The sequence below is a fragment of the Taudactylus pleione genome, unplaced genomic scaffold (genome assembly GCF_031769625.1).
Source record: "Taudactylus pleione unplaced genomic scaffold, aTauple2 ptg000155l, whole genome shotgun sequence".
NCBI classification, from domain to species: domain Eukaryota; kingdom Metazoa; phylum Chordata; class Amphibia; order Anura; family Myobatrachidae; genus Taudactylus; species Taudactylus pleione.
Genome location: NW_028284557.1, coordinates 11,073,413 through 11,145,501, shown reverse-complemented (window position 1 = coordinate 11,145,501; position 72,089 = coordinate 11,073,413). Strand labels below are relative to the sequence as shown.

Here is a 72,089-nt window from a genome sequence, read left to right as displayed (position 1 = left end):
TTGTCTGCCAGACCACAATATGATTGCAGTATTTGCTGTATAAAGTCCTAAATGATGAAGATGAAAAATTCAGTTTAGCTCTATGAAAGCCTCATAATGTGTGTTATTCAATAGGGCCCAAATCCTTTAGGGCCAAAATAATGTGATGTGTTCCAAACAGCATTTATAAAGTGGAGAGATTACGGATAGGATAAGGTATCATTACATATCATTAGGGTCTGATTCAGAGATGGACTCAATGTCAATGTATATAGTTGAGCAAATTTTTGCTTCTGTGCATGTGCAAAATGTCTGAGATACCATTACTGCGCCCGTATGAACCAAAGTGCAAAGAAATTTGTAATCGCTGGCTGTTTCATGGTAGAGACTGGAAGGAGACCTAAAGTGACTGCAAAAAGCGGCGGTCTCATGGGTGTGTTATGGGAGTGTCATAGGCGGGTATGGGAACGCCTCTGTATTCCCAATCAAAAAACCACTGTTTCAGAGGTCACATTTAGTTGGATTAGAGGAGAGTTGTTAGAGCAGATGTTAGGCTACCGCAATTGTCAATGGTGTAACCAATGTTGTGTTGTTGTTGGAGTGTTTACAATCTCCACATTTGCACAGACCACAGAGCCTGCAAGTGAGTGTCTTAGTGCTTGTACAATCCATCGCACAGTGGAGCACAAAGGGAAAGCTGAGGTATGCATTTGCATATTCCCGTAACTGCTATGGAGACTGCAGCTGCAATAGCCTTCATCTCTGAATCAGGCCCATAAAGCCAAATATCCTATCTCTGGGATTGCTGTGGAATTCATAGATTCATCCCTGCAGATCTCTGGTTCCCATACAGCGCAGCCCCAGAGCCCTTTAGTTATAGCCTGCCAGGTGCAGGACCGGCACAATTCTGGCAATTTATCCCATAGATTTTAAGTGCTAATAATTTAAAAACAAAAAGCAACCTCTACAGGCTACATCGCTGAATTGCACCAGTTCCTGCAACTCGCAGGCTATTACATAAGCGCCCAGATCTCTGCTGACTATACAATGCTCTGTATTCCTTGAGCAACTATCCCACTGTTATATTGCTCTGGGGCTCCATGTTACATAGAAAGCTACATAGTTCATGTTAACAAATATATACAGCGTAATCGAATTAGCCCCGAACATTGTTCAGGGACTAATTGAACCCCCGGGTCTATCCAATTAGCCCCGAAGTGCCGCCTGATGCCGGCACTGGTGATGGGGTTTTTTTCGGGACCTGATAAGTCCCGAAAAACAAATCCACAAAAAGTGCTGATTTATCTGCAGCCTCAAAGGAGAAAACACATAGGTCTGTGAACTAGTCATGTGTTTTCGGACAATGGCCCTGATTCAGAGCCGGACGCAAGTGGCTGCTCGTTCGCTCCGAGCGATGTTTGCCCAACTGCGCATGCATACGGATCGAAATACGCATGCGTGAACCACTCAGTGCGGCCGAAAATCGTGTGCTCGCAAAATAGCGAATGCCTGCTATTTTGAGTGACAGAATGAGGCGTATGTGGGTGGTAACAGGGGAAGGTGCTTGAAAACGGGGAGTGGAGATCCGATCGCAGGCGTGCTTAAAGGTCAAAACGGGCGTTTTATGGGTGTGCATATTTAAAACAGCAGCGTCATTGACCACGTCACTGGGTTATTTTATAGCCAGATCTGCTCGCAAAATTGTGGTAGCAAAAACCAACCACAAGAATAGCGAGCAACTCTTACCCTGTTCGATGTACTCGATTAATCTAATAAATAGCGGACATGACGTAGGATGCGAGCGGCCAGGGGGCGTATTTTAAAAAAAAATGAACGCAAGTTTTGTTCGCTCATTCAGACCTAGAGGCGTGAACAGACCACAAACAGCGAACGGTTCATTTGAATAGCCACCCCTTGTTTTAGAACGAACAACCGCAATTAGCGAGTGCCTCTGAATGAGGGCCAATATATCTTATTATTTCATTCAAAATAATAGGATAGGGGGAAAAAAAACATTGGTGAAAAACAATCGCGGCTAATTAGTTACCTCTCATAGTTGTTTTCTATCACACTTTTTTTACACATTATTTAACATATGTTTAAATTTTAAGATTAATTATTCTTGATCTTCAATTCCAGGATGAAGAGTTCAATAGCGGAAAATCCTGGGAGTTGGAGGACTTTATAAGCATGAGATTGTTCATGTATTTATTTTATGGGTTTTAGATGGCGTCATTTACAGTATGATTGAATACCCCATACTATTGAAAATTAAAATTGCTACAATGCTTTTACTTACTTGATGTTTACTTTATATATACCTAGCTACCTTACATTAGACCATTATGAGTGGTCTTGGCAAACATCGATAATATACAGTAGTAAGACACTCCCTCTAATCATGATGGTGAAGCTGTCTTACAAAATGTGTTTTCTTTAAAGCATTGCTAGGTTAGGAATTTTGTAATTGATCCCATTGAACATCAGTCACTGTGTCACATTACATGCTTGGGGTGTGACTATATAAATAAGAGCCGTGTGTGACTGGCTCACACTGATGTCAATCTGCAATTTTCACTATGATTGGCCGTGACTTAGTATATATACCAGACTATGAGCAGGATGTACTGAAGGGAAAAAAGCAGTAAAACAACCGAAAATGATTTTCTGGGTTTCTACCGCATTTTCCGTAAGTACAAAGCACTGGAATGCATCCTTCATCCCAGTGGGTAACATCAGTATGTACCCGCTGAGAGGCAGGATGTACCACATTGCAGATGTGATGCTTAGTATATCCCGCCCAATGGTGGAACTCTAGAGTGGTGGGCCCAGGTGCAAGAATATGCTTTGGGCCCCCTTATGCAGTGCCCCCAGTAGTGGTCCCCCTGTGCAGTGCCCCCAGTAGTGTCCCGTATGCAGTGCCCCCAGAAGTGGCCCCCCTATGCAGTGCCCCCAATAGTGACCCCTATACAGTGCCCCCAGAAGTGGTCCCCATTATGCAGGGCCCCCAGTAGCAGTCCTCCTATGCATTGCCCCAGTAGTAGTCTCCCCTATGCAGTGCCACCAGTAGTAGTCCCCCTTATGCATTGTCTCCAGTAGTAGTCTCCCCTATGCATTGCCCCCAGTAGTAGCCCTCCCTATACAGTGCCCCAGTAGCGGCCACTCACTCTATACAGTGCCCCCAGTAGCACCCCCCCATACAGTGCCCCTAGAAGTGGCCACCTCCCCTATACAGTGCCCCCAGTAGCACCCCTCTATGCAGTGCCAATGTCAGTGCTCGTGCCCCTTACACACACACAAAAAAACCAACAACACACAACTAACCTGAATCCCCGCTCCTGCCGTGACTGCTGCTGTCCGCTCCTTCCTGCCCGCTCTGTACTATGGGAGAGACGTCATGATGTCTCTCCCATCGCCCGCTGTAGGGGGAGCCAGAAGGCGGAGCTCATGACTGAGCTCCAACCGGTTCCCTCCATGGACTCAGCAGCCAATGAGTGTCTGTCTGACTTTCATTGGCTGCTATAACAAACACACCGCCACTGCTGGCTCTCACTGCGGTCTGCACTACACTTAAATAACGTGTGGCTTGGGGGATACTGGCTGTGGGTGCAGCGGGTAAGGGCCCCTGCACCACAGCTTCACTGGGACATTCATACATTGTCATACATCTGTGTCTAATAAGTTTCAATGTTTAATCTACATTTTCTTCAGGACATAAAACATAGTCAACATAGCTTACCTTTTATTTACCTCAGTGCACACGTGTACTGTCACGGGGCGGGACCGCACACCCGGCCGTCGGCACACTCTATTGACGTCATCTCAGTCAGGAACACCTGACCAAGAAAACGGCAATACCATCACCATAGCAACATAACATAACACCACCATAGTGACACCCTGGAACAAGAATGTCATATATATCCATGTGAAATAGATCACAACATATAAAATTACATTGCTATTATGGAATAGAAAGTTCAAATTAACAGAACATTAGTACTATGCAAATTACGAGTAACAGTACAAACTGAAACAACTAATAAGGAGAACAAATCTTAGAAAGAGCATATAATACTACATATATATGTCACAAATAAAAATAGATATAGAATAGAAAGGACATAATAATTACAGTAATCTTAAGGGCATAAACTAAACAAGACATTGTAGGCCATGGTACTCATTAAGCCCCCTGGGCACAAGGGTCCCTAACCTATGTATCCACCTGGCCTCACACTGTATAAGTTTCAAAGCATGATTGCCACCCCGAATAGAGACTTGGATGTGGTCAATCATCCGGTAACGTAAAGCTGCCAGAGGATGTGGAATAGTAGCAAAGTGTCTAGTGACCGGCTGTTCACTGGTGCCTTTAATAAGAGCACCACGAATTGAAGAACGGTGAACTGCCATCCTTTCTTTAAAAGGTCTTTCAGTTTTCCCAATATAGGATAATCCACAAGGGCACACAATTTGATATATAACAAAAGGAGTGTTGCAGGTTAAAGTATGTCTAATGGTATATTTTTTACCAGACAGCGGATGGCAAAAAATATTGCCTGGTATCAAATAGCGGCAGGTTACACATGTACATCTCACACAGCCCCTATTCACAGAGCCTCCGGCAACCTTAAGTCTATCAGGTGAAGTAATATCAGTCTTAACTAGAATGTCCCTCAAATTCTTCCCTCGTGTATAACAAGGCATTAGTTTACTATTCGTTAAATACAAATCAGCATCAGATTGTATCAAAGGCCACAGTTTTTTAGAAACCACATTAATTCTATTGCTGGCTTGATTATAATGATTAACCCATGTCAATGCTGGCACGGGCTTCTTATTCTGCCTATTCTGCAATAAATCCTCTCTAGGTATACTCATAACTCCTCAATTTGCTAGCTTCCAAATCACGCAAGGGATAGCCTCTCTCTAGAAATGTAACAATCATCCCATCCATTTGTGTCTCAGCCATCTTCTCATCAGTGGTAATTCACCTAACACGCAACAACTGAGAGTATGGCAAACCTCTGATCAGGCTACGCGGATGACAACTCGCGGCATGTGGTCAGTTATTATGATCCGACTCTTTTGAAAAAAGGCTAGTACTGATCACCCCATTGTGGATGGAAATGGCAACATCTAAAAAGTTAATTGTAGTGTTACTCATATTGTACGTTAATTTTACCGGACTGAGGCCAGAATTATGTTTATCAATCAATGACACAAAATCTTCTTTAGGGCCCCTCCAAAAAGGAGGCCATCGATATAGCGCATATAAAAAACTATATGCTGTGCCACATCAGTATTGGTAAAAAACAACTCCTCCTCCACAAAAAACATAAATATATTAGCGTACGATGGAGCCACACTGGACCCCATTGCACACCCCATAAGCTGCAAATAAAATCGACCATCGTACAAGAAAAAATTCTTTGTGAGAATAAGCTCTAAAAGTACAATAATCAAATCTAACTCCGGACCAGTATACAGTGGATGTCCTGATAAAAATTTCCTCACTGCAGATAGACCAAGTTAATGCGGAATAATCGTATATAAGCTGGCCACGTCTAAACTGCATAGCCAGATTTCTTCATCAAAGGTGGGAAGATCCTTTAGTTTCCTTAGAAAGGTAGAAGTATCCAACAAATATCGTGGATGATTATGTATACAAGGTTGAAACAGAGTATCTAAGTAAACCGATGTTGGTTGAAAAAGTGAGTTTTGTGCTGAGATTATCGGGTGGGCTGGAGGGTCTACCATCGATTTGTGCACCTTGGGTATGGTGTACAGCACCGGGACCATCGGATGAAGTGGGAGTAAAACATCACTTAATTTAGCTGAAATGATACCTTTATTAACCGCTACCTCAAGGACTCCTTTCAAGTCATCTCTAAACAAATGGGTAGGGTCCTGTGATAATTCCCTGTAAGTCTTGGTATCGTTAAGATGTTTAGCCACTTGTATTTTATATTTGGCAAGGTCTTGTATCACCAGGGCACCCCCCTTATCCGCTGGTCTGAAGATCAATTCTTTACTGTTGGACAACTGTTCCAAAGCATCTCGTTCCACTCGTGATATTTTGTTTCTCATACGAGGGAGTTGATAAAATTCCTTAGAGGTTACTTCATTTAATTATCTCATGAAAGTTTTTATGGAGGAGTTTGTAGATTGAGGCTCAAACGTAGACTTAGACACAAATTTAGACAATTGAGGAGGAAGATCTGACACATTGGTCCTTGTATTAGGAGGAGTTTTGGCAAAAAAATATTTTAACTTCAATTGGTGTTGCAGCCTAAATTGTTCAATTTGCCATTCCAAAGGGTCCAATCGAACAGACGGTACAAAGGATAATCCCTTTCTCAGGACTTGTAACTCCGTAACCGTTAATGGATAGGACGACAAGTTTATAACTAAATCCTCCGTTGGACAGGTGGTTTTTAACCACGACCTTTGCCTTTTATTTTGGCCCCCCCGGCAAGTATGATATCTCCAATGTCGCTGTCTTGAGCATTAACGGTTACGGAGTTACAAGTCCTGAGAAAGGGATTATCCTTTGTACCGTCTGTTCGATTGGACCCTTTGGAATGGCAAATTGAACAATTTAGGCTGCAACGCCAATTGAAGTTAAAATAATTTTTTGCCAAAACTCCTCCTAATACAAGGATCAATGTGTCGAATCTGCCTCCTCAATTGTCTAAATTTGTGTCTAAGTCTACGTTTGAGCCTCAATCTACAAACTCCTCCATAAAAACTTTTATGAGATTATTAAATGAAGAAACCTCTTAGGAATTTTATCAACTCCCTCGTATGAGAAACAACATATCACGAGTGGAACGAGATGCTTTGGAACAGTTGTCCAACAATAAAGAATTGATCTTCAGACCAGCGGATAAGGGGGGTGCCCTGGTGATACAAGACCTTGCCAAATATAAAATACAAGTGGCTAAACATCTTAATGATACCAAGACTTACAGGGAATTATCACAGGACCCTACCCATTTGTTTAGAGATGACTTGAAAGGAGTCCTTGAGGTAGCGGTTAATAAAGGTATCATTTCAGCTAAATTAAGTGATGTTTTACTCCCACTTCATCCGATGGTCCCGGTGCTGTACACCATACCCAAGGTGCACAAATCGATGGTAGACCCTCCTGGCTGCCCAATAATCTCAGCGCAAAACTCACTTTTCCAACCAACATCGGTTTACTTAGATACTCTGTTTCAACCTTGTATACGTAATCATCCACGATATTTGTTGGATACTTCTACCTCACTAAGGAAACTAAAGGATCTTCCCACCTTTGATGAAGAAATCTGGCTATGCAGTTTAGACGTGGCCAGCTTATATATGATTATTCCGCATTAACTTGGTCTATCTGCAGTGAGGAAATTTTTATCAGGACATCCACTGTATACTGGTCTGGAGTTAGATTTGATTATTGTACTTTTAGAGCTTATTCTCACAAAGAATTTTTTCTTGTACGATGGTTGATTTTATTTGCAGCTTATGGGGTGTGCGATGGGGTCCAGTGTGGCCCCATCGTACGCTAATATATTTATGTTTTTTGTGGAGGAGGAGTTGTTTTTTACCAATACTGATGTGGAACAGCGTATAGTTTTTTATATGCGCTATATCGATGACCTCCTTTTTGGAGGGGTCCTAAAGGAGATCTTGTGTCATTGATTGATAAACATAATTCTGGCCTCAGTCCGGTAAAATTAACGTACAATATGAGTAACACTGCAATTAACTTTTTAGATGTTGCCATTTCCATCCACAATGGGGTGATCAGTACTAGCCTTTTTTCAAAAGAGTCGGATCATAATAACTTACTACATGCTACGAGTTGTCATCCGCGTAGCCTGATCAGAGGTTTGCCATACTCTCAGTTGTTCTGTGTTAGGCGAATTACCACTGATGAGAAGATGGCTGAGACACAAATGGATGGGATGATTGTTACATTTCTAGAGAGAGGCTATCCCTTGCATGATTTGGAAGCTAGCAAATTGAGAGTTATGAGTATACCTAGAGAGGATTTATTGCAGAATAGGCAGAATAAGAAGCCCGTGCCAGCATTGACATGGGTTAATCATTATAATCAAGCCAGCAATAGAATTAATGTGGTTTCTAAAAAACTGTGGCCTTTGATACAATCTGATGCTGATTTGTATTTAACGAATAGTAAACTAATGCCTTGTTATACACGAGGGAAGAATTTGAGGGACATTCTAGTTAAGACTGATATTACTTCACATGATAGACTTAAGGTTGCCGGAGGCTCTGTGAATAGGGGCTGTGTGAGATGTACATGTGTAACCTGCCGCTATTTGATACCAGGCAATATTTTTTGCCATCCGCTGTCTGGTAAAAAATATACCATTAGACATACTTTAACCTGCAACACTCCTTTTGTTATATATCAAATTCTGTGCCCTTGTGGATTATCCTATATTGGGAAAACTGAAAGACCTTTTAAAGAAAGGATGGCAGTTCACCGTTCTTCAATTCGTGGTGCTCTTATTAAAGGCACCAGTGAACAGCCGGTCGCTAGACACTTTGCTACTATTCCACATCCTCTGGCAGCTTTACTTTACCGGATGATTGACCACATCCCAGTCTCTATTCGGGGTGGAAATCGTGCTTTGAAACTTATACAGTGTGAGGCCAGGTGGATACATAGGTTAGGGACCTTTGTGCCCAGGGGGCTTAATGAGTACCATGGCCTACAATGTCTTGTTTAATTTAAGCCCTTATGATTACTGTAATTATTATGTCCTTTTTATTCTTTATCGTATATCTATTTTTATTTGTGACATATATATGTAGTATTATATGCTCTTTCTAAGATATGTTCTCCTTATTAGTTGTTTCAGTTTGTACTGTTACTCGGAATTTGCATGGTACTAATGTACTGCTAATTTGAACTTTCTATTCCATAATAGCAATGTAATTTTATATGTTGTGATCTATTGCACGTGGATATATATGACATTCTTGTTCCAGGGTGTCACTATGGTGGTGTTATGTTATGTTGCTATGGTGATGGTATTGCCGTTTTCTTGGTCAGGTGTTCCTGACTGAGATGACGTCAATAGAGTGTGCCGACGGCCGGGTGAGAAGTCCCGCCCCGCGACAGTGAATAAAAGGTAAGCTATGTTGACCATGTTTTATGTCCTGAAGAAAATGTAGATTAAACATTGAAACGTTGACGACATTATGCATCTCTATAGAAGTTTGTCTGCAGTGCCGCACCTCTTGTTAGTATATATATATATATATTCGACAGTAGAATGGCACTCCCACTAGGCAAAAATTACAGTCCCGGGTGCCCTCCGCAGCACGCTATCATCTAGCAGAAAACATATACATACAGTATCAGCGGCACTCCAGTTTCAAAGGATACACAGGCACGGGATTAAATATCAACGCTTCGATGCATTGATGATGATGCAATAAATGCATTGAAACATTGATATTTAATCTTGTGCCTGTGTATACTTTAAAACCGGAGTGCTGCTGATACTGTATATATATATATATATATATATATATATAAATAAATATAAATATATATATATATATATATATATAAACCTGCAAGCAAATGGGCACTCTCAATGCAAAAATAGAAATGTTTTATTAGCTCACATGTTCAAAGTCCATAGTCGACGTTTCGGTCCAGCAGGACCTTTGTCAAGACACAAGGCATCCAAACAGCACAACCACCACAGGAAAAGATAACCCCATAGTCACCCAGAACCAGCTTATATACCACTCCCAATCAGTAATCACTAGCACATGTGACTAACCAATTGAACAATACTTGGGTTATCATGCATCCAGCGGAAGCCAGATTGACTCATATATCTACAACTACTAGGAAACTTGTACTTAACCATGATCGAATGGTCCCATTAATATACTTATCAATGGCCAGATCTCAGTACAAAGCCTTAATTACAGCACACAAAAACTGTGGTGCTGTGGTACTTTGGAACGCACATCGGCCGGAAGTTGCGCCCAACTTCTGACACCAGGTGTAACCAGCCACCACAGTGTGAGAGCGCGTCCCAGCATGTCACGTGGGACATGAACTCTGGTCGGGTTTTACATCATAAGCATCTGACAACTTCCGGCTCACCAGCGTGACCAAGTTCCGGACAAAGTGCCATAGTCACGATGGTAGCTTGCATTCCACAGCAGTGGCCTGCATATGTGCAGGGTGTGTGTTACATGGGAGGGCTTATAGGCTGGCCCAGGGGGCCATCAATTACAATGCATAAATGTATAGCAAATACCATATAAATAGCATAGATAATAAAAACAGTTAATCACAAAATAAGTAATGAAAAAATACATAATGATAATAAGATGAAAACTACCCAAATAATAAACAAAAATGAAATAAACATTATATAAATAAAATATATAAATGCAGTATTAGAATAAACACATAGAACAATTACTCAGTTAAAGCAAATATGACTACACACACTATATCATCACCAACATAGTATAAACCTAGATAGTATACTAAATTTATATACCACTGCTGCTGTAACACAACAGCAACACATATGTATCAGGCATAATAGGTATTTATACCAAATAATTGGTATTGCCAGCCCTTGGATTCACAAGCCAAAAATTGAGGAAAAATAAAGAAAAATTAAAATAAAAAATAGTATGTTTTCCAATTATGTAAATAAAAATGTGTAAGGTAAGTATTCGTTGAGTCCACAAGGAGCAACAGTGTCTAGGTGGAAGATCCAATGTGCCTCGCTTTTTTTCAGTAGCAACTTGCGATCACCAGCATGTGTCGGTTTAGGTATAGTGTCTATCAGCATACACTTTAGTTTAGAGATAGGATGTTTGAAATCCGCAAAATGCTTCGCAACCGGTTTATCAGAACTTAAAGTCTGTAACGCAGAGTGTATTGATGAACAGTGATTTGCCATCCTTTCTCCGAATGGTCATGTCGTCATCCTTATGTAATATAACCAAAATGGACATGTCAGGAAATAAATCACATAGTTCATAGTACACAATAACTTGTGTCTGATAGCAATCCTCTTGCCACTGTGTGGATTCGGGAAATTCATACTTACTAGCATTAATCTGCAGGTTATACAGCTGGGGCACTTAAAACAACCCAACTTATTGCCAGGTAACCATTGTGGCTGTTGTATATTTGGTTGTCTGGTAGGGCGTAACAGCAATTGACACAGGCTTGGTCCCCTGTGGAAGGCAATCATAGGTGGTTTCTTACTGATGCCCTTAAACTCTGTGTTGGATGTAATAATATTCCAGTGTTTATGGACTGTCTTCGTGCTGCAATGTGAAGCTAGATCAAATTTCGAAGTATAAATCATCCGTTAAGGGTCCAAAGGATTTTTCCTGGTAGTCTGTGCATGTCTAAGTTTGGCCTTCTCCAAGCATCTGTGGATTGTACTTAATGTGGAATCAATCACCCATTTGCCTCAGTTGTGTTTCTGTACATAGTGGGGTTGTGTTATTTTGTAGGACTCTCATGAATTGGGAGATAGGGAGGCTCTCCTTGAGAGTACTAAGATGATGGCTTGAAGAATGCAACACAGTGTTGCGGTTGGTGGCTTTGCGATATAAGGTAGAGTGCAACTGATTGTCTTTCCAAAAAATGGTAACATCTAGAAAATTAATTGCATCCTTCTCAATCTGGGCTGTGAATCTAATGGGACTGCTGAGTGTATTCAGGCTGTCGACCATCGCATGAAATTCTGTCTCTGTACCACACCAAATAAAAAAGAGATCGTCGATGTAGCACTTATAATGGCTAATTTTGCTTCCATAAATAGGCAAAACATATTTGCGTTCGTATTGACTCATGTACAGATTAGCATAGGGTGGCGCGAGGTTAGACCCCATCACCGTCCCCGCTGTCTGCATATAATATTTGTTACAGTAAGTAAAATAATTTTTTAAGGACGATCTCTGCGAGTTCTAGAAGAAACTCTATAGGGGGACATATATGTTCACCTGTGCTGAGAGCTGTTTTTAGTGACTCCAAACCTGCTTTGTGTGGAATCACCACATACAGAGATGCTATGTCCATGGTGGAAAGCCAATACTGGAAATTTAGATTGCTCAGTCAATATTATTTCGCTGTTTGTCAACTGATCTCACACACATTACAGATGATGCGGCTTTGGATTTAGCTCAAAGCCATTTGGTCTTGTTGACTGACGATGACGCAGATAAAGTGTTATTTCTTATTTGATCATTCAGAGTTTGCCAGGCTACCCGATGAAACATGAAATAACACAACCCCGCTATGTACAGATACACAACTGTGGCAAATGGGTGATTGGTTCCTGGAGAGAGGATACACATAAATACAATCCACAGATGCTTGGAGAAGGCCAAACTTAGACATGCACAAACCACATTGCAAGCTGGATGTGCAGTTTTTTTCTGTTGTTACTGTGTATATATATATATATATATATATAAAATGTATATTATTACTATTATTATCTTTTATTTATATGAAAACAATGCAGGACAAGGACATAGTTTATAAAAATTGTTGCAATAGCGATCATAACACTTAAAAAAGCAGCAGAGCATCAGGTACCATGTGTTAGGTGTCCTCACGTGGGCTGCACCAACCCAACTTTCCTTTAAATGACCAACTGTCCTGCGGTGCTAAACACACCAAACCAACTATTTAATCAGACAAGTCAACTACTCTCCAACTTGTGATGTCACAGAAGAAGGCAAACAGTGTCTGCCTACTTCTGCATGTTTTGAAAAAATATTTGGTGTGGCACAGTGACACCACACAGGTGCTGCACAGAGTAACAGGCATACACTTTATTTACAGTATATATTGTACTAGGGCAGTTTAAGGGCAGTTTAAGAGAGGAGGGGGTCCATGTGCAGGCTCTGATAGGGTCCCATCCTCTCCGAGATGTGCAGTAGACACTGACATTGTGTCAGAGTCTACTGCACATGCTCAGTTCTCCAGGAGCATTGTGCCCGTGCCTTTTCAGGCAAAATATATACTGCACATGGAAAAAATCACCAGAAAATGGATGCAGTGGCCATTTTTCCAGTGATTTCTGCAGCTCAGCAGACAGCATCGGGCCAGAGTGGGTAAGTATATTTATATGGGTGTAGGGTGTGCGGTGTGTAGGTCGCCCTGGACTGGTGATGACACTATCCCCATCACTGGGAATGGGTGAGGCAAAAAGGTGCTGTGACACTACATGAGTGACAAGAACATTTATTGAAACAAAGTGACAGAGTGTGTGTGAGCGAGAGAGAAAGTGACAGATAGAGAAAGAGACATTGAGTAAAAGGTAAGGGGACAATACATAAGTGGAAAAAGAGAGACAGGAGAGATAGAGCAAGCTAGAGGTAGTATATGGAAAGGGGAGTACCTGTTAATCTGACTCTCACTAATTAAAAGTTGTCTCCCTGTCATGTCAGAATTTGCCCCTTATTGGAGTAGCGCTCAGTTAACCCTTCCTTACCTATTCCTGCAATATTGTGTTGAACACACTCTGAGATAATTTCTGTTACATGGAAATAGATGTTTTATAGTCTATTGCACTACGACATGTCTATCCACAGAGTTCTGTGCTTTATTCTCTGTCTGTAGATTCTTCTACATTCAGCTCACCATATAAAGTAATATATTACTGTATATTATATGTGTGGGTTCCAGTATATTTAAAATTAAATTTAACACTATTTGTGCCTAATTAAGAGAGAGTGGTAAAAAATTACCAGAACCATATTCATTAGTAATTGTACCTATATAATACAGAACATGCAAACTAGTGAAGGGCTCATGCAGGAGCAGGAAGACCAGGGCATGAGAAGCAGGCATGAGTGCCAATAGAAGGAATCAATACCTCTGGAAGGATGTTCGCCCCAGCAGTCATTGCAGCACTGCACCAACACTCCACCAGTTCACAAGTATTACACTAGGGGAGGGATATAAAATGATGACAAAAAGGTCAACACTAATTTGGTCGACACCAAAAGGTCAATATGGAAAAAGGTCTGCGTGACAATAGTTACACAGTACAGAAGGTCGACGACAGGTTCAAAAGGTTGATATGGAAATACATTGAGGTGTGATGGGAGCGGCGAGGTGTGATGGGGAGCAGTGAGGTGTGATGGTGCAGTGAGCATTGGGGGAGCAATGAGGGGGAGCACTGAGATGTGGTATGGCAGAGTCATCAGTGGGGGGATCACTGAGATGTGATGTGGCAGTGTCAGCAGTGGGGGGAGCAGTGAGCTGTGATGGGTGCAGTGTGAGCAGTGGGGGGAGCAGTGAGGTGGGGAACAATCAAGTGTGATGGGACCAGTCTGCTGGGAGGGGAGCAGTGAGGTGTGATGGGGAACAGTGGGGTTTGATGGTGCAGTGAGAGTTGTGGGGGTGGTGACCTGTGATGGGGCAGTGAGAGCAGTAGGGGATAAGTGAGCTGTGTGAGGAGCAGTGAGATTTGATGCAGGCAGTGAGGTGTGATGGCGCAGTGAGCTGTGAGTGGAAACAGCGACATGTAATGGGGTAGTGAGCTGTAAGTGGAAGCAGTGAGGTGTGATGGTGAAGTGAGCTGTGGGGAGCAGTGTGATGGGAACTGTGAGTGGTGAGGAAGCAATAAGCTGAAGGGGAGGGCAGTGAACTACTGTTGGAGCAGTGAGATGCAATGTGGGAAGTAGGGTGTGAAAGGGCAGTGAGCTGTGAGTGGGAGCAGTGATGTGTGATGGGGTAGTGTGATGGGGTAGTGTGATGGGGCTATGAGCAGTGAGCTGCAGAGGAGAGCTGTAAGGTGTGAATAGAGCAGTGAGCTGCAGATGGGAATAGTGAGGTGTGGAGGAGGCAGTGTGAGCTGTGAGGGCAGTGAGGTATGAGGAGAGCATTGTGAGCTTTATGGGGTGGCAGTGAGATATGTAGGGAACTGGAATTGAGAGAGCTGAAGAGTGGGCAATCAGGGAGATATAGATGAATGTAGCTGTGGGAAATCTATGGAGGGGCAGGGAATGATATGGAGTGAAGTGTCAGTAAGAGACATGAAGGAGTAATGAGAGAGAACTATGCAGTGTGTAACTGTATAAAACTATTTTTTTTCAAGAATGACCCCAAAATTATGGATTTCTTAAATGGTCAAATTATGTAAATAGCAACTATTCAGTGGTATAACCAGGGAGGTGCATGTGGGGCACATTGTCATTGGCGCCCCAGTAGAAGGGGGGTGCTGCCAGCACCATCCTCTACAATGTCCAGCACTGGGATCCAGTGTTGATCCCAGCGCTGGAAGTCCTGCAGTCCGATGAGATGTGTCCCCAATGGGACACATCTCCCCGGACTGTTCACAGCGGCAGCCTAGACCACCAGGTTGTTGGGCACTAGGCCCATGGGGTAATTAAGTAATTGGGGGGCGTCGTTTATGCACTTTCCCTGGGCGCCAAACCCTCTAGTTACACCACTGCAACTATTTAACCCTAATTAAGTATATATTTATTAACAAATCTGCATATTTATTAAATAAATGATATTGAATCAGGTTTAAATGTATTTTATTTACATCATGTGATAATAATAAAAAATCTACAATTTTTGGAAAATTTTGGGAAAAACTATTAGCCAGTTAAGTGGTAAAATGCAGGTGTTTTTTAAATATACACAAATAATATAGAAAAGAGGAATCAGTTACAATATGGGTGCACTCAATCCCGCATAATAAAATATAATCTTTATTGGGTATACTCTAAAAAAACACAGATTTCCTGTTTCTTTCCAGTGAGAAGTGCTGCTTTTGCTAGATGTTACACAATATTCATATATCATCATAGTATGCCCTCAAATAGAGTCATATAAAGCAAAATATCATAAATGATTATTATTAAGATATAGAGTGATGAAGACAAGAAATAATGTGAATTAAAAAGAAAGATTTAAAAACAAGGCTGTGAACTGTCTTTATTTCTTAATATATGATACATTTTGTGTGTTCTAATCATAGGAAAAATTATCAGTCTTGAAAGATAGTGTCACAGTTTATTCATCATGTAGTTCCAGCATGTAGTATTGCTACATTTTATGTAAACAGTATCTATTACACCATCCACTATAAGCTTCTGAAACAATGTTGCCACCATCTCATAGCAGGAAGAGGGTGAATGTTAACTATTCTTAATCACAGGTATAGAGATTGTGCTAGTACACAGTGGAACATAAGTATTTCCTAATTATACTTTTTTGGTATACATCATATATATTTGGATTTAGTTCTGATACTATGTAAAAGAATTTGTTAGCTATATGAGTCATCAATATTTAGTTGTTTATATTGAGACTTGATCCATAATGGATAGTTAAACTGCGCACTCGTTATATAATATGGATGAAGATAATATAGGCAAGCAAGCAGTTACATAGGCTCGAGTGTTAAGGTTTATTCAGGTATATATTTAGGTATTCTAGTCAGCAAAGTGTCTGTACAGGTACCATGGGGATTTCACCTTGCTTTAGGTCAAGTGTTATACATAATTCCATTCATATTTAGCATTAACCAGTGATCGGGTGTGAGTAATCCCGTATCAGCGGCTGGTATCCCCTCTGCGCCGTCTATTTTATTAGCCAAGTAACACTGTAACTATTTTAAACTGTGATTGAGTGCAGTTTATACCATAATCCCAGATGGTATTTCTACAGACCCATATGATTATGACCCATAGGCATATGATATATTCTCAATCTCCGGTATATATTGTAGATGGTGCTGTACAAAGACCGCAAACAATATTCTCCTGTAACACCTCTCTTGTGAAATATCTTGTGATAGCGGGTGGTATTTTTACATACACATGTAATGAAAACACATATATATGACGTATTATAGATTTCTGATATATATACAACACACCGTAAATATGGGACCTGTATTTCACTCAGTGCCACCTATCTTATGCATCGGGCGTTATTGTGACCCTTCTACACTATGAACACCATGTTCCTAATATGCTATCTTATGGAAGCGGATGGCATTTCCGCAAATACACAAATATATATATACTTTAAAACACAGGTATATTACATATTTTTAAATTCAAAAATATAGACAGTGCACAGCAGATGCATTTCACTTATGTTAGCCTTCTCAAGGATATTAGAGCCGAGGCCCACGAAATTGGAGATTTAAATAGCTGTGTTAAGCAATCCTGAAAAGAGCCATTTTCCTAAAATCAACAGTGAGGTTACCTCTGTGCAGAGGCAATATATATTCACTATAGGCTCAGATCATTTCAACCAGAAGGATTCGATTTCAGGGATATAATTATTTGAGGAGTACCAATTATGGGCCGTATTCAATTAGAAGCAAAAAGCCGTTTTCCACAGAAAAGTATACCTGATCAAGGCTTTTCGCGTGGTCGGAACTTATCTCCAAATTCAATTCCAGACGGTTTTCGCCTTAAGAATAGCAGGAGAAAAGAAGTACAACATTTTTATTTTGGGGTGCAAACATGTGGAAACCACTCAGAACTCTTGGGACAGCCCCCCATAGGACAACTGTGTCCAAAAATCCAGGGAAAAAAACTTAAGAACACCCCAAAAAATTACTTTCATTTTGGGGGCAAAAAAGTAAAAAGTGGGGGGACAAGCATAGAAACTTTTCCATGGGTGCAAAACGAATTGAATACAGCCCTTTATATGAATTATTTCTGAGTAATTATTTCTAGAAGGGTGTGGAGTTTTAAAGTCATTCAAAAACAAGTTTATAAAGACAAATTATAATTAAAAATGTATTACATTATTTCAAATATCTATATATATATATATATATATATATATATATATATATAAAACGCAAACTGTCCACACTCACGTGAAAGCCTGAATCCAATGCTGGGGTAGCTGACCCAAACAAGGTAAATACCTTGTCAAAGACAATCTCCAAACAAAATGAGGGTGCACTCACCAGACCTCATAGATATCAAAAAAATTTGTTTTATTTACGTCATCTTAAAAATACAGCCATAGTACAGCCATCCATCAACGTTTCGGTCCCATGCTTGGACCGTTGTCAAGAAGGTCCAAGCATGGGACCGAAACATTGATGGATGGCTGTACTATGGCTGTATTTTTAAGATGACGTAAATAAAACAAATCTTTTTGATATCTATGAAGTCTGGTGAGTGCACCCTCATTTTGTTTGGAGATTATATATATATATATATATATATATATATATATCTTTATGCAAAATTGATTTATGGTATATGTTTTTTAAATATCTCTTTCAACTTATGTTTGCTTTCTGAGCGTGTGCAGAGCAAAATCAAGCAAGATTGGCTATGCAAGCTCACACAGCCTCTATGGGGCCCAATGGTGAGGGGGGGGGGGGGCAGCAGTGTTGGCTCACCTTATCAAGGTTCCTGACCTGCTGTCAAAAAAACAGAGCAAAGACTGCTCCTGACTATGTCTGGCTCAGAAGGGAACTCCACTCTGCTCTTTTAAAGCCTTGGAGGGTTCACCAACAGCCCCTCCTCCAACTTTTGCTATGGTGCCCTAAATTTACATTTTCTAATCCTGCTCAGATGTACTTTAGTATCAGCACTGCTAGAATCTAATGTATTGTCCTGAAATACTCATGATTTGATAAAGGGTATCATAGGGTAGTGTCTAAATCCCCTTCATGGAGAGGACCCTGATGTCATCAGCCAGTGTCCAGTGTTATTCCCTACCATCCAAGTGGGCATAGAGGGGGAATATATCCTTGTGGTGAGCGTAGCGAGCCACCGAGCCCGAAGCGTGGCAAGTGCAGCGAGCCCGCGAGGGGACAACTTACTTCTTAAAGTGGGGACAACTTACTTCTTTAGCTGGCCTTAATGGGCATGAACTGCACTTTTGCCCTCACTCACATCACTTCCAGGTCCCTAGCATGAAGCAAAATAAGCTCTACCATATCATAGAGATTCATAAGTTTCATTGTTATCTGTACTGTAAAAACATATTAGTCAGTTCATACTGTAATTTCATATGCATGACTCATATCTACAACATCACATTATTGGGAGGTACATTGTAAAGCAAATGATGGTTAATTCAATAAACTTGATATTGTGGCTTGCCTGTAAAAAACAAGGTTTCAACTAGATGGGATGGACAGACTGACTACTGATAGTGTATGTTCGTGACTAGTGACAGTGATAAGTAAATAAATATATTTTATATACATCAGTTATTGTATTGTGAAAATAATGCACAAGTCAAAATAACAATATGTAGCCTGGGTATATGTGCTCTTGGGCTGGGTATACATTAGATGATGTGCAAGCGACTTTCCTTCATCCCCAGAACAAATAATATAGTGTGTACACACTGTGCAATCCTTTAATTGACCAAACAATATATCTGACATTGTTTGGTTGTTTCATCGTTAACAATATGTTGGTGTATACACTGGGTTGTACATACACTGTCACGGCCAGGGTATTTCAGCATGGCGCTAGGCGAGTGTTACCTGTGAGGTCATTGTGGCGCGGGCTGTCTGGTGGCGGAGCTGGTGTCTGGCGGGGGGCTTTGGCTGCGCGCTTTGCTGTGCGGGCCTGTTGTCACTCTGCGCTGGTAAGGCCTGGCGGCGTCTCCGTTCCATTTGGCATGGGCACCGCCATCTTGCCTTCTGGCCATGTGATGCGGCTGGCCAATCCTGGTGAGTCACATGTTCCCTCCGGCCAGTAACAGCACGGCATGGGGTATTTAGGAAGGGTCAGTGCTTTCCTTCTTTGCCAGTGCAACGTGTATCTCAGCCCAGCTGAGAGGGAGTTCTCTGTGCTTTCCTGTTCCTGTGAATTTGCTGTCTGCCAGTCTGCCTGTCAGCTCCTAGCTCCCACTGGACTACCCCGTTTCCTCCATCACCCTTGCCCATACCTGAGTGCCTGAGCCTGCTGACATCCTGCGCTTCAGTTCACTACCTGCAAACCTGGCTTGTTTATTTTCAGTTCACTATCTGCAAACCTGGCTTGATTATTTTCAGTTTCACTACCTGCACACCTGGACAGCTCTAATTGTTTCTACTTGGACATTAACCCTTTTGCTCCCACCACAGAACTCTTGTGCACATTTATATATTCCTGGACTTTTATTTACTGCCACATTATATGTCTACTCAAACACTTATTAAAGATCCTAGTTTTATTTTCAAATCTGCTTCTGTGATCGCTCCTGCTACCTCCCCGGGTCCACAAACAACCCAGAACATAACATACACACTACACGATTTGCTAAAAAAAAAGATATCTTTTCATCTGCCGTGCATGAACAGCACATCAGAAGATGGGAGGAACAATGCACAGGAGCTTGCAATAGTGTGTACACATTAGACAATGTGGATGACTTGTCATTCCAATTTGGATTAAAAATGAGAATTCGTCCACTTTATCCTCAAGTGTGTACCTAGCCCTAGATAGTTAATGACACTAGGACCGATCACACTCCCCTCCTTATGGCCTTGACTGACACTAAACATAACTGGACAATATATATATATATATATATATATATCCCCACTGGTCCCCGGCACTCCTGTACCGTCACCTGGAATCCTCGCTCTGGTGCCTTTCCTGGAGGGTATGCACCCCCAAATAATATTAACAGAAGAACAGGCGGCACTCAGAGTCTAAGTAAACGTGAAAAATCCACAATTTGTGTTTATTGTAACAGCCTACATTTCGGGGAACGTATCTCCTTCTTCTGGACATATGTCCTGGAGAAGGGGATACATTCCCCAACAACATAGAGTGTTCCAATAAACACCAAGTGTGGATATTCCACATTTACTTAGACTCCGAGTGCCGCCTGTTCCTCTGTTGATATATGTATATATATATATATATATACTCAGTTCTTAAAGTGGTCCTGGAGAGGTGGTGGAACTCATCTCTCCCGTCGTCTACTAAACACACCCCCACCCCCCGCCATGGTAGTCGTTCAGGCCAAAATAAGTGTGAAAATTGTTCTATACACACACTGTTGTGTATAGGAAATTATAAAGTGAATGGCTGGGGGCTGCCTAGGCCCCCAGAAGCTTTGGGGGCTATGACTGTGTGAAATACATTTTAGATGCTTTTTTAGTACTCCTGCCATCAGCTGAGATTACAATGTTAGATCACTTAAGAAGAAAAGAAAAATGTTCTATATCATCAGAGTTATTTTTCTGCCGTGCCTCTGAATTTTTTTTAGTGGGTCCCCACAAACTAGTCTATGTCACTTGGATGCCCGATGTTTTTTTGCAACCCCTATGTATTACCTTCACTTAATTCTTTCCTTACCTATATGAAGGTTGATGACACTTATAATAAGAGGAGTTTTCTTTGTAACATTGTTATTTTTAGAGCCAGCTAGTTTAGTTAACAAGTAATTGTTGCCATGAAGCATGTGTGTGCATTGGAAAATATTTTTACTGTGTTATTAAAGAATGGAGACCAAAAGGAGGCAAATTATGCAGCGCTGCTAAGCACCAAATGTACACAAAACATATGTGAAAATGAAGTGCTAAATCACAATCACATGTATAATATGACTGTTAGGTCACAAAGTGGTGTTCATAGGAAAGCTGTTTCCTTTGCGGAACAAGTAGTGTATATTTACAGCATTGTTACAGTTATTAAGCAATGATTTCATCCAGTTCTATGCAGTAGTAATTGATATGAAAGATAAACGTTTTTTTTGGGCTGCAAAATTTGTTAGTGCCTTATAAATAAAGGTTATTATTATTATTATTATTATTATGATTAATAATAATAATAATAATAGTATGTAGTTGTGCTTTCATATAAGCATCATGTTCTTTATCATATGATTCCTTTAAAAATATTCAGAAGCAGAATGTATATTTTACAATTGTTTTTTATAAGGGCTAAATTATGTTTCCTAAGTAAATAAAATAATAATAGTAATAATAACAATAATAATTATAATAATAATAATAATAATAATAATAATAATAATATGTACAGTAGTTGTGCTTTCATATAAGCATCATTTTCTTTATCATATAATTCCTTTAAAAATATTCAGAAGCAGAATGTATCCTTTATGATTGTTTTTAATAAGGGCTGAATTCTGTCTTGAATAACATAATAATAATAATAATAATAATAATAATAATAAGAATAATAAGAATAATAAGAATAAGAATAAGAATAATAATAAGAATAATAATATATTTTATTATTTTAAGCAAAAAAAATAATTTAAAAAGTTACTGAAATATCAATACTTGCATTTGTAGAAGCCACCGAGGCATAAAAGGAGACATAGTATGTAAGAATATAACATACAAATTTTTGAAGATTATGAAATAGTACTGTATGATACATAAAGAAATAAAAATAGAAGGAACAAGAGAGACTAAAGAAATAGGAAAACATAACTTAATTTGAAAATATTAGACTATAATTTTTTATAACTTTCTGGTAAATCATTACAGATATACTTTTCACAATTTAGACCTAATAAGAAGATTAAGCTACACCTCTATGCTGAATCACTTTCCGATGGTCTACAATTTAGATATACATATATTTTAAGTAAAAATGTGTATCAATTATGTATATTATTGAAGGTGTGTTTGCTCATTTAAACAGCTTCCTTTAACTGTGATTATTTTTTTCTCTCTTTGCTTACACGGGTGTGTCAAAGCATCTCCTAAGCAGCATCTTAAACTTGTAAATGTCTACAGGCTAGCTAAACGCCCCCATGTTCTTAGATGTTTTACACTGTCTGACAAATCCCCTTACTGGATGAGGAAAGAGAATGATTATGTTATATTGCCCATAAAGAAGAGGAAGCTTCTTTCTTAACGCCCTTTATCATGCTTCTTAAAAGTCGTCTTCATTTTGAGAAAAAAACATTCTTTGTATTGTCAAACTGGCTAGGTCTGATATATTCTGACAACATGAGCGACATCACCAAGCAAACTGAGCCTAGAAAAGTGAAAGGAAGTCTCTCGCCAAATATCTTCACCCAGATAAATTCACTTAACCTTAGAGGTTATAGCAAAGTCAACAATGTTGGTACCTGGAGACCAATTAGTTTCCAAGTGAAGTCAGGAGGAAGTCCTATCATCAGACATCATTCATTTAACAATGTATCAGACTTTGGATGTACACATGGTGGATTTGGCAAAGAGAGGTCTCATAGTAAAGACCCCAAAAATCATAGTTTGCTTACTAACAATGAGAAGGAAACCATGATTCTTCTAAATGACCGCTTGGCATCCTACCTGGAGAAGGTGCGGCCACTGGAAGAAGAAAATGCGCATCTGGAGAGGAAGATTCGAGATTGGTATGATAGAAATCATCCCCAGATGTTGCCTGATTTCAGTCATTATTTTGGATCAATCGAAGAACTTCAGAACAAGGTAAAAATGTTTTAAAATAATGACTATTCTTAGAGTAACTTGTATAGGTGTAATACTGTTCCTACTTTGTGCTCTGGACACATCAGTCACCATGACTATTTAAATTATATTACACCTGAAAAGTCAAATAAAACATTTCTAAGAATTTACATGCATGACAAAATGTGAATTTTTTGGTGTATAGATAACAACTCATCGCATTGTGTCTTGTGGTGGGTGTTATAAGAGGTGGTGGGGGCCCTGTGTGGATAAGAAATATTGTTCCCTGCCATAGTTATGCACCAGAGTCCAGGAACCAATGATGTTTGCTATTTTTTCCAGAAATGTTGTCTCTGTTTAAAGCTACTGTACAGTATCTTTATCTTCTCCGGGACAGCTGTTTTATTATGCGAGTGGTATTATAGGCAGAAGAGGGGAAATATTCTCTAACAGTGTAACTTCAAGGAAAGGATTCAAAAGTGCCAAGTTAAATATTTTCGATGTCTCCATTTTAAGTATTTGTGGTGTACATTAAACAGACACTAGGGGTCAAATGTAAGAGGGTGAGAGTTTAGAAAATGTGAGAGTTTAGCAGTAAAACTGTCGCACTAATACATTGATCGAGCTGTATTTTCAAAACAGGAAACACCTGGATGAGAGTTTAAATCTTGAGAGTTTTTTGAGTCTGAAAAAGTTTGCATGTTCTTTGACTTTATTGCTCAGTTTAAAAATGTGACAGTTTTATCTCACATTTTCTAAACTCTCACCCTATTACATTTAGCCATAGAAATCACAAATGATACTTGTGGCCATATACAGGTCACACAATCAACTTATATATGTTATTATTTATTAAAGAAAATGTTGAGGAGGTAACAACCAGGGCTGTAACTAGGGTTATGCAAACAATGCCACCACACAGAGTGTGGAGCTCTGTGGGTGGCACTGTTGCTGCCCGGAGTGGCACCCTGCAGCCATTATCGCTGAGGCAATGCCGCCCATAGCGTCTTTTGGATGCTACAGACAGGCACCCTGCCATGTGTACGGTTGACTGGAGCATCTTGAAGATGCTCTGAGCACTGCTGCATTTCCGGGTGCCGTCGGCCCTGCCTCCTTTAGACATGATGTCATGATGAGCCCTGTTATGACCCTGGTAACTATCACTGAATCATCATCATCAATTGATTATTTGTATGACCCCTTATTCCGTAGTGACTAACATAGTCATAAGTAATCTTTCACAACAGACATGATCCATTAGAGATTACAACCTAAGGGGGAAATGTACTAAGCTCTGGAAAGTGATAAATTGGAAAGTGATAAACTACCAGCCACTCAGCTCCTAACTGTCATGTTACAGACTGTGTTTGAAAAATGACAGTTAGGAGCTGCTTGGTTGATAGCTTATCACTCTCCAATTTATCACTATCCAGAACTTAGGGCATCTGCCCTGATATCCCCTAACACATAGATACATACAGATACATACAAATTGACACACACAAAGATGTACACACTGGGGAGAAAATAGATCACCTATGGAAAATCATGCAAACACCAGGAGAATATACAAACTCCAAACCGGTAGGGGCTTGGTAGGAGTGAAACCCAAGACTTTAATGCTTAAGGAAACAATGCTAACAGGTATGGGTGTCTATTTTAAACCCAGCAGTTTGATAGTTATATTGTTGTTATTATGTACCACAGAGACCACATAAAGCACACAATAATAACAATAATTTAACTAGTAGATTTGTTCTATAGTAAAATGCACACATTATATATAGTGAAGTTCTAAGTGCCCAACACATGTAGTTTTTATTTACTAATCAGTGACACAATTACTCAGATGTAGTTGTGTCTGTTGTATGTTCTTTATTAAGTAGTCACATATAACTGCATCAAAATGGCATAATAAAACAACTGTCAGCAGAGGACAAAACAAGGATTGATAGCATAAAATACATACTGTCTAGAATAAATAGCAAACATCGCTACCTTTGGCCTTGGTGCATAAAGTAGGGGACAATCACACCCATCAACACAATGACCTGTTTGCTGACCAGAGCTACCAACACATTCCACCAGAGCTATTTTGAATGTGTGAGCTCCCAAATTTGGCCCACGTGCTTATGTAATATATGTGACTACAAATACAAAGTAACATTTTTTTTTTCTTTTTTTTTAGATCTTCAAATCCACTACAGAGAACACAAAGGTTTCTCGGCAGGTAGACAATGCAAGCCTGGCTGCAGAGGATTTCCAAAATAAGTAAGCACTTTGATGTTAAATATAATGTGACCAAATGAACTATGAGCAATGTTTGTATACAAAACAAGCAGTAGATAACTGTGTCTGTTAACAATAACCAAGCTCCATTACATCAATTACTAATTATAAGGTATCCTTCTGAAATATAGCAAATGATAAAAGTCCTTTTTTTATACATACTGTAATCTCTTAACCTAATGTACATACTATTTACTTACTGTCAGAGGCGTAACCAAGGTCTTTGGCGCCCAGGGCAAGATAAAAAATGGAGCCCCCCCCAACAGTGAGCACCAAAAAAAGGTGTGGCCATTGAAAAAGGGGGCGTGTCAATGTGACACTTCACCATTTCTTGTCACTCTAGAAGGTCAGTCATGCCGCCGAGCACCATGGGCCTTGCTCGGCGGCGCAATATCAAGTCTGTGGCGGGTGGTATTGTGAGCTATGTTATTCCCTCTCATATATCACTGTACAGTCCTCTCCCCCCAATATAATAATAATAGCACATAGTGTGTGCTGGGAGATGTGTTATTTCCCCTTATATATCACTGCACAGTCCCCTCCCCCTATATAATAAATTATATAATATATAAAGAATATATTATCTGGCTTTGGCTATATGGCAGCTAATGCCCCTGTGGCCCCACCCCCTCTGCTCTGTGACTGGGGGACTATAAGAATACGGACGTACAATTGTTAATCCAGTGATGAAGCTGTGAGCGGCAGGTGGCTGCTAGTTACAGGACGTCCTCCCTACTTTGTGCCACCTGATTGGCTACTTGCTGCTACCTGTCACTGATTGGTAGCAGGGAGTAGCCAATCAGGTGGCACAAAGTATGGAGGACTTCCTTTAACTAGCAGCCACCTGCATCTGCCGCTCACAGATTGCCATGCTTAGTAGGTATGGGCAGAGCGACTCACAGTACTGAGTCGAGCCACATGGCTCAACTCAGTGGAGTGTCTCAAGAGAGTGTCTCGGGACTCGGCTCTTTAGATACAGTAGAGCTGTAGCAAGCAGGGGTAGCGGCAACTCTGAGTGAGTCGCTGACAGCTCCAACCCCCGCAGCCCAGCACAGCAGATCATGATTCTGCACTGGCTCTCTCGAAGTGAGTCACTGACAGCTCTGCCCCCTACACTGCTGACCCGACCTGATGATACTTCTGCACTGACTCGTGAGAGCCAGTGCACACATACTCCGGCCCCGGCAGTAGCAGCTCCCACTGACAGAGGCTAGAGAGGTGGGTGTCTCGACACACTAAATGTTGAGTGACTCAAATCATTTGAACATATGAATGGTTCGAGTCATTGTGTTGAGACACTCACTCAGTAGCCATCTCTAATGCTAAGGGATATGAAAGGAGGTGGTCGGGGAGACGGGGCAGTGAGTACTAGTAGCCTTTGACGTCACGCAACATTATAAGATGGACGGGGCGGGCGGGTGTCCTGGTTGGCGGCGCCCCCCTCTTCTCGGCCTGCCATGGCACCCAGGGTACGTGCCCTGCTCTCCCTGCCCTAGTTAAGCAACAGTTTACTGTACTGATAATCTGAAGACTATTTAGACAGCTGCAGAACTTTCTCTTATTCTAACTAATTGCTGATAAACTCATGATAATAATATTTAATATTCATAGTCAAATTATTATATTGGAATAGAGCCTCTGTCTTTTGTCATTAGACATGATTGAGTCAAATATTTCCCTAGAATACAGATTTTAGAAATCAATTAATTGTTTGTGGTTACAGATATATTCCTGTGAATATTTTGCTTTAACTTTCAAAAATATGTGATGGTCTGCAAGTGTATCACTTTTAAGCAAGTATAGTGATAAAAATGATAAAAACATCTACAATTTTGGGATGAATTCCCGACATAATTGGAAATACATACATATAAAATCTAAGGCCAATACTTGCATAATTATCTTCACTTCTTTCCAAGGTATGAGATAGAGGTCTCGTTAAGAGCTGACATTGAACAAGATGTGAAGGCCTTGCGTCATGACCTAAAGAGTCTTAAAGAAGAAGTAGAAGAACTAGATTTTCAGCATGAGAAACTGCAACAAGACATCCTTCATAAGAAGAAGACCAATGAGGATGTAATGTACCAGGGCAAAAGTACACAACTTAAAAGATACAAAATGTGATGATACAGTACATTGGTTACTTCATATGAGATTATACTGATACTATATTTGAAAGATTCCAAACATTTTAAATGGAAACCTAGATGATTTGTATCTGGATAGTAAACAGAAACACAAAACTGTAATGCAGTGCTAAGTACCTGTTGGTTCCCCAGCTGATCTGAATCTGCAGAATTGTGTCTTCTACAAGTGCTGAATAGTCATAGGTTACATGGCCATTATCATGTTAACCAGTTTGTCTATGTCCTGACAGACAATAAACAGCCTCTACAGCCAGCTGGGTGCCAGAGTCACTGTGGAAGTAGATGTCCCTCCAACTGCAGATTTAAGTAAACTGTTGTCTGACATTCGAGAACAATATGAAGACCTGATGGAAAGTAACAAAGCAGAAGCAGAAAAATGGTTCCTGGCAAAGGTTCATATATTTTATATATTTTTATCTAAGAGGTGTCATTTTATAGTATTCTTGCAAAAGGTAAAAAACAGCCTGTCATTGAGTGAAATGTACAGATTGCTTACATCACTTGATTTAGAGATCAGAATAAAGTGAAGTACATCTGAATTAATGCTGTAGACTTTATGTTGCACATACACTGCTGATGGTTTGGGTTTTGCTGAGTCTTGGATAAACTTGGAAGTTTTTTGTGTCACTTTATATGTATTGTTTTGACCTTGGGTAAAACACAGAGAAGAATCTGAGCAAACATTTATGGTACTCTGTGGACTATAAAATAAAGCCTCATTACTTGGCGCCCACCAATACATTATTTGGAACAACCTATTTTTCCATTTACTAAGAGTACAAACATTTTGCTATACTCTTCCCAGGTCAAAATCCCTGTGGCTTTACCCTTTGCCCAACACAAATCTATATCAAGTTACCAAGACTGAATGGGCTACATTTATCATCAGCTTGGAAGCAAATCAATGGCTTCTTCTAATAACTCTTTTGTTTATAGTTTAGTTCCAATAACTGACCTCAGGTTTTTTTTTCAGAGTGATGAACTGAAAAGTGAAGTGGAGTCTGGCTCTCCTAAACAGCTTCCCTCATTCCAGAGGGAAATAATTGAATTATACAGAACTATCCAGGCCTTGGAAATTGATCAGCAGAGCCAGCTAAGACTGGTAAACAAAAACAAAAAAGAGGGACCAAAATTGATAGGGGATGTTTGGGTAGACATGCAAAAGTGTATCAGAAAGTAGTGTGGAATAAAATACTTTTTATAAACTATTACAATTCTTTTAAGGCAGTCCTTTGTGCAATGTGTAGGATAGAATTTCAGTTATGTGCTTATAACTACCATTTTCAGAAAAAAAAATGTTGAGACCTCTGATTGGTTTATGGCAATAAAGAAAGCCTGCTATATTCCCCAGTGATGTCATGCCTCTGATACATCGCCCAGTGATATAATGCCTCTAACACATTAATCACAGATGTCACACCTGTGTCATGATCAGCAGTAATGTCATACAGTACATCTGTCACATTCTCCAGTGATTTTATACCCATATCACATTCCCTAGGACTGTGATAGGGGACTGTTAGCTGTTAGCCGAGGAGGGGGGTTCATTTTAGGTACCCCCGGGGGGACTTAGGGTTAGGCACCCACGGGGAAGGTTAGGGTCAGACTAGGGGAAGGGGAAGTTAGGGTTAAGTGCCACTGGGGGGAGGTTAGGGTTAGGGTTAGGCACCCCCACAGTAGGGTTAGGTATAGGGAGCGGGAAGGGGGGTTAGGGTCAGGCATCACCAGGGGGAGGTTAGGGTTTAGCACCAACAGGAGGAGGTTAGGGTTAGGTGGGGGAGAAGGGGGGTTAGGGTACTTACCAGCCCCAGTCGGGATCCTTCCAGCATCAGTATTTAGTCCACCGGCAATACATCTGGCGGCATTACATATCAATTCCCCCCAGTGACATACCTCTGTCATATTCCACAGTCATATCATGGCTTTGTTTCTGTCATATTCCCTAATTACTGTATGTCAAGCTTAAGTTTCTGTTGCATTCCCCAGTAATGTCATTCCTATGTTTCTTGCACATTTCCCAGTGATGCCATTCCTATGTTTCTCTCACATTTCCCAGTAATGTCATTCCTATGTTTCTCGCACATTTCCCAGTGATGCCATTCCTATGTTTCTCTCACATTTCCCAGTGATGCCATTCCTATGTTTCTCGCACATTTCCCAGTAATGTCATTCCTATGTTTCTCGCACATTTCCCAGTGATATCATTCCTATGTTTCTCGCACATTCCCCAGTGATGCCATTCCTATGTTTCTCTCACATTTCCCAGTGATGCCATTCCTATGTTTCTCTCACATTCCCCAGTGATGCCATTCCTATGTTTCTCTCACATTCCCCAGTGATGCCATTCCTATGTTTCTCTCACATTTACCAGTGATGCCATTCCTATGTCTCTCTCACATTCCCCAGTGATGCCATTCCTATGTTTCTCTCACATTTCCCAGTGATGCCATTCCTATGTTTCTCTCACATTTCCCAGTGATGCCATTCCTGTGTTTCTCTCACATTTCCCAGTGATGCCATTCCTATGTTTCTCTCACATTCCCCAGTGATGCAATTCCTATGTTTCTCTCACATTCCCCAGTGATGCCATTCCTATGTTTCTCTCACATTCCCCAGTGATGCCATTCCTATGTTTCTCTCACATTTCCCAGTGATGCCATTCCTATGTTTCTCTCACATTCCCCAGTGATGCCATGTATTTATTACAATCACCAACTATTTTATGCTCGTTTCTATCACAATTCCCAGTGATACCATGCCTCAATGAACTTACCGCATCATAATATGCCTAAATCAAGTTCCCTAGTAATGTTATGTCAATATTTCTGTCAATCATTTGATTAGTAAATTATGATGACTGGCTATCTGGCTGTATATCTAAGGAAACATATAGGCTTCAATTTTCTGCTGTACCTAGTAAGAATACATTGTGCTTCTGGCAAACTTTGGTTCTGTGAGACAAGATTAATTCTTGCTAAACAGTCATTTTAGTGGAACCTACTATCTATACTAAGTGGGATGTAGTTAATGTCCCAGCAGTTGAGATGCCGGCTCTCAGAATCCTGTGCCAGCATCCCGACCACTGACATCCCAATGGTAAATATTGGGGTTAGGGTTAGTCATTAGGGAGAAGGTTAGGGATAGGCATTAGGGAGAGAGTTAGGTTTAGGCTGCAGGGGAGGAGGGTTAGGGGTAGGGTAAGGGTACTTACCAGCAGGTGTCTGTATTTTTTACCCAGTCGGGGTGCCGGCATCGGGATTCTCAGTGCCGGGATCCTGAGCACCGTCATCCCATACCCATCCTCTTTAAATGTATGTGTGCAGTATCAGAATCATCTGTTTTAGGGGTCTATTTTATTATTTTTTAACTGCTATATATGACCTGGGAAAGCTTTCTGAATAATATTCTGTTTCTTTACTGTAATCACAGAAATCAGCGCTTCAAAACACGTTGACAGAAAAAAAGGCCAATTACAGTTTGCAGGTGTCACAGTTACAGGACATGATCAATCAAGTGGAAGCTAATTTGTCCCGGATTCGAACCAAGCGTGAATGCCAAAATGAGGATCACACGGCTCTAATGTATGTTACAATGCACTTAGAGAGAGAAATCAGTACATACCGACTCCTGATTGATAAGCAAGATGTTCAGTAAGTAAATCCCTGCACTGACACTACGTTGTTTCTCATACAGGGACTAATGTAGGATTGGATGGATTTTGTGTCCAAAATACAATTGAAAATGTGCCCCAAACAAATGTATTTTGTGCAGCTTGCAGAGTATTGGTACAATATAGTACTTTATATCATGTCCATATCACTGTATGCATCCTGAGAGTGTTATTAATAATTACCATAGCCACATTTATTATGTACAGTATATTAACACAATTGCATAAACAAAATTAAAATACTAATTAATTTAAACTCAATACAAACATCTGTTGTCTTCACCTTTCAAAAATGAAATACAGTAAGATTTTTTGCAGCAGACTGATTGCAAATCATACTTACCTACTCTCCCGGAATGGTCCAGAGGCTCCCAAAAATCGGGTGGCACTCCCAGTCACCTGGAAGAGTAGGTAAGTCTCCCAGAACCAGCCACCGGCTGCCCGCACCACCCCTGTTGCTGCCCACATCCCCTATGGCTGCCCAATTCCTGAGCAAAAGTGGGCAATCCGGGGGGCCAAATCGCGTCATCGTAGCCCCACCCCCCACTTTACAGTGCCTGTAATATCGGCTCTGTACAGCAGTGGGGGGGCCACGATGATGCGATTGAGCCACCACACCCCCGTACTGCCCGCCCGTTGCTATACCAGACACCCTTGCTGTGAGGAGGACGCAGACCGGGCTGCCTCCTCCCGGAGGGGTTCGCCAGAGAGTAAGTAAGTCTGCTGCAAATATGAATTACAAACATTCACATAGGCTTCAGCAACCACACTAATAATATAAGTTAGTATCAGTGAGAGGGATCAAGAACACTCAGCCAATCAGAAGAAGATGCTGATGATCATCAGCATCAGTGTATACAGTATATGCATCATTGTTATGGTCTGTATTAGTCTCAGCTGTGTGAGCCATTACTGACTCACCCTAAGCTTGCACACCTGCTCCCTCCCTCAGTCTATCTCTCTAAGCATAAGGAGTTGTCAGTGCAAATTGTGACAGAATCTACAAATTGATTTAAATGTAAAATATTTATCTGTGCAGTGGCAAACGCAGGATTTCCAGAGGGGGGTTTCCAAATGCTTCATTTTAGAGCGAGTGTGGCCAGTCAATGAAGAGGGCAGAATTAATACTTAGCCAGCTTTAATATGCGTCATACAAAGTGTTATGTGTGTAATAATTCCAGCATATACAGGACCAGTGATCACAGTAAGCCAATAAATGCGTCAGTAGGCTATCCTGCCTGAGCTGAATGTATTTATTTTAGATGTGGGCACCGTTTCAGACTATTCAAGTTCGGGAGCCTGGAGGAGCAGCAGAAGAACCTAGCACTGTCATGGACATATATGTACTGTACATATTGGGCTCTATAGCAGTGCATCTCTAACAGTGCATGTTTTCCAGATCTCCTAGTTGGTGCACAGATTATTTATTACTGGCTGATACATTTTAAAAGATCCACAGGTGGTGCTAATTGTTTCATTTGTGATACTGAGAAGAACATGCAGCACTAGTAAAATTCTATTATAGTACTATTTCTATTGTGGTCATGGTGTGGGCTGGGGAGGGGGGTTTCCAGGCAGATGGAACCCCCCCATGCATTTGCCTATGCTGTGCATTTGTGCAAAAATGTGTATTTCACATGAAAAGAGACACATGTCCAATTCTACATCAGCCCCACAATTTCTTATCTACATTTCCCCATTCTGCGTTTCATTATTTGTTTACCACGCAATGAGAACAGGTAAGTAAATAAGTGCCATTGTTGCCCGCTTAAGGAACGCAGATACCAGAATTGTTGTACTGATTACCTCCTAGAAACAGTATTGACAACTGAACACTAAGAGGGCGATTCAATTGTTTTCAAGGTGTACTAATTAATGGGCGCTCAATGTTACAATTTAGTTGTTTTTCTACGCCCATTAATTTTTGCGCTTGTTGTGCTTAATTAGACTGGGTTTATATTGGAATGGTTATAAATCAATTGCTTTTAAATAACATTTTACCATGGTAAATGTAATATTCAGCTACAACTACGTAAATCCAATTTCCCCGGTTCGTTCTATCAGAACAAACCTTTATTCTTCATATAAAGCAGCTGGGTGTATCCAGGGTTTTTAGAAAGACAAGTGCAATACTTGTTGGTTGAATCCAGTTGCACAGGCCAAGACGTGTGATTTAAGGCTGTAATCATTTGACATAAGCAGTCCACATAAGGTGCAGATCCACCCAAAATTTTGTTGCCAATTATATAAATGGCAAAAATATTAGTACTAAATAATTTGAAGAAACATTAATTGTATGCTAACCAATATCGTACTGATTAACACATATGTATGAGAAAATTCCTGATTATCCTGCACTTGTTTTGTAGTGTACCAAGCCCTTTACCATCGTTATTCGAAGGTAAGTTACAAGAATGTGCAACCTGTCTTCAGCCATCTAGCATGAGTTATAACTGAAAGCTACTCAGTGGACATATTGTACCTTTATAGTATAATATTGAGACAATCACACTGGGAGTCATTCACAAACCACAGGTACAGTTCAGGAGACCACAAGTGTGCTAAGATATCGCAATAATGTATTTTCAGATGTGCACCTATACTTGGAATACTAAGATTGTATAGGCCAGTGTTTCTCAATCATTTTCCAACTGGCCACCCCCTGGCTGCCCACCTGCGATATTTGTATCCCCAACATTTGCAAAGCAATACATTTCTAATGGTTATAATTGTTATAAGATAAAACATTTTAGGCACAAATATATATAAAAGCAATAAACTTGCTATAAACAAGATTTAAAAAAAAGGCAAGAATAGATTGAATTGTACATATACAGTTTATTTCTCACATATTACAATTTATGACAAATGTAAAATGGACAATGAAACTATAGTTCATATATGCTTTATTTTTTATTTTTTTATATGAGGGAGTTAACCTAATGTCTTTATTGAAATTTGGTTTCTCTTTGCAACCATAATGCATTTATTAAAAAAAAAGGCACATACTAATTCCGTAATGTAACATCAATACATACTGCAATACACTACACTAAACATTTAACATTTTGTATGATTTAGCATTATTACACTATGTTTTATTTTTGTTATTTATTTATGTTTTTAGGGCAGCCAAAGCTTGTTAGAGTTGTTTCAATTACCGAAGAAGTTGAAAGTAGAAAAATTATTTCCCCAAGAGAACATTTTTAGAAATGATTGTCGACATCAACCTGCCAGCCTGTAGCTGCTCTTAAATATGACTTCCATGATCTTCAGCCCACCACTGCCTGGGTATTAGAATGGCATATACAAATGGAATATTGTACATATTGTCCATCTCATACATTTAAAGTTGCTTTTTTGTGATCTCTTGGTTTTTCATCCCTGTAGGAGGATATGTTAACATAATTTGTACATTATGGTCAATCTTCATAAAGCAATGGAAACTTTATTTCTGAGATTTACTTAAATATTGAATATGTTATTGCCATTAGTTAACTCTGATCCTAGGGAGAGGCTGAATCATTAAAAACATGAATATAGTGGTAGGTATCATTTTAACAAGTCACTGTCATTAGTATAGTTTGATTATAGAGTGACAGAGGGCCTAATTCAGACCCGCTCGCGAGCGCAGGATGCTCGCAAGCGGGTCGATGGTGCCCTAATGCGCATGCGCACGACGGAGGGAACTCCGTCGTGCGCATGCGTGAGACCCACATAGCGACAGCCAAGCTGTCGCTATGGGTCTTGCACCAAAGGGGGCGTGCTGTCGATGGCGATTGACAGCACGCCCCCTTTGGTGGACGTGCCGGGTGTGTGGCTGCCCAGACGGAGGCGTTCCCATGGGAACGCCTTCTGTCTGGAGCCGGCCCCACTGACATCACTAGTGGGTGCAGATCACTAGTGATGTCAGTGGGAGTACTTTTGGCTCTGATAGAGCCAAAAGCACTCCTGGGCTTGCGGCAGTGAGACCCTACCACAGGGTCTCGTCGCAAGCCCGATGGTCACGATGGTCTTGACCATCGCGACCATCATCATGGACGCTCGCATAAGCTGTGGGTGGTAACCCACAGCTATGCGAGCGTCCAAGAGGCAGCTCCATTTTTAGGTAGGAGGGCCCTGATTCAGAGCGAGCGCTCTGGTCAGAGCGTCCGGCTCTGAATCAGGCCCAGAGTCAAGCACAAAACTGCTTATCATCGTACTAAAGTGACAGAGTTTCCACCAACTAAACTTGGCTTCTGTCACTTGTTTATTCTGTTCTGTATTACAGGGAATTTATTTGGAGTCTTTTTAAATACAAAGCACTCAGCCGTAAATTTACAAAGCATTGGGTTTTTCATGGCAGTTTTGGTGGTGAAAATACTGCATATACTACAGTAATTTCCATCACCAAAAGTTGAAAATACCTCACATTGTTGGATCCCTCTATTTTTCTTTCATGTACACTGTACCTATAATGACGAATTATTGGCGAGAGGAAATCTCTTCGAGAGAGGAGAAAAGGTGGATATTCTGGATGAGCATTAATTTTTCATAAGCGACAAATGATTCATTATATTCTACACTATACCTATATCTAATATCCATCCTTGGTGACATTTATAGTAGCTTTATTCTTCAACACCACACACAATTTCCATTTCAGTGTTGCTAAGAGGCAGCAACAAGATTTTTGAAGCGCCTAAATTCCCGCCCTTTCCTGCACATTCTCCCTAAGGCAGTCCATCGCAAACAAGAGGACACTTGCATACATTCTCATAGTAATAAATGGGATTGTTCTGATTGGTCAGAGTGTGGGAGATGCCAACATATCTAAGAGACAATTATATATAGGATCACCCGTATCGAGACCTACATTTAATACAAATACTGGTGCTCTTTAGTAAGTCACACATGTATCAATAACAAGATTGTTTCAATATATGATCTGACTTTGGCTTACAATTAATGAGATATAATTCACTGAAGCAGTCCATGCTGTTTATAGACATGCGCAAAATGGCATTAAAGAGCCTGTTAAGGGATAATCTGACTGCAATATCTGACATAAACCACAGGGATGCAATGAGTAATATCAATACAACAGACTACTAGCTATAAGCATGGTGCATATGATACTTGATACTAATGTTACCAAACCCCTGCTGTAATAGTGTATAACTGTATGGGAATAGTCATGCCAAGCTACTGGAGCACACACACTAGCACAAAGAGAAATAAAATGAATTGTAAGGTAAATGTTGTGAAGAATGTATATCTAACAAACCATTTTTGTTTTAATGACAATTATACTGACCTGAGTGCACCCTTTGTGATATAACCCATCTTTCTTCTTTCATCTGAGAAAGATATTATAATAAAGTTTAAGATGTTAAAATAACTTATGGGCCCATTGTGCACCACACCTTTAGAAGACTTCTGGCTTTGTGTTCTTGAACAGAGTTTCAGCCAGGGGATAGGTAAGGGATGCTGGCGCTCGGTATCCTGGGGGTCAGAATCCCGATGCTGGCAGCCCAACCAGGTTAAAATAGCGATGGCTGTAAGTAACCCTAACCCTCACTCCCCTTTACCTACACATAACCATCACCTTCCCGCACCCTAAATCTAACCTTCCCCCCATAGTTCCTAACCCTAACTCTCCCCCTAGTGCCTAACCCTAACCCTTCCCCCTAACCTGGCTACTTACCTTCGGGATCCCAGCGGTTGGGATGCCGGTGTCAGTATTCTGATAAGCATCGAGATTCTGGCGTGGGAATTCTGAAAGTAGGAATCCCCGCTGTCGAGATCCTAAACGTATGCCATCCAGGGACTGTTCTGTTCTGTATTACAGGACATTAATTTGGAGGTTTTTTTTAGACAAAGGGGGAGATTTAATAAAGCTTGGAAAGAGATAAAATTGGAGATAAATAGCACCAACCAATCAGCTCCTAACTGTCATTTTTCAAACACAGCCTGTAAAGTGACAGTTAGGAGCTAATTGGTTGGTACCATTTATCTCCAATTTTATCTCTCTCCAAGCTTTATTAAATCTCCCTCAAAGCATTCAGTCTGAACAAATTTGGTGCTAATAATGTATGCATTATTAGTATCCGAGATTTTGCCCATGCTGCTCCCTACCTTTGGAATGCTCTCCCTCTCCCTATAAGACTCTCCACCTCTCTACAAATCTTCAAACGGGCTCTCAAGACCTACTACTTCATCAAGGCCTTTCAGCACTCATCCTAACCCACCTCATGCTCTTTCCTTCCTATCTTCCCCTTCTGTGTCACGCCTGTCTGTCTGCCCCTCCCCTTAGAATGTAAGCTCTCGCAGGGACCTCTTCCCTCATGTGCTTCTCTTTACATTTTCTTCTACTCTCTACTCCCCATTAGAGCACCTAACACAGGACTGCCAACTCCCGGCAGCTTATTGTGAGTGCTTTAATCACTATTTCAGCAATGTATATAAGTCATGTCCTTGTCCTGCACTGTAATGTACTGTAAGTTACTTGTTTCTTGTTCACCTATTAGTTCTATGTACTACGTAAGGCGCTGCGGAACACTTGTGGCACCATATAAATAAAGGATAATAATAATAATAATAATAATAATAATAATAATAATATGCACTCTATAGTGCATTATTGGTTAAAGAAATTTACCAATTGTTAATGAAGAAAGGCTTCCACTGAAAACAAAAAATATTAAGTCCAAAACATAATAATTTTCTTTACCGCTGTTACCAATAATGAGACAACTTGTGTAAACAATGTAAACAATAGAACAGTATACCGTAAGCTTTCGTGTTAGTAATACCATAGATCCTGACTATTGATAGGTACAGTCACAGAATTTTCTGATACATAAGAAACAATGTCACATTTCAATAAACAATACATCTTTATTTTATTACTTAATGAATATACATAAACTGTTCAAACAAAGTCAAACAAAAGTGTATAGTTTATGACTCATTACTGCTTCAACTTTAATTAGTAGTGAGGATGAGAACGATGTCAGCGTGCTTACTGACACACACACATCCTACATGAGATGCTTTATTTGGTGTCATCACTTGCTGTATTCAGAAATTGTAATTACATCTGCTGTAGTTCATTAATTCAAGGCCAGATTAACAAAGGGGGTAGATAGGGCAGGCCAGGAGGTGTAGTCCTATCACCATGACAACATGATGATGATCAGCTGGCCACACAAAATCATAAGTTTTAAAATTGTGCTTTGCTTTTCCTTACAAAATTATGCAAATCTTCTACTTTACATATTTATTAAGACATTATGGCCATACAGGCCCATATTGCACTTGCCACTGACCACACAGCACTGGTTGCAACTCCTCATCTTCTTACAATGGGCCCCTGATCATTTTCAGCCCCAAGCCCACATGGCCTTTAATCCAGCCTTGCATTAACTTATTATTTGCCACTGCTTAGGGTAGATTTAAATATGTATAACTTATTAGCTGTTTTGTAGATGGGGAAGCAAGGAAGTAACTGAAGGAGTTAAATTATTTTATGGAAATCTGTTAACAGTCATTTGATTGTTTAAACAATGTAAAATTCATCTGACTACTAAGCACATGTATGTACCAATTTGTCTGTAACTTTACCACTTTATAAAATTGTCATTTGTTCACAATGTCTCCTATTTTTTTTTTTTGGTGTGTGATCTTTTTGCAAATATTAATTACAAGCTTTTAAATCAGGAAATGTGCATGGTTTGTATCAAACAGATGAGTTTAATATACGTATTCACAGTTAATAAATAAATAAAGAATGCACGATCTGCACAAATCCACCCACAATACAATTGTTTGTTTACTTGTAAGTAACTACACTATTATTCCAAATTATTTATTTATTTTTTATTTTTTTTGGAACATCTTATCTCCACTATGGTGTCAATCTAATTAGGAGCAAATTGCGAGTAGCGAGTTTGTTTCTTAAAACTCACAGACTTCGCATGAATGCGTGCTCCCATGAACTCTCCAATCCAAATAAAAATGCCTATTCGAAGTACCCAAAGCGGAGGTTTGCAAACTGACTGCCAAATGAGATGTGAGAAATGCATGAAAAAGTGGGGAGACCATCGTAGACCCCCAAAATTTATAATTTCGTTAGCAGGACTGTATAGAAAACTGTATGTGGACATTAGGAAGGTACTGTAGGTGTTTAAATGGTGTCAAATGGCTGATTTGTACTTTCTTTAAAAAATGTTAAAAAATTATATAAAGCAAACTTTTTTCGTTTAATCTCAAACAAATTAAATGAAAAATGCAAAAGAAAGTAGGAAAAAAGGTGATTTGGGGGTACTTTGAGGGCACCCTGAAAAATTATTTAAAAAAAATATTTTCAATTAAAAAAATATTGTAATTGAATTTGTGGTGGCTAAACTAAAAAAAAATTATTTTAAGGTATTTGAGGACTTTTTTTACTCTCAAAAATGACATGTAATTATTGGACTAATTAATCTAATTGGAAACTTCCAATTGCCTAATTAGTCATTAGGGGATGTGAAAGGGGTTCAGCACAGTGTCCTGACATTTTAACCTTAAGATAAAACCATCTCTCACACTCAGGGAGTTGCGAATGGAATAATGTGAATTCAGTCTGACTTATCCAGTGCGAGTTGCTAATTGGATTGCAAAATAATTTGCTATGCTAATTTGAATAGAAAATAGCAACTCACAACTTGCACCTCGCAATTCACACCTAATTGGATTGACCCCTAAGAGCAAATACAGGATGAGAGGCAACAATGTGCTTCATACAGTATAATGCAAAATACTCACATGTTCTCATGGTTGTAGTAGCCCACTTACTATTGCATATAAATCCTTTATCACCAGCAACATTTATATCTATTTTAATTTATTATTGCTGCATACTATACATGTATGTTTTATCTACATTTAATATGATCTGAGTATAACATCTATAATCATTTTGCTTGAGATATTTATTTATTTATTACCAGAAATTTATATAGTGTACATATTCAGCAGCACTTTACAGAGAATACTTGGCCATTTATATAGCGTACATATTCCGCAGCACTTTACAGAGAATATTTGTCCATTTACATCAGTCCCTGCCTCACATTAGGCCATAAACACAATTACAGTCAGGTGCATAAATATTGGGACATTGACAGAATTTTCATATTTTGGCCTCTATTCACCACCACAATGGCTTTGAAATGAAACAAACAAGATGTGCTTTAACTGCAGACTTTCAGATTTAATTTGAGGGTAATTACATCCAAATCAGGTGAACGGGGTAGGAATTACAACAGTTTCTATATGTGCCTCCCACTTTTTAAGGGGCCAAAAGTAATGGGACTATCAACTCAAAAGCTATTTCATGCACAGGTGTGGGCTATTCCCTCGTTATTTCATTATCAATTAAGCAGGTAAAAGGTCTGGAGTTGATTCTAGGTGTGACATTTGCATTTGGAATCAGTTGCTGTCGACTCTCAATATGAGATCCAAAGAGCTGTCACTATCAGTGAAGGTAAACCGTCATTAGGCTGAAAAATCAAAACAAAGACATCAGAGAGATAGCAAAAACATTAGGTGTGGCCAAATCAACTGTTTGGAACATTCTTAAAAAGAAAGAATGCACCAGACAGCTCAGCAACACCAAAAGACCCAGAAGACCACGGAAAACAACTGTGGTGGATGACAGAAGAATTATTTCCCTGGTAAAGAAAAACTTCTTCACAACAGTTGGCCAAATCAAGAACACTCTCCAGGAGGTAGGTGTATATGTGTCAAAGTCAACAATAAAGAGAAGACTTCACAAGAGTGAATATAGAGGGTTCACCACAAGATGTAAACCATTGGTGAGCCACAAAAACAGGAAGAGCAGATTAGAGTTTGCCAAACAACATCTAAAAAAGCCATTACAGTTCTGGAACAACATCCTATGGACAGATGAGACAAAGATCAACTTGTACCAGAGTGATGGGAAGAGAAGAGTATGGAGAAGGAAAGGAACTGCTCATGATCCAAAACATACCACCTCATCAGTGAAGCATGGTGGTGGTAGTGTCATGGCGTGGGCATGTATGGCTGCCAATGGAACTGGTTCCCCTGTATTTATTGATGATGTGACTGCTGACAAAAGCAGCAGAATGAATTCTGAAGTGTTTCGGACAATATTATATGCTCATATTCAGTCAAATGCTTCAGAACTCATTGGATGGCGCTTCACAGTGCAGATGGACAATGACCCGAAGCATACTGCAAAAGCAACCAAAGAGTTTTTTAAGGCTAAAAAGTGGAATGTTATGCAATGGCCAAGTCAATTCCCTGACCTGAATCCTATTGAGCATGCATTTCACTTGATGAAGACAAAACTGAAGGGAAAATGCCCCAAGAACAAGCAGGAACTGAAGACATTTGCAGTAGAGGCCTGGCAGAGCATCACCAGGGATGAAACCCAGCGTCTGGTGATGTCTATGCGTTCCAGACTTCAGGCTGTAATTGCCTGCAAAGGATTTGCAACAAAGTATTAAAAAGTGAAAGTTTGATTTAGGATTGTTTAGTTTGTCCCATTACTTTTGGCCCCTTAAATAGTGGGAGGCACATATAGAAACTGTTGTAATTCCTACACCGTTCACCTGATTTGGATGTAATTACCCTCAAATTAAATCTGAAAGTCTGTAATTAAAGCACATCTTGTTTGTTTCATTTCAAAGCCATTGTGGTGGTGAATAGAGGCCAAAATATGAAAATTCTGTCAATGTCCCGATATTTATGCACCTGACTTGTATATACAACTCATATATTTCACTTATAAGTTATTATACATATTTTTCATTCCATTTTGGAAAACCTTTATTCACTTTGTCAGTTTTCTATCCACAAATGCACATTCCTAACGGAAGGTTTATTCTGCATTTTTTCATTTATTAAATAGTTATAATAATTAATATTATACAAAAGAGCGCTTACATATAAAATGACACAATTTAATAACAATGTATATAAATCAATAGCAATGTTCATACATTCTACATATAAACAATATTAAAGCCACAGAAAGAATGCAAAAACTAACACATAAGTGAATATTAAAAAGAAGCTCACATAGCGTGCCTCTTTCAATTAAAAAACCACACTCTTGGCATATATTAGGCAGTTATTTTAGATGTATATAATCATCCATGTATTGGGAATCAATATATAACAAAATTTCCAATTGCCCTTATGGACTGAGAGGTATAATGCCATTTATACGGCCTCTGAGGAAACCGCTAATAAGGACAGCGGAGAAACATGTTAGGCTAATTCCACACCGGCAGAGACTTGGCAGAAAGATCCCTAGATATTGGACTTTATGGAGGAGTTGTCCTAGGCTAAACTACTATCTTCACCAGCTTTGTCATCTACACACAGGAGCCGCAAAACAAGAGCCACACACTCACTCCCCCACAGCGGGATTAATACAGCAAAGCCTAAAATACATTTCCCCACATGGGTAAGGAACACTGCTGTTGGCGAAACCTGGACCCAGGAGTAGGTCGAGATAAAGCGCTGGTAAGCGGCTGTATAAACGGCATTATGCCTCTCAGTCCATAAGGGCAATTGGAAGTTTTGTTATATATTGATTCCCAATACATGGATGATTATATACATCTATAAGTACTGCCTAATATATGCCAAGAGTGTGTTTTTTTTATTGAAAGAGGCACGCTACATGAGCTTTTAAAAAAAAAAATATTCACTTATGTGTTTGCTTTTGCATTCTTTCTGTGGCTTTAATGTTACTTATATGTAGAATGTATGAACATTGCTATTGATTAATATACATTGTTATTAAATTGTGTAATTTTATATATAAGCTTTTTTTGTAATAGGAGTTCATCATATCCATTAATTTTTTTATTATAATTTTAGCTCCTGAATTAGTTTATTTATTATTTTTTTTTCATTTATATCATCCAATTGTTATTGTTAATGAGGTGATCTGAAAACAATGTAATTAATTTTGCTGATCCTTTATGCTTAAAAACAGAACTACAGTATGAGATTTTAATAGTTATGATTACTACCTTTACAAACTGACTTGATATATGACAGCTGACATTTCAAGCTCACAAGTCAATAGGTTAGGGACAACTTTAATTTAGGCAATTTTCTAACAAAATCTCAACAAAACTAATAAACATAATTTGGAAATTAAAATTTAAAAAAATGTAGCGTTCAGTGAAAGTGAAGATGGCATAAATCTGTTGCCCGTTATAGGAATCCTGATGCACCAGATTGATATCAGTGGTTTGCTCTATACTTAAAATGAGTGCACACTTTGATGATGGATCGGTCAGCAGACCGATCCGTCATCAGACTAGCCAATCGTAGAGCTTTACACACTTACCAATCGACCTCTCAATGTGTCTGGGCTGTCATCACAATTGGGTAGGCATTTAAATTTGCTCACCTAGGCCCTCATTCAGAGCCGTTCGCTATTTGCGGTCGTTCGTTCAAAAACAAGGGGTGGCTATTCAAATGATCCGTTCGCAAATTGCAGTCTGTTCACACCTCTAAGTCTGAACGAGCGAGCAAAACATACGCTCGTTTATTTGATAAAAACGCCCCCTGGCCGCTCGCACCATACGTCATGTCCGCTATTTATTTGATTAATCGAGTACATCGTACAGCGTATGAACTGCTCGCTATTCTTGTGGTTGGTTTTTTCAACCGCTATTTTGCGAGCAGTTCTGAGTTTAAAAAAACCAAGTGACGTGGTCAATGACGCTGCTGGATTAATTATGCACACCCTTAAAATGCCCGTTTTGACCTTTAAGCACGCCTGCGTTCGAATTCCACTCCCCCGTTTTCAAGCACCTTCCCCTGTTACCACCCACATACGCCTCATTCTGTCACTCAAAATAGCAGGCACTCGCTATATAGTGTACAAACGATTTTTTGCCGCACTGACTGGTTCGCGCATGCGTACTAAAAACCGTACGCATGCGCAGATGTGTGAACATCGCTCGGAACGAGCGTACTGCCGCTAACGAGCGGCTCTGAATGAGGGCCCTAGTTGAGATGTCAGTGTCGGTGGTTCCTGTAGCAAGTATACAGGTGGTCGGTGGGTTGTCCATACACACAGCCAGCATTGACTGTGCTGCAGGGCTGAACTGATATGTGTGTGAACAATGTTGTTCACAGACATATGGGGTGTACACATTCGCCGATGCAATCTCGATATAACAAGCGATATATCGCCAAGTGTGTCTAGAGCCTTATACTGTACTCCTTTCATTACTGATAAAAATATTTACGTAGAAACATTGTAGCATAAGTGTTTCAGTACATGCTGATATTATTGTTACATATAAGTATCAATTGTATGCCTTCCAGTTACTTACTTCATTACTAATCTCATATAATATATGTGTATAGTATTAATCATAAAAAATAATTGATCACAACCCCTGTTTGTGCATGAGAAAGAAAGATTTTTATTGAAGTAAAGGACCCATAAGTTTGTTTAGAAAGGAAACATAAAAACCCAGGAAAAATAAGATTAATTCAGTCATCACCGCAAGACATGTTCATAATTATCTTGTAAATCCCTTCATATTGGAGTTACTAGCACTTGGTGTGGTGGATGTACTCTGGAGTGTGGAGAATTTTCACAGAGTGGGGAGACACTGTATGGAAAAGAAAGAAAAATGCACAAAGATATCATTTACAAATATAGAATTGTTGCAATGTTAAGCGGCATGACAAACTAGTGGCAAAGTCATCCATAGCAACCAATCAGATTATATCTATTAATTTATACTTGATAAATGCTAGCTAGAAACTGATTGATTGCCATGACAAACTTCTCTACTTGTCCACTTCTCCACTTTTTAGAAAGTTTGATACATCTCCCAAAATTTTCCTAAGGCGACCCAGACACCCAGAGACAGTCATTTTTCCTAGGACTCTGCTGGTTCTGTAATGGGTGGGTTTGAACGGGAATTCTCATTGAAAGCCAACTCTCAATTGCAGGTTGTGATAAACTGGCTCACACTTCCTCTCTCCTTCTACCCATTCTTTTGTCTAGTGCATTGAGAATAAAGGAGAACATCTGGGAAGTTCGAGGGAGTAGAGACTAGACTAGAGATTGGCAGACTCTGCCCTCAAAGCTCCCTTACAGTCTAGGTTTTAAGCATATACATGTTTTAGCACAAGTGATTTAGTGAAAATGACTGAGGTACTAATTAAGTTACATGTGCTCAAACAAAGATGAACTTAAAATCTGGACTATTAAGATGCCTTAAGAAATGAGTTTGGGAAACACTGGGCTAGGTATTAATGCAGCTTTAAATGAGCAGTATCATAATGTGTATAACAGCTTAAATGACAGTATACTAACTTAGATGACAGCTTAGCCAAGGAAATGTATTTCAATACCTTTTGTTTTTAGCCTTTCTCACTGGCTATTTATAAAATCTACAAAGATAGAGCTAGGTCTGTATTAAGAGTTAACACTACCTTAGGTATCTTGAATTAATTAAGTCCTAGAATATCGGAAGCAGTGATTTCTTAAGTATGTGTCTAGTTAGGGACTAGTCACGCAGGGGTGGGCAATAAGCGTCCCTCCAGTTGCAGTTGAACTACACATACCAGAATGCCCTGCAACAGTTTTAAAATGGCCAAATTGCAAAAATGTGTCAAGGCATGCAGGGATGTGTAGTTTTACAGCCCACCCCTTACACACTAGATAGTCTTGCTTATGTCATTAACAATTAATTAATGCTATTCATATTTTCTCACCTGTAGTATAAACATACAATTACAACTGTTAAATGTATAGCCTCAAAAAGTATTATTATTAATATATATATATATATATATATATATATATATTGATAGTAGATTTTATATCTGTAGGTATTAAAACAAACTAGCAGAAATTTTATTTAAACTCTGCCACAAGATATACATATATTTTTAAAAATGTACCTTCTTTGGTGTTAGTGAAATGATGTCCAGAAACACTGAAGAAAACAGAACAAAATAATTAGGAGAACAGAGACGCCTTAAGGTAAACAAATACAGAAATGTACTATAACTATTCATTTATGTGGATTTTTATTGTATAACATCAACTACCATATATTTAGAACTAATGTTAAGTAAAATAAAAATCCCTGCAATCATTTTACAGATCAATGATTAAGGTAATCTCAAATGGCCATAAGTAAAGTCTTTTTAAATTTTTTATTATTACATACTGGATATCATGACCCTCAAGTAGACGCTTGTATGTAGAAATCTCCATTTCCAGATGTGTCTTCTGGTCCATTAGTATCTTGTACTCATGATTCTGTCGTTCTAGGTCAGCACGTATCCTCGTCAACTCAGACTCTAGATTGTTGATCAGACTCTGTAATTGAGCAAGCTGGGAACCAAAATATCCTTCTGTCTCGGCCAAAGTGCCCTCCAGTGCTGATTTCTATGGAAATATTAATTATACAGCATTACATTTGGTGTGTCCTTGTGTTAGTATGATATTGCTATAGCAGTTAAGTAATACCTACCATGCTCAGTTGGCTTTGTAGCTCAATCTCTAGGGCCTGGATGTTACGTCTAAGTTCAATCACCTCAGTTTGGACTGACTGGAGTTGTTCAGAGCCAGATGCAACCTGACGGTTCAACTCTTCACTCTGAGGCATTTCACAAATGATACATGGAGACTTGAGTGACTGTGCTACTATCAACTTATTAATGACTATTTGTGTATTACAGCATTAAGTTATGAACTTAATAAGAGAAAGAAAGGTCTCAGATTACTTCCTCTATTTTAATTGTTCTGTTTTAAATGAAATGTTAACTTTACATAAAAAATATATAGATTTGATGTATCATTTACATCTCAGCGTTTCATATACTTTTATGTTTGAAAAATAGTCATCTTTACCCAATTTTTTTAAGCAAAATGAAAGCATTTCAATACCCTTTGAAGGAACATGTTCTCCGCATCCCTCATGTTCCTTTCCATCAGGTTTTCATATTGTTCTCGGATCTCTGCCAAAGCTCTGTTCAGATCTACTGATGGAGCAGCATTCATTTCCACATTTACTCTGGCTCCCAACTGAGTGCGTAAAGAGTTCACTTCCTACAAAAAAATAAAAATAAAGTCGAGATCAGGATTTTTTTTTTAATGCCGCTATCAAGACTACACTGCTTATTATTCTGGCTTGTTTAAGATATAATTTTTCTAGATGAGCTGTCATTTTTTGTAGATGTACCAAAACGTTGAAAGAGTGAAGAAGCGGGCAAGTTGAATAGTTGCCCAAACCAACCAGTCAGCTTCTACCTATCATTTTATAGAATGCAATGTAACACACTAATTAGCAGGGCGCTAATACTTAAAATAATGTATACCAATATATTTACTGCATAAATTAATTTTATAAAGCTGCAAACCCACCTGTGAACCTGTGTAAGTTCACAAAAAACAACAAAGCCAATCACTAGAAAATGAACGGGTTTTGCAGTTGCCCAGGAGAACCACTTGCACACCTTAGCTCGATGGGGCTCCAAATACACCTGAACTGGAGCTTATTAAACAGAGGAGTGGACACTCAACCAACCTTACCTTTACAGTCTAATGTGGTGAGATCTTAAAGTGACATACTTTGCACCATTAACATTGTATTGAGGAAAAGAACCGGCTATTGGACGCACCCACCTATACATATAATTGTGCAGATTTTTTAGCATGTTATAGTGTATAATACACCTGAAGATGTATGCATTTATGTTTTATTCTGAATTATATAACTATATTATTATAAATATATTTAAAACTATTCTGGCATCTTAATCTTACTTGGTTCTGCCATATATGGTAATAGCATTGAATAGCATTATTATATAAATTTTACATTTATCAAATTAGCGCAAAACCTGTTCATTTTCTAGTGATTTTAAAGAATGTACTTGATAAATTATAGCCACAAGTTGATTGGTTGAGCAACTTCTCCACTTGTCCTCTTCTCCACTCATTAGAAGGTTTGATACATTTGCCCAATGTTTTGTGAGATCTTTACATATGATGTACTCTAATTGATAATATCTTGATTATATCACAATTCAGGAGCTATTACCTCCTCATGGTTCCTCTTCATCTGCAGAAGTTCCTCCTGGAGGTTCTGGACTTGCATCTCCAGGTCACACCTCTCCTTGTTCAGTTCTTCCAACACGCGATGCAGGCCATTTACGTCAGACTCCGCATTGTTTCTAAGTTGGAGCTCCATCTCATGTCTCAGGGAATAAGGAAAAAATAATAAAATTAATAAAATAAATCAACTGAAGCTGAAAATTTCGGTATTGATGTTTTTTTTTTACCAATTATACTATTTGTAAATTATTTTTTATAATATCAATCAATTAATAAAGAATGCTATTGTATTGTTATTTAATATTATTTAATATTACTTAATGAACTGCATTGAAATTTATAGAATATACTTGTTTTTGAAGTCATCAGCAGCCAGTCTGGCATTGTCTATCTGTAGCACAATCCTTGTATTTTCTAAAGTAGCTGAAGAAATCTGGGGAAAAAAGATAAATAAAAGAAGAACAAAATATCGGTTAAAAAATAAGAGAAATTGAACATCCAGTTTACTACAGTATACAGTATTAGTAATGTCAAAGCTGCTGATAGAGGGGCAAGTACATATTACCCATGCCTGGGCTTGTCTGATGGGCCTGGCAGGGGCTCCAGAAAGCTGTGGAGGAGAAGAAATGCCCCCTTTGTGGTATGCTCCATATTTCATGGCAGTGCACATAGTATTATTCATTTATTTTTCAGAGTGGGCATGGCCCCATGTTTGCACAGTATCACCCAGACCTGCTAATTATGTTGGCAACCTTGAGTTAAGTATATTTTTTTTTTTGCATGTTTCCAAATATATGAAGAGCACAGTCAGTAACATACTTTTTTTTATTCTTGCAAACTTTGCAAAGTTCTGTTAAATTCCTCTCTGGGGTATGATTGGCTGGCCTCACATGTTATATAACAGCCCCCAAAATAATACTATTTTTGCCTGACCATTTAAAAAAAAAAAAAGCTGTCTTTTAGTTATTTAGTGGACAATAAGATAAACATACAGAAAGCATACAAACTGCATTAAACAGTGCCGTATGTGGTCTCACAGGAGTGAAATTTATGACATCAATATATGTCAGGTCACATCTGAACTGTGTCAGGGCGAAAACTATAATAATAAGTAAATAGTACAGGACTTGGCCTTAAATTGAAAATACTATGGCCAGTTTGTTATTTTATCTTTATCAAATAAAGTGAACATGTATTTCATGTTGAGGCTTCTGCCATCCTATATGCACTGTTTGTGGCTCAAGAGACTCACTCTTGCAGGCTGTGCTGAGTGACCATGAGATTACTCAAAACTTCAACAATCGGTGACCCTGCGTATAGACTGTGATGCTGTACACAGCTGCGTTCCTTTGTTTGATGGCTGCGGTGGGTGCCTCTATGTTTTTTGGAGGTGGGTGTTTTTGTACACAGATTCACACCTAACTAGCAGCTGCGTCCATATCTGAATCAGGCCCTTAAGCTGCGTATCCACTTGCTGATTAAAATGAGCGATTGAACGATAATGATATCATTATCATTCAATTGCTCATTAATCGTGCATGAATCAGACATGAATATGACGAAAACGACCTGCGATGCACGTTCCAGTTGGTCGGTTTCGTTATCAATCATTGCTTGAACATGCTGGTCAATCTGCCGATAACGCCAGATTGTCCATGTTCAGGGATGAAGGAGGGTGCCTGCAGGCCCGCCAAGAGCCACAGCGGGCCCGGGTAAGGGGGCGTGGCCTAATCGCTGAAGGCGTGGCCACGCCCCCTTCGGGGAAAAAAAGATTGTAAGCGCCGCTAAGCGGCGCTGCGCGCTGGCGAGGGGGGCACTCTGAATCCCCTCAGCCCAGCGCAAAGTAATGGGGGGGCACGATCAGTGTGATCGCTTCCCCACACAGGCATACAAGACTGCTGTGGCTGTTGCCCAGCAGCCATGACCAGTCTCACACTGCAGTTCAGCACACGCCATGTGCTGGGCTGCTGTGAGGGAGGGGGGGCGGCGTCGGAACGGGCCCCCGTCTGGCCCCTGAGGAAGCCCAGACCCGGGTAATATGTACCCGCTCGGCGCCCCTAGGTGCCTGCACTGTACGACATATCATTCAGTGTAGGCACTGCAGGGGAAGAGGAATGATTGTACGATTCCAATGTTGTAATCCTACTGTCATTCCACTATCTGCTATCACTACCTTTAGTCTGTTGATATGATAATAGCATATAGTAATTGTTTTGCAATTATATCCATGATTAATAGTAATAAGCATCACTATCAGTGCATGTCTTCATCAAGATGTCATTCCTCATGTAAACATTTATATATTACTGGCAGACACATATTAAAATTTGCCTAGGTGATATAGTTTTTTCAATTGTGATATAAAGGGGTGAAAACCTGAAAAATATGCACTGTTATGCATCTTGTTTGCATTAAAACAATAAAAGAGAAGTTTACCCTTATAGTGATTTTGCGATTATACACGTTTATGAGTTTACTTACGAATGATAACACTGCAGTATATTGGGCAGTATTCAACTGTTTCGCCCCCTTACGCATGTCCGACAGGAGCTATTCAACTGTTGCTCCTGTCGGGTGCGATCAGCTGCCAGCGCACCATTTCAGCTCGCAGCTCCAGGGGGTGCGAGCTGAAATGGTCAAAAAGTGACCTGTTTGGGCGCTCAAACAGCACTTTTCACGATCGCATCCAGCAGGTAGGTAGGTAGGTAGCCGTTTTACGTGGCTAAACCCGACCACAATACACGTGATCAGTGCGAAAATGAGCATCAATTGAATAGCGCCCAGCGACCTCCTGTGACTTTAGACGGGAGATCCGGACCGCAAAAACAATTGAATATTGCCCATTGTTTGTTTGATTTTTGCTACTTAAATTTAATAAACTGTAAATATTATAGAACTTATGCCATATTAAAATCCTATTGGTATCTTTCATAACTAAACCCATAATCTTGTATTAAATTAATATCAAAATTTTGGTGTTGACCTTGATTGTCTATTTTTTAACTGTCAACATTTTGACTGTGTCTATATTTTAACTGTCGACATTTTGACCCTGTCAACATTTTATACAGTCTATATAAAATTGCATACATTATGTCCATGTCTATATTATGTCCCTGTCAATACTTTGACTGTCTACAGTACATAGTGAATGTTGACATATAGTTCATATTGAAATTCTCATTGTCTACATACAGTAATGTACAACATTATGGTGTCTACAGTATATTATCATTGTCTATATTTTAAAGGTCTAAATAGTATACCACATCCATTATTTTCCTTACCTGGCCTTGAAGATCCTGAATGGTCCTAAAGTAACAGCTGAAATCAGGGAAAGTGCTGGGCTGGTTTCTGTCATACCACTCTCGGATGTTCCTCTCCAGCTTTGCATTTTCATGTTCTAAAGATCGAACCTTCTCCAGATAGGAAGCCAACCGGTCATTCAGATGTTGCATGGTTTCCTTTTCATTGACATTGAAGAGGCCTTCACACTTCCAACCACTGTGACCTCCAAAGCCACTATAATGACTACTGTGACTGTTCACACTTCCAAAGCCACATCCATGACCTAGTGATGTGTTTTTGGAAATAGAGATTCCTTTCCCACCAGATCCTCCATGAACACTTGGGGTTCTGTAGTGACTTCCATAATGGGAGAAGTGGGAGCTTCCATGATGTCCTTTATGGAATCCTCCATGAAGAGAACCATGAGATTGACCATGATAGGTGACTTTAGGTGAATCAACATGATGGACCTTGTGGTGACCAGTTGAGATATGGCTGGAAATCTTATGGCTGATTCCCTTCATAGATCCAGTAGAAGAATGGTTTGATTTTATGCAGTGGCTCATGATGATAATCTACAAACAGACTGCACAATAGTCTCTTAAATCAGTCAGGTGCAAGTGACTTGACTCCATGTGTGTCTTTTTATAGTGAGTACAGGGGGCGTTACAAAATTCAAAACTATTTATATGAGAAATTCATAAGCATCTTATTTTGTTTAATTTAGTTGTTGATGTAATTTATATTAGGGACATTTGTGTGATTGCTTAAGAAAGATCATAGGAAAGTTGAAGTTGTAACAAGTTTATTGCAATGCTATACAACAGAGTAATATAAGCCACACCTATGGGGCTAACACAAAAAGATTGAAAGTCAGCATTATGGATACATGAAACACTTGTAAATAGTTATTGATGTTCAGGAAGACTTTTTTATTTCTTAGAAACAGAACATTTTATGACAATATTATGTATGTAATAAAAATGGATGAGGAACCCAAGGACCAGTCTGAATGTACTGTAAAACTGACAACACAATTTCAGTCCAGTTGTACTGTCCAATTGACATCCCCAATGTGGACAGTTATATTCAACAGATGTGGTCAGTCTAGGTCTGTAGCAAACAATCTGAGCACAATGGAAATCTGGCTACAGCCTTCCCGCCACCACTAATAGATCAAAAGATAACCTCACATGCAGAATGATGAGAGCTGTCGGCCAACTTGGTTTCCCATCATGCTGGCTCAAATACTAATTATATCAGATTTTATCACAACATGAAAATGTCAGTCATTTTGACCAAAAGCCACAAACCATGTGTACATGTGTGAAGTTATTCCCTACTATTTGGAACATATTGTAATTTTCAACATCTATGGGTCTTATGCTGGTTAGTAGTGTATAATTTGTTCAAGCAGATCAAGGTTCTTTGTGGGAAGTTAATTAACTATTTACAATTTTATTAATAATTGTACTACAACATCATAATGAAGTTTTAAGTCAAGTTCTACATTCTTGACTTTTTAAGTACATTTATTCATTTAAATTTATGATTTTATTAATCAAAATACTGTTTATATCATTCTGGACTTATTCATTTGTCTACATTAAGTTTATTTAAAGGAGTTTATTCTTAATTCAGTATGTGTGTCTAGACTGCATTGGCCTTCTATTATTCTTCAGAGCTCTATCCTGCAATGATGACCCACAAAAGGGTGATGCAGTTTATTTGTTAGCAGGACTGTTTCTCAGCAATGGAATGCTATTGTGAAAATATACAATAAGTAAAACCTTTACACAGAAGTGTCCAAGTAGGATTTGATTATTTTAAGATCTTTAAAAAGTAAGTATATAATAAAAACTGTGCAAATTCTGAGTACCAAAGTAAAGTTTTCTATAAAATAGTACTCGTTTATTATATATTATGTTTGGAATGAAGTATACAGTCTTGATCTGAACTATATAGTGTGTTTGAATTTGGGTGTTAGTTTTACCCTCTTATTTTGCACAAATCAAAGAACATTATACAATAAATAATGTACAACAATTTGCAGGAAGCACAAAAATATTTTATTCATGAAGTGCTAGAAGGGTGCACAGCATGCAATATATCGGAAAAATATATAAATGCAAAAGATAAAACAAGTAATGGATGGATGGTAATGTTTTTTATCTAAATTTATAGACCACATCATAAGGCAAGTATGTGAAATAATTGAGGGATTGTTACACATGATAAAAAAAAGTCAATTAGATTTTTTCATTTAATATAAATGGTACAAATACAGGAATAAGTCTACTAAAATAGAACTCAGAGTCTTCATGCTTCCAACCACTGTGACCTCCAAAGCCACTATAATGACTACTGTGATTGTGCACACTTCCCAAGCCACATCCATGACCTAGTGATGTGTGTTTGGAAATAGATATTCCTTTCCCACCAGATCCTCCATGAACACTTGGGGTTCTGTAGTGACTTCCATAATGGGAGAAGTGGGAGCTAAATTATATTTTTTCATATAATATAAATGGTACAGATACAGGAATAAGTCTACTATAATAAAACTCAAAGTGAACTGACTAGATTTGACAGTCTTTAACATTGTTTGGATTTTACATACCTTAAAATACACTTGCCATCAACCCAATGGAGGCAGCATTTTTGTGAGCTGGACCAATAGTCATGATAATGCAGGCTGCTGTTCAATGCTCTATTCTGTCTTTTGTCCTAGTGATCTCAACAGTGCTTGTTGCTGCATTTTCAGTTTTGGTCCAGCCCACAAAATGGACGCCTTTACTGTCCATAGATGACAATAGCATTTTAAACAATTATTTTTCCCACTATTGATGTAGATGCTTTAACTAAACCTGTCTGTGAGTTTTATCTCAGTAGGATGTAACTGAGAACAACATGGTGACAAAATGGCGCCATACAGCCCATAAAGTATATTTCATGTGTAAGAACTATAATTTAAAAAAAGTAAGAATATAATAAGAGATTAGCCAGAACACTGCAGGTGATTGCATGCATTTAAAGAGTGGATGTTTTACCTGTGACCACTGCTCACTTCTGCCCCAAACCACCAATACAAAGTGACCAGTGATAGTAATACAGTATATTTTCATTAACGCTATTACACATGATTATAGATATTCCACAAAGAAACGAAAAAAAATGAAGGCCATCTTCTTCCAGTCAGTGATGGATCACTTATGGTCAAATTCTTCATTGGTATCTGTATAATAATTTTTATAAGCATAATTTGTTTTTTTGACCATGTTCCTTGCTTTGCTGGACTCCTTATCCATGCTCAGACTCATGGGAACTGACAAACTGCTTTGAGTTGCTGTGAGATACTGCAAAGAGAACATATCAGGCACAATCTTTCTCTTAGACCTGTCTGTGGTATCCTCAACCTTATAGCATAGTGTTTGGTAACCAGTACTCTTCTACATATTTGTGGTGTGCAAATTCCATAATAGCTTATTAGCATACTACAGAGGCATATTAATGGCCATGAAGCCCATGCAAGGCCTCTCTATACATCCTCCTTTCCTCAGCTCAATGCAGAAGCCACCCTATACCTATTACTGGCAGATATTTTCAAAGATATGGAGCATACAGTATGTAGAAGATCGCAAAGGCTCTGGCACAATGCATGAGCATTTGTGATATCCAGTGTTGCTGCCATTTTTCTGCATATATCACCCAAAAGAGGGCTATCAGAAGCAAGGGTTTCTTCTGCCTGGGTTTCCTCTGGGTGCTTCGGTTTCCTTCCACAATCCAAAAATATATTTTTAGGTTAAATGGCTGTGTATGCATGCATGTGGTAGAGAAAATAGATTGTAAGCTCCACTGATATGAGTGGCCAAATATTCTCTGTAAAGCAGAATATGCCTGTGCTATATAAATATCTGATGATAAATACTTTATCAATAATAATTTGTGTTTGTTCAATGCAACCCTAATCCACTTTTTTTTCTTAATGTATATCATTGCCTAGTCTAACATTAAAGCCTCCTGAAAGTTGCAAATATACATTGTCGTATTATTCAGAATACACTGTAAAATATCATAATTATAAACTTTCTTTCTCATTTGTTGCAAACCATGTCAATGTATGTTTATGTGAGACATCAATTTAATTGAAATACTTTCAAGAAATGTTCATCTGTCAATTATTCAATTGTTGGAGCTCATTATGTAAGTTCTTTTTCAATTGCTTACAACATCAAGCACTCCATTTGTTAATTATAATACTATATGACTGTAATACTTACTTTCCTTGCTGGCCTTGTTACAATGGCGATGTTCAGGAATACTGCAGAAAGTATATACAGTATGTTTACAATTTTTATAAACATTAATAATAATGGACAGCAGGAAAGGTAATTAAATTAATTTACAACTCATCGTATTATTTACTGGGGAATATGAATTTAATTTTGAAATACTAATAAAACAGTAATCAAGATTGCATCATGTCTAAGTAAGTGATTTGTAGCCTTAAGCTGTCCAAATAGTTAGACACTGTAAAGTCTAGAGGTGGGGATTTCAAGAACACAACTGGGTGTAAAATGCTACCATATTGGAAACTGTTTTACCATACCTAAATTTACTTATTTATTTGTAACCTCATTCAAAAATTTGAGTTGCCTAATTAATAATATTATAGTAGGTACTATATCTTATTGCATTAAATTCTGATAACTAAACTAGAATATCTGTCTGAAATTGCTTGTTGAACTAAGGAACATATTGAATGACAGACTTTCTTTAGCAGATATCTATCTAGTAGATAGATAGATAGATAGATAGATAGATAGATAGACAGATAATGATATCATACTACTATTATTGATATATACTGTATGATATAATTAAGAATTCACATACTGCATGTCCTGTCCTTCATGCATTCGCTTGTATGTGGTGATCTCCATCTCCAGTTGGGTTGTATGATCCATGATAATCTTGTACTCATGGCTTTGACGCTCTAGATCTGATTGGATCTGTGACAACTGTTCTTCTACATTGTCAATATGGAGTTTTAGTTGGGCAAGTTGGGAGCTGAATGTTGCTTCTGTCTCTGCCAAGGTGCACTCGAGAACCGATTTCTGTTGTCAAAATATAGACATTTTTCAATAAGATGTTCAGGTTTTCTTGCAGACTGGATTTATTCATAAACCCACTTGGCCAAAACTAAATGGTCTATGTACTGTACTAAGCCTTGGGGAGAGATAAAGTAGTTGAAGATAAAGTACCAAACAATTAGCTTCTGTCACTTTACAGGCTGTGTTTGAAAAATGACATTTAAGAGCTGATTGGTTGGTACTTTATCTCCATCCACTTTATCTCTCTCCAAAGCCTAGTACATAGACCCCACAGCCTGTAAAATGACAGTTAGAAGCTGATTGGTTGGTACTTCATCTTCATCCACTTTATCTCTCTTCAAGGCTTAGTACTCCAAGAGTCCTTCAAGGATATAGGTATTAAATGCAGGATGATCCTATATATGTAATTCTTGGCCCTTCTCCCTTTGTTTGTAGGGATTAATGTGATTCCATCCATTACTTAAGAACCTTACCCATTGACTTATACACATTTTGACACATTGCACCAAAGTTTTCCAGTCAGGAAATGTACCGTGCTTATATAGTGATGCTACAAGTACAATATAATTATATAAACCTCACCTTTACAATATTAATTTCCATCTTCCATTAATCAAACTTTCGCCGCTACAATCTTTTTTTAAATGCAGTGGACAGATCCATTTTCCTTGCAAAGCTTCTTTTTTTTTTCTACAGCTGCTCCGCTCTGCCAGTCCCTACATTGGTTGTCTGTACTACACTGAATTAACTATAAAACAAACTTCTCATATTATCATTGATTTGTAATGCACTGCAATTATCCTCAGCACCAGACAGCACAGAAAACTGGACATATATAATACAAAGACATACACAGTGGGTAAAAAAAAAAAATATGTAGACATGAAAACAATGTGTAGGGAGATAGAGATTACAAATGTTCACTTATCTCAAAATATAGCCCAACTCAACCCCTCTGTTCTGCCCAAAATCTTTGCCTCCCATTCACCCTCATTACTTGTTCCCATTCCCAATTACAGGACTTTTTTCATGTTGACCCAATCTGCGGAATTCCATCCCATGTCTCTAGCCTCCAAAAAATCTTTGAAAATCCAAGTTTAGCATATTCCCTAGCATATTCTACCTGATCACCACTATTCTACACAGTACACTGAGCATGCATATTTATTCTCTCTTTATACTCATACAACCTTCTGCTCCCAAAATCAACATTTCCTCACTAAATTGGCTGAACTAATTTGAATTCGTATTTAACCTTATGCATCAAATTCCATATTTAACCTTATGCATCAAATTCCATGCTGGCGTCATATAAATAAATGTTAATAAAAACTATTAAATTAGTTTGGAAGGAAGTTATGGCATTGCATGCTCAGCTGACTGTGCAGCTCAATCTCCAAGGTCTGCAAACAGTGCTTTAAATCAATAACTTCAGTTTGGACTGACTGAAATTGCTCAGATCCAGATGCCACATGCAGAAGATTGAATTCTACATATTAAGAAAGTCAACAAGTTACCCGAGCAAGAAACATGCTCTCAACTTCCTTGAGATTCCTATCCATCAGGTTTTCATATTACTTCCTAACTTCTGACAAGATCCTGTTGTGATCCAAAGATGGGGCAGCATCCACTTGCACATTGACCCTGGCACCCAGCTGATTGCGGAAGCAGACTAAGTCCTTCAGGGGTAGAAGACATACTGTATAGTTAGACAATCATTTATGATGGAAAAGTATGTTAGAGTACTTAAGTTAAAAAAGTAATATTTATTTAATCTGACCTGGGCAAGACATACTGTATCATGAGGATATGAAATGAGACCAGATTGAAGGCAACACTTTAGAGGAATAAGCACTTGTAAAATGTGTGCCTAATTCACTGTATAATGAAATTAGCTCTTCTTGGTGCTTCTTCATCTGAAGCAATTTATCCTGTAAATTCTCGAATTGCATTTCCAGGTCTTTTCTCTCTATGTTCAATCCTTCAAGAACTTTGCGTAATCCATTCAAGTCGGCTCAACATAGTTTCTTAGCCTGACTTCCGTCTCATATCTTTGTGGATGACAAGAATAAACAATTTATGATGAATACCTATAATATAGAACTTCTCATATTTGCCAAACTGTAACAATTATCACTCGCTTTATCTTCAGTACCAGTTGCCATTAATCATATACAGTATGTGATTGAAGGAAAGATGTATCAAATCTTCTAAAGAGGAAAAGTAATTTCTAGCTATTTTATATATAGAATGTATAGGCTATTGATAGCTACAAGCTGATTGGTTGTCCTCTTTAGAAGGTTTGATACAACTCCCCCTACAGTAAGTATATCATTATTAAATTTTTTATAGTTATTGAGAACTGTGAGGCATAAAACAACCCATCCATGATTACTGCTCTGCATACAGCACTTTATATAAATAAAGCCTTTTATGCCTCAACTGAGCATGGAGTAGCAAGTAGTAAAAATTGTCAGTGCCTTTCCCGCAGAATTTCTACAATCAATTTCACAACATTAGAATTCAATGTAAACATATTTTCCTGATTTTCCTTTATACAATATTCCATCAATCTACGTCTTAGAGGCTACTCTGACAGGCTACTCTGTACTTGCTACAACTGATTGTAGAAAGATTTGTTTACCTACTTGTTTTTTAAGTCATCGGCAGACAGTCTTGCATTGTCTATCTGGAGCTCGATCTTGGCATTTTCCACAGATGCTACAAAAATCGGTTATAAACAGTTTATTAAAAAGAGCAATTTTATACAGAATATTCTCTACCACTGCAGTACCTACTATTGACATTAATCCTTAAGAAGTATTAGGCTTAGTTGCTTTGGCAAACAGTCAAACATGCTGTCACCTTAACCCTAACACCATCAGCCACCATTATTTGTAATAAATATTACATAGGAAAGAGAGGCTTAACTACCACCTTGGCAAATTGTTTCATACCCTAGCAGCTGTTAGGTATGCCCCTGCAGAGAGGGATGGTTTAACGCCTTGCTATGGAGGATGAGGTGGCTCATCCTCCGGATATACAGAGAGACTGCAGATCAGAAAGTGACTTTTGTAAATAAAAAAATTGGTGAAAAATATGAGGAGAGGGACTTTAAGTCCTTATATAATCCCAATCCCATGACCTAGAAAGATGGGGGATACTTGTTTGAAAAAGGGCAGCCCCCTCTTTGGAACTATATGCCCCTCTTTAGAAATTATTGCCTGGTGATTAGTGTGATCACCCGGCAAAACTCCCTTCAGTGTTATCACCAGGCAATAACTGGAACAGTACACAGAGAATACAATTACTTACATATGGGGGGAATCTAAAGCCCATATTTCCCTTATCTTATTTAAAAAGAAAGTGATCCCTTTAATAGGTTGTATAGTTTATAAAATGATAGGTCATGTTGGGCTACCATATTCTTCCTACACATACAGTGGTAAGCAGGGGCAGATTGGGATGGAAAACCAGCTTGGGAAATTTATGGAAGAAGCCCTCATGGAGGTGGGGTCTGCCGAGGGGGTGGGGTCTGTTGAGGGGGGGTGGGATCCTTCCTCATAGGGCTTGATTCTGAGTTGGATGCAAAAAATACAGGGACAGTGAGCGCAGGGACATAGGGGGCTTTATGGAGAGGGTGTGGACAGGGATATGGAGGGGGAGTTACAGGGAGAGTGAGCACAGGGACACAGAGGAGGAGTTACAGGGGGAGTGAGTGCAGGCCGATGTGGCAGGCAGTGTCAGCGGCCCAGCAGAGGGGTGCATGGCACCGGCCCAGCTGTCCCGGTGGCCCAATCCACCCCTGGTAGTAAGCGTATAACTTGAGACAGCAAAAATTAAAACAAAATGTTTTTTCATTTCAAGTGCAGTTTTTTTTTTTTCAAAACCTACACACAGAAATTAGCTTTTTACTATTTTGGAAAGGTGGATTATTGACAAAACAATAACCACAAAGTATATCTTTGTAGTGTTTATAAGAAGGAAAAAAAATCACGTTTGTTTTTGGTTCTCTTTCTTGAAATTTCAATAAAAACAGTTTTTTGGCCATTCGTGTTAAAACAAAAATTGAGGTAGTAATAAGACTATTGGTATTTTCCGAAAATACAAAGTCACCTTCAAAATCAAGGTATAATTTATGTACGTACCACATAAATAATCTGTGATACTGATGTTGGAATGTGATGAGTGCTAACACTGGGAAATGGCCCGAGCACAACGTGAGAAAACCCACACAGGGAAGGGGTTAAGGCTATGGGGCTGTTTCTGAGATGGAAGTACAGTATATACTTCTCCCAAAAATCTGTAGCACCTATATGCAAATTTGGACAAAATCTCTGACGAATGGCATATGGACCAGATTTATGTCAGGTGTGTCTTTTATATACTCACACTTAGCCATGTCATAAAGAGAACAAACACTTTGATACAACAGGTATTATTCAGATAAGAACAATCAATGAAGAAAGGATTATGAGTAAACCTTCTATCAGTGAATCAGAAGCACTTATTCTGGCTACAGTTATCATCATTGATATGTATTTGTGGTAGTTGTCAGGCCCTTGTAGGATATGGTTACTGACAGGCCTACATGCATCCCATGTTCAGGTCTGCCTCATTTGCACTTATCCTTATTACACTTGGACTGTGTTTGCAATGCATGCCATTTTCCTGCCCCATCCCACCTGCACAGAGATAAGGAGGGGTAAATATCAGCTCTGTATACAGACAAAGGTGAGGTCATATTCAGCACTAATTTGCCTCATTTAATAATAAGCACATAGGCATATGCCCAACATGACATTAGCCCCATAATGGTGAGGAAGTTAGAGAGAGAAACGTGCAAGTGTTAAGAGGGAAGGATCAAAAGGGAAAATGGTTACAAAAGATAAAGGGGTCTATTTATCAAGCAATAAAAAGTGTGTAGAAATGGACCAGTGGAGAAGTTACCCAAAGCAACCAATCAGCTCCTACCTATTATTTAATAGACTGTACTTGATAAATGCTACTTCAAAGCTGATTGGTTGCTATGGGTAACTTCTCCACTGGTCCATTTCTCCACACATTTCACTTCTTGATAAATAGACCCCAAAGTTTGGTGACTCCAAACAAAGAAAGAAGCTGGTTTTCTGCACCACTGATTGCAATGGGAGAGAACCAATGCACCCTCTGAAACTAGATGCTAACTCTATAAACTGGATGCTCATAGTCCTCATTATTTTCAGATATTTAATTTACCTTATGTTGGAGTTCTTCAATGGTCTGATAATAGTGTTGGAAATCAGGTAATGACGCATTAGAATTTTTCTCATACCACTCACAGATCTTCTTCTTCAAGTGGCCATTTTCTTGCTCCAGGGAATGGACCATCTCTGGGTAAGTAGCCAGTCGTTCATTCAGAAGTTGCATAGTTTCCTTTTCATTAACATTGAAAACCCCCTCATTCTTCCAACCACTGTGGCTGCCCAGGCTACTAAAATGTTTATCATGATGATGACCACTATCCACTTCCATAGCCACATCCATGGTTGAAAGAAGAGTGCTTTGAAAAGATAATGGGTTTACTTGGTACCCCATGAGCACTATGAGCTGTGTGATGGATCTTCTGCAATCCCTCATGATGCATTAGATGAGCACTTCCATGATGAACGGAGGGGACATGGCTGGAGAGTTTGGGAAAGTGACTGCTGACATATACACTTGACTTGAAGTGTCCAGAGGAAGGATGGATCTGCTTCTACTGGCTGTGGCTCATGGTGACTTCTTGTATTGATTTCAATGTTTCTTCTCAGAAGAGAAGTATACATTTTACTATACATGCATCTCTTTTTTATAGGCCATCAGCACTGAAGGGTGTTGCAGATAATTTGCTATTTTTCTGTGACTGTGCAGCTCTCAGGCACTTGTTTTCAGTACTATTTATCAGATAAATAAAATTAAAACAATTTGGCTATTTTGAAAACATCAGAGAAACAAAGGCATGTCCGGCTATGGCTCTCAACATTTAAAAGTAAATTTCAAGCATAATTATGAAAGTGTTGAAAAGAGAACTATTGTTCCTCCCTATTCCTTTCAATCATTAGTCGATCAAAGTAGAATCGATTCATACCTTTCGCTACCAAGGGTAGTCATCACTTGAAAGTCTAAACAATCATGTGTTTAATACAAATATGTTACTGCAAAAAAAAAAACAGGAACAAAAATCTAAGAACACCCCAAAAAAGACATGTAATTTTGGGGTGAAAATTGAAAAAGTGGGGGGATAAACATAAAAAGTAGTGAAATAGACTTCTTGGGGGGCTGCAAGGATGGGTCAGGTGTTTTTGGGATTGCAGGTGCATGTAGCAGGTAGATTTTTCACGTTTTGTAAAAGTTCACTTTAGAGATATAAAAACATGCTAGCACCCACTTCAAGTACCCCAAATTTGACAGGAATACTTATTTTTACCAAAAAATACAGCTTTATGCCATTCTTTACCACTTTTACAAAGATGCTAATAGCAAGCAATTTACACAACTTAAGTACACAAAATAGTGTTATTAGGGCTATTAGTACACATCTAAATTGATTCCCTATGTTAATGTATCTTTTTCTGGGGTACAGACTGATTTCCCCAATTCTTTCAGTACTTTTCGCCTGTTCCGCATTCGCCTATTTCCATTTTTGCCTGTTTTGCAATTAAATTAGGCGAAAAGCGGGGACGAGCACAGAATAAATTTGCCTCTGAAACAGGCGAATGAAGAGAAAAATCGGACAGGCGAAAACTTTGCTTCTAATTGAATTCCCCTCTAAGTCTCTTCAAACCCTGATGCTCATTATAGACTTTATGATATGGATGTTTCTCTATTTGGTATTGGATAAAAATCTCTTTTCACTATTTAAATGGATGTGCTGGCTCATTTTTACTTGGATTAACTATTTATGTGCTGACGTTGGGAATCTGAGCTGGGATCCCAAGCGACGGCAACCTGTACCAAACCCGAATAAAGTGAGTTCTAGGCAAAATCTTTGACTTCATTACATTGGCCTTTCTGTAACCAGTAAACAGTGACATACAGTAGCCAGCTCTTGACATGAAGATGAGTGAAGATGAAAAAATAGGCGCCCTATGCCCAGGTGCTGTAAATTTGAATTATCAACATCTAAATATATTTACACTAAAATGATATCAATGATTACCCCCATTTCATTAATACCCCCTACATGCACATACTATAGAAACAGTATAAAGCAACACAGCCAGAACTCAGTGATAACCATACCGTAAACAGAGCATCCCACTGATCACAATGTGGTAAACTGCCTTTTTTACCACCTGATACCAATCCTATCCTCACCCCCTCATTCTCTTCTTCATCCTCCACCTCCCCCTGTCTCCTCTCCTCTGTTTCCCATCCACCCCTCTGGTACTCTCCCCCTTCTCTCCTGTTCCTCCATTTTCAATCACTTCTCGCCAACCGTGGTTCTGCTACCCCATCACTAAGCCAAGCACCCTTACTTCTCTTCCAGTCACCTCCTCTTGCATCTCACTAAACTCCTTCCTTGCTCACCACTTGCAGTTTCCCTTCCAGGCTTAGGAGCCTGCACTATGCCAACACTCTCTTCATCCCCCTGCTCCAAATCATGCTCATCTCCACACTACAGCAACCCAAATAATCTCATTCACATCTCTACCTTTAACTGTTTCCTCTCTCCTGTGCCCTCTATAACAAACTGGGTCCCGCACATGACCGTTTCATCTCTAACTACCTGAATCTCCTAGCCATAACTGAAACCTGGATTTCCCCATCAGATATCACCTCTCCAACTGCACTCTTCTCTGGTGGCCTTGAATTCTCTCATACTGCATGTGACAATGTAGGGGTTCTTCTGTTCCCCTGCTGCTTTTTCCAACTTATCTACTTAGAACTGTCCATTTAATTCCCTTCCTGTGTTCATTCTATTTGCCTCTTCCATCCAATTCACCTTTGAGTAACTGTCATCGATCATCCCCCTGTCCCTATCTCCCAATTCTAAGAACACTTTGTTTCCTGGCTCCCCACTTACTCTCTTCAGATCTTTCTTCCCTCATATTAGGTGACATCAATATTCCTAGCAATGTACCTACTGACCCCACTACCTCTAAACTCCTGCCCTCACACCATCATATGGTCTCTCTCAATGGACCTCTGTACATTCCCATGTGAGTGAGCACTCAATCTGATCTTCACTCACTGTTGGGATATATCTGACTCTATGAAATCCCTTTACCTCTCTCTGACCATCATCTTCTTTATTTTAACTTATCCCATACCCCTTTTGACCTCTGCCTTCCAAGCCTACCATTAAAGTGTGTATCCTTGAGGCTATTGACACTATGGGGTAAATTTACTAAGAATTGTGTCTGGCCAGTGTTTGTCCATGTTTAAACAAGTGTAGGAATGATTGTACATGTTTTTTTTTTTCTAAACGTAATTTGGAAATTTATTAAGCTCCCGTGTTTGACTGGATCATGTTTTCCAACGGTGTATAAGATCGTTCCTACCTGTGTTTACTGCCTGTGTTTCCCTAGCACAACACTCCCGAACAAGCAGCCTGCACATATCAGTGAGATATGTGCAGGCTGCTTGTGTGTATTAATGTTTAAATAAAGGGTTAATTTAAGAAAAAAATGAAGTGCAATTGAATGTAGTTGTAATATACCTCACATAGTCAGTATTCCTGCACATACAGGCATAATACGATGTATACAATTTTCACCACCATTGGTCATTATACCTTGCACATCTTTCATTTCCAGGATCTCATCATGCAGTGCAGACTCATCATGTCACCAACCATGTACATCATAACACATGCTAATGATTGGTTCTTTCTTCCGGAGAGATGCTGTGGAAGACAGAAGAACTCTCCATTCTCTAGGCTCATCCTTGATGAATATATCTCCAGTTATCCCCTATGCTAACATGGAAAGTCTTCATACATGAAAAATCTTTAACTGACATGGGACATGATTACAATATACCAAGCTCCATATCCAGATTAACCAAATTAGTGCATAACTTGGATGGCATTGTAGAGCCAATATCAAAGTTCACATTTAACTTCAAGTTTAATATTTCCAGGTATTTAAAATTCCACATCATTATTATTTGCATATTCATTCCTTGTGTAATCATTATAACTTAATTTGTCACACATTGTCATATTTGGCACACACTGTCATATTTGGCACACACTGTTATATTTGGAACATACTGTAATATTTGTCACACATTGTCATATTTGGCACATACTGTAATATTTGGCACACACTGTTATATTTGGAACATACTGTAATATTTGGCACATACTGTCATATATGGCACACACTGTTATATTTGGCACATGCTGTCATATTTGGCACACACTGTCATATTTGGCACATGCTGTCATATTTGGCACACTGTCATATTTGGCACATACTGTCATATATGGCACACACTGTCATATTTGGCACATGCTGTCATATTTGGCACACTGTCATATTTGGCACACACTGTTATATTTGGCACATGCTGTCATATTTGGCACATACTGTCATATTTGTCACACTGTCATATTTGGCACACACTGTCATATTTGTCACATACTGTCATATTTGGCACACTGTCATATTTGGCACATACTGTCATATTTGTCACATACTGTCATATTTGGCACATACTGTCATATTTGGCACACTGTCATATTTGGCACATGCTGTCATATTTGTCACACACTGTCATATTTGGCACACACTGTCATATTTGGCACACTGTCATATTTGTCACATACTGTCATATTTGGCACACTGTCATATTTGGCACATACTGTCATATTTGTCACATACTGTCATATTTGGCACATGCTGTCATATTTGGCACATACTGTCATATTTGGCACATGCTGTCATATTTGTCACACACTGTCATATTTGGCACACACTGTCATATTTGGCACATACTGTCATATATGGCACACACTGTTATATTTGGCACATGCTGTTATATTTGTCACATACTGTCATATTTGGCACACACTGTCATATATGGCACACACTGTTATATTTGGCACATACTGTCATATTTGTCACATACTGTCATATTTGGCACATACTGTCATATTTGTCACACTGTCATATATGGCACACACTGTTATATTTGGCACATACTGTCATATATGGCACACACTGTTATATTTGGCACACGCTGTCATATTTGGCACATGCTGTCATATTTGGCACATACTGTTATATTTGGCACATACTGTCATATATGGCACACACTGTTATATTTGGCACATGCTGTCATATTTGGCACATACTGTCATATTTGGCACACACTGTCATATATGGCACACACTGTTATATTTGGCACATGCTGTCATATATGGCACACACTGTTATATTTGGCACATACTGTCATATATGGCACACACTGTTATATTTGGCACATGCTGTCATATATGGCACACACTGTTATATTTGGCACATACTGTCATATATGGCACACACTGTTATATTTGGCACATGCTGTCATATTTGGCACATACTGTTATATTTGGCACATGCTGTCATATTTGTCACATACTGTCATATTTGGCACACACTGTCATATTTGGCACACTGTCATATTTGGCACACACTGTTATATTTGGCACATGCTGTCATATTTGGCACATACTGTCATATTTGGCACACACTGTTATATTTGGCACATGCTGTCATATTTGGCACATACTGTCATATTTGGCACATACTGTTATATTTGGCACACACTGTTATATTTGGCACATGCTGTCATATATGGCACATACTGTCATATTTGGCACACACTGTCATATATGGCACACACTGTTATATTTGGCACATGCTGTCATATTTGGCACATACTGTCATATTTGGCACACACTGTTATATTTGGCACATGCTGTCATATTTGGCACATACTGTCATATTTGGCACATACTGTTATATTTGGCACACACTGTTATATTTGGCACATGCTGTCATATATGGCACATACTGTCATATTTGGCACACACTGTCATATATGGCTGTCATATATGGCACACACTGTTATATTTGGCACATGCTGTCATATTTGGCACATGCTGTCATATTTGGCACATACTGTTATATTTGGCACACACTGTTATATTTGGCACATGCTGTCATATTTGGCACACACTGTTATATTTGGAACATACTGTTATATTTGGCACACACTGTTATATTTGGCACATGCTGTCATATTTGGCACATACTGTCATATTTGGCACACTGTCATATTTGGCACACACTGTTATATTTGGAACATACTGTTATATTTGGCACATGCTGTCATATTTGGCACATACTGTCATATTTGGCACACTGTCATATTTGGCACACACTGTCATATATGGCACACACTGTTATATTTGGAACACACTGTTATATTTGGCACACACTGTCATATTTGGCACATACTGTCATATATGGCACACACTGTCATATTTGGCACATACTGTCATATATGGCACACACTGTTATATTTGTCACATACTGTCATATTTGACACACTGTCATATTTGGCATACACTGTCAATCAAATAATATCATTCAGGTTATTTTACATACTTTGTTAGTAATATAACAGCCTATAATCTACTGCAGTAACTTTTTAAATGTATTGGTTCATCATTGTCTCCATGTCATAGTATTTCTATTAAAGTCTTGTCTGCTTTCATGCAAATGGTTATCATATGGATTTACTGTAATAAATAAGGAACACTTCAAGAATATAAAATCGACCAGCCCTAGCTCTTCTCTGTTACTCAACATTGAACCAATATACAGTATAGAATAGACAAATAAATAGCAAGTTTAAATTGAAAAATGAATATATTATATAAAATATTAGTATTAATGGTTAAAAAAAAACTTATATAAGTTGCATATAAATCTATTGTACAATATACGAATATAAAACATACTACAGTTACCAGCATTCTATACAGTATGTCACAGTATTAAAAAGTGGAATAATCTTCAAAGCTATTAACTTTATCATGTGTCTATTTCTAGTCTGAAAGATTGGTATGCAACCATATATATTTAAAATGTAATAGTCCTCAGCCCCCATTATATTTACCCCCAACAGACCAATAAATGAAAAGCCCAGCCCCCCCACCACCATTACACTTAAATAATTAACCTAGTCTCACGCTCTCATTACATTAGTACAGTGGTTCTCAAACTCGGTCCTCAGGACCCCACACAGATCTGGTTTTGCAGGTCACCTAGCAGGAACACAGGTTTATTCATTACTCACTGACATGTTTTAAAAGATTCACAGGTGGAGCTAATTGTTTCACTTGTGTTTCTGTGAGGAGACCTGGAAAACATGCACTGTTTGGGGTCCAGCCCGCGGTTCTTCTGCAGGAGAGACGTCCCTTCCTTCAGACACTGTGGGAGACTTTTACAGAAGACAGTCACCGGCACCACCAGCTCCAATATACAGCATATTAATAGCGGTGCACCCAGCAGTGAAGTAGCTGGGTGCCCCGCTACTAATATGCATTGCAGCGAGCGCTAGGCAGTGGGGGCACTTACAGTTCCATGCTGGTGGTGGCGGCGGCCAGTTCTGCCCACAGGGCACCTGCACTCTGTGCGACGGCACGCTAGTTACGGCCCTGCAATGAACCACATCATTAGATTATGTACTGAATTATATAGTGATGCTATATAAATTAATGTTAATTAATAGTAATTTAAAAAAATATTCATGCTATCAGCAATAAAAATATGTTAACACATAATATTACATTTTGTGCATGCTCAGCAGAGCTCAAATGTCAATTTAAAATCCTTATACGGTACTAATAATAATAATAATAATAATAATAATAATAATAATAATAATTTTATTTATATATAGCGCTTTTCTTCCTTAGGACTCACAGTCGCTTTATAGACATCAGAAAACATGGCACATTGTACAAGGACATGGTATTGCAGAATATAGAAAATCACAGAGATAATTAAAAACAAATGAAACATAGAGAGCACAATAAGAATATTGCAGGGTTGGTGGAGACATTTTGGAGAAATAATTTCAACAAGTTATATACAGTATTCAACCCACGAAAGGTACCAGATTAGGCAGCCATCTTGTGTGCACTATGTTGGATTATCCTGGGTGGAATAGGTTACACCTAGAAGAGGAGACACAAAATGGGTGGTTGCAGCATCCTAATGCTAGGACTAAGGCCCCACCATAATCGTCAGGTCCATGTATTTTTCATACCATCCACAAGGGTACCAAGTGAGGCAGTCATGTTGGGCGCACTACGGAGGTTACATTGTGGGAGATAAGCCGTACAAGGATCCCTGGCATATATGGGAAAACTAGAGATGTGTATTACTAGCGCCGAATTCCCTGTAAGATCCAATAGATCCAGACGTACAGCTGGGAACAACAGGGGCCTTTCAACAGTGCCCCCAGAGAGTAATTGTGAAGAAATGGAATGGTTCCAGTGCTATCTTGAGATCTGTGTTGTAGATAGATTTGATCTTGTTCGCGGTGTATTCCGAAATATGTAAAAAAAATCTAAAACTAATATTGTGTGATATTGTTAAATGAAATATGTTATATTCATTGAAATTGAAAATGCACTCACCATTTGTAGGTGGTATATAAGCGTTGGACCAATTGCCATCATCAGGGCTGGATTAAGGTCTGTGGGGGCCCCTGAGCAACAAACTTGTGGGGGCCCCTATATACCACCGTTTCTCGTCACCCTTGGATTTTTTTTTTCTTTCTATTCAGCTTAATGCCCCTCTTGCAATGCCCACTGTAGAAGTGCCCCTTATGCAATGTCCCCAGTAATGGTCCTCCCTATACAGTGCTTCTTATGCAGTGCCCCCTGTAGTAGTCCCCCCTATGCAGTGCCCCCTGTAGTAGTGCCCCTTATGCAGTGCCCCCAGTATTGTCCCCCCTATGTAGTGCCCCTTATATAATGCCCCAGTAGTTGTCCCCCCTATGCATTGCCGTCAGTAGTAGATCCCCCCTATGCAGTGTCCTTTATATAGTGCCCCCAGTAGTATTCCCCCAAAAGCATTCTCACCAGTAGTAGTCCCCCCATGCCCTGCCCCCAGTAGTAGTCCCCCCTATACAATGCCCCCAGTAGTAGTCCCCCCCATACAGTGCCCCAGTAGTAGTCCCCCATGCTCTGCCCCCAGTAGTAGCCCCCCATGCATTGCCCCCAGTAGTAAACACCCCCCTATACAGTGCCCCCATGAAGTGGTCCCCCTATACAGTGACCCTTGTAGCTGCCCCCCTATACAGGGATACCTGTAACGCTCCCCCCCTCTCCTATGCAGTAACAGTGCCCCACACAACAATTTCACACGATATTAGTTTTATATTTTTTTACATATTTCGGAATACATCGGGAACAAGATCCAATCTATCTACAACACCGATTTCAAGATAGCGCTGGAACCATTCAGTGGGGCGGAAGTACAGGGTACAAATGGTACAAAACAGGGAATAGAAAATACAGAAAACAGTGATGCAGATCTGGCATGACATATACGGGTGACTGAAACGTTTGTAATAGGATACGCACTGAATTAATAGATCCACATCTTTGTTCATCCTGCCCAAGAAAGAACTATACAAGGCAGCCATCTGGGGCGTACTGTGTAGGTTACATCTGGCAGGGTGTGCAATTAGCAGAAGTATAACATCCAAGCGAGCGAACACTTCCCGATCTCTCGCCCTGGTTCGCGCATGGGCATTGCGATGCGTGCGCATGCGCAGAATGCGAAGATCAGCCAGCTACGGGCGAATGCATCCTAGCGAGCGGGTCTGAATCAGCTCCCGAGTTCCATTACCTCTATTGGTAGGTGGAACTAAATCCACCTCCACCAAGTCCCTGCACAGAAGTCCCACAGACAGAGAACCACTTACTGTCTGCCTAGGGAGGCTCAATTTCTTCAGAAAAACCAGCATATAGGTAAGGAGAGAATCAAGCGAAGGCAATACATAGGGGTTGCAAAAAAACATTGGGCATCCAAGTGACATAGACTAGTT

The 72,089-nt window shown here is 39.2% G+C and overlaps 2 protein-coding genes and 1 pseudogene across 2 annotated transcripts; 1 reads left to right on the top strand and 2 right to left on the bottom strand.

Annotated features, from left to right (window-relative positions):
- Window positions 1-22,931: 22,931 nt before the first annotated feature.
- On the top strand, window positions 22,932-34,691 carry LOC148521806 (keratin, type I cytoskeletal 19-like). Its single transcript, XM_088474547.1, has 8 exons — window positions 22,932-23,396; window positions 25,564-25,646; window positions 27,584-27,740; window positions 28,042-28,203; window positions 28,785-28,913; window positions 31,241-31,461; window positions 33,851-33,882; window positions 34,609-34,691. Exons 1-8 carry the CDS (start codon window positions 22,932-22,934, stop codon window positions 34,689-34,691), a joined length of 1,332 nt encoding a protein of 443 aa, XP_088330673.1.
- A 10,246-nt stretch (window positions 34,692-44,937) lies between these two features.
- LOC148521805 (keratin, type I cytoskeletal 19-like) lies at window positions 44,938-52,490 on the bottom strand. The gene is made up of 8 exons (XM_088474752.1): window positions 51,894-52,490; window positions 48,957-49,039; window positions 48,593-48,749; window positions 47,437-47,598; window positions 47,021-47,146; window positions 46,715-46,935; window positions 46,443-46,477; window positions 44,938-45,139 (listed from the first exon to the last, which is right to left on the bottom strand). Exons 1-8 carry the CDS (start codon window positions 52,458-52,460, stop codon window positions 45,078-45,080), a joined length of 1,413 nt encoding a protein of 470 aa, XP_088330878.1. The 5' UTR covers window positions 52,461-52,490; the 3' UTR covers window positions 44,938-45,077.
- Window positions 52,491-55,077: 2,587 nt separating this feature from the next.
- Window positions 55,078-62,763, bottom strand: LOC148521804 (keratin, type I cytoskeletal 19-like; annotated as a pseudogene).
- Window positions 62,764-72,089: the final 9,326 nt, after the last annotated feature.

Bases quoted from the DNA above. Each gene is read 5' to 3' on its own strand.
- LOC148521806 (XM_088474547.1), top strand. From the start codon at position 22,932: ATGAGCGACATCACCAAGCAAACTGAGCCTAGAAAAGTGAAAGGAAGT. The intron at 28,204-28,784 runs GTTCATATATTT...TTTTTTTTTCAG, and splicing joins AAAAATGGTTCCTGGCAAAG to AGTGATGAACTGAAAAGTGA. The intron at 28,914-31,240 runs GTAAACAAAAAC...CTGTAATCACAG, and splicing joins AGCAGAGCCAGCTAAGACTG to AAATCAGCGCTTCAAAACAC.
- LOC148521805 (XM_088474752.1), bottom strand. From the start codon at position 52,460: ATGAGCCACTGCATAAAATCAAACCATTCTTCTACTGGATCTATGAAG. The intron at 47,599-48,592 runs GTAATAGCTCCT...ATTTTTTTGTAG, and splicing joins TGAAGAGGAACCATGAGGAG to GAAGTGAACTCTTTACGCAC. The intron at 46,478-46,714 runs GTATGTAATAAT...TGTTTTCTTCAG, and splicing joins CTTGAGGGTCATGATATCCA to TGTTTCTGGACATCATTTCA.